This window comes from Liolophura sinensis, chromosome 7 (assembly GCF_032854445.1).
Source record: "Liolophura sinensis isolate JHLJ2023 chromosome 7, CUHK_Ljap_v2, whole genome shotgun sequence".
NCBI lineage: Eukaryota > Metazoa > Mollusca > Polyplacophora > Chitonida > Chitonidae > Liolophura > Liolophura sinensis.
The window spans coordinates 55,183,790-55,247,883 of record NC_088301.1 but is presented as its reverse complement, the minus strand read 5'-3'; the positions used below and the strand labels follow the sequence as shown (position 1 = coordinate 55,247,883).

General features: G+C 38.5%; 4 protein-coding genes across 10 annotated transcripts in view; 2 read left to right on the top strand and 2 right to left on the bottom strand.

Moving 5' to 3' along the window:
• The window catches only part of LOC135471039 (ubiquitin carboxyl-terminal hydrolase 19-like), a 14,964-nt gene extending 14,595 nt beyond the window's left edge, over positions 1-369 (top strand). Inside the window, exon 11 of the mRNA XM_064750088.1 lies at positions 359-369. Coding sequence (XP_064606158.1) covers positions 359-369 — 11 coding nt within the window. The remainder of the gene's footprint in view (positions 1-358) is intronic.
• A 15,338-nt stretch (positions 370-15,707) lies between these two features.
• LOC135471250 (5-aminolevulinate synthase, non-specific, mitochondrial-like) lies at positions 15,708-32,881 on the top strand. 7 transcript variants are annotated; one of them, XM_064750393.1, is made up of 12 exons: positions 15,736-15,815; positions 22,319-22,481; positions 26,920-27,070; positions 27,349-27,459; positions 28,156-28,308; positions 28,515-28,740; positions 29,055-29,239; positions 29,736-29,915; positions 30,294-30,458; positions 31,166-31,305; positions 31,643-31,771; positions 32,358-32,881. In XM_064750393.1, the coding sequence occupies exons 3-12, from the start codon at positions 26,929-26,931 to the stop codon at positions 32,697-32,699; spliced, it is 1,773 nt and encodes a 590-aa protein (XP_064606463.1). In that variant the 5' UTR covers positions 15,736-15,815; positions 22,319-22,481; positions 26,920-26,928; the 3' UTR covers positions 32,700-32,881. The 7 variants fall into 7 exon arrangements, with proteins under 7 accessions (XP_064606465.1, XP_064606463.1, XP_064606467.1 ...); XM_064750394.1 differs by lacking the exon at positions 15,736-15,815 and adding an exon at positions 20,550-21,887; XM_064750395.1 differs by lacking the exon at positions 22,319-22,481 and having other exon boundaries at positions 15,708-15,815.
• A 5,977-nt stretch (positions 32,882-38,858) lies between these two features.
• LOC135471253 (ubiquitin-conjugating enzyme E2 N-like) lies at positions 38,859-44,733 on the bottom strand. The gene is made up of 5 exons (XM_064750408.1): positions 44,618-44,733; positions 42,055-42,156; positions 40,859-41,003; positions 40,246-40,386; positions 38,859-40,032 (listed from the first exon to the last, which is right to left on the bottom strand). The coding sequence occupies exons 1-5, from the start codon at positions 44,645-44,647 to the stop codon at positions 39,986-39,988; spliced, it is 465 nt and encodes a 154-aa protein (XP_064606478.1). The 5' UTR covers positions 44,648-44,733; the 3' UTR covers positions 38,859-39,985.
• A 14,605-nt stretch (positions 44,734-59,338) lies between these two features.
• The window catches only part of LOC135471247 (conserved oligomeric Golgi complex subunit 5-like), a 13,054-nt gene continuing 8,298 nt past the window's right edge, over positions 59,339-64,094 (bottom strand). The window contains exons 15-21 of the mRNA XM_064750387.1: positions 63,989-64,051; positions 62,279-62,382; positions 61,870-61,998; positions 61,229-61,414; positions 60,722-60,848; positions 60,208-60,287; positions 59,339-59,746 (exon numbers count right to left, since the gene is read on the bottom strand). Of these exons, the coding sequence (XP_064606457.1) occupies positions 59,629-59,746; positions 60,208-60,287; positions 60,722-60,848; positions 61,229-61,414; positions 61,870-61,998; positions 62,279-62,382; positions 63,989-64,051 (807 nt within the window). The 3' untranslated portion in view covers positions 59,339-59,628. The remainder of the gene's footprint in view (positions 59,747-60,207; positions 60,288-60,721; positions 60,849-61,228; positions 61,415-61,869; positions 61,999-62,278; positions 62,383-63,988; positions 64,052-64,094) is intronic.

The following is a 64,094-nucleotide window of genomic DNA, read 5'->3' as shown; positions in this document are numbered from 1 at the left end:
TATAGTTATTTGTACACATTTGTGATGAAATTTGATCATTTTATTGTCATGTAATATCACCAGTGGAGGTATCTGTAAAACAGGTATTGACTAAGCACACAAATACACTGTAACGCATGTTGACTAACTTGAAATTTGCCGAATGAACCATCCACAGTGATAACAAGCCGTGTCAAGAGACTGTGGTTTTACCCTCTTAACTGTAAATCTTGTTTGGACAAGGCTTATCATATTTTACTCTTAAGGAAAAGATTAGGGCCCACTGAGATTTACTACTGGACAGATAATAAGTCAAATCTTAACCTTTGAAGTGTGAGACCTAGGATAGTATAATGAACAGGTCTGTCCCTCCATTCAGGTGGCTCATGAACAACCAACCAACAAAAAAATCATGAAAATTTTGAAAATCTTATGCATTCTGAAAGCCTATGTCTCTAGGCATAATTCACTAACCAACAAACATGTACAGTGTAGCTTCATCACAATAAAAATAATATAGGAAATGTGATTCTGCTTCTAAAGAGTACATGTACATAAACACTCCAAAGCAGTTCTCTAACTCATAATGTTATAGCCATAAAGAGTTCACTGTCAAGATACCTGTAACCAGTAAACATCATGAAAGTCATTAATCAAATGTATGTTCAATGTTACGCCAAAGCTCCCCAAATAATTCATGCCGCCATATGAAACAGTGATGATCTGTCATCACTTGCAGGTCAAAATATCAGCTCACTGTGGTAAATGTTTGAAAAAAGACCTAAATGGAAAATATGGCTGACATCATATGAAACTCAAATCACCAAAAGCTTTTGACAAGTTAAGACAATCTAAGTTCTGAAAAGCATCCACATTCCATGAAATCAGTGATTTCCAAAAACAGCAAAAAAACTCAGCATTTACATTAATACAGACTGATGAGCTGATAGAAAACAAGATTCAACATTTTAAAGTTACTACATTATATATTGCTCTCTGACATTGTAACAGTCATGCATTTTTGGAGTCATTTCCACTGATGTTACTTAATCTGGCTTAAATTGTTATTTTTTTTAGACACACTTGTACATTAAAAAATACCACAGGTAAAGTTTAGAAGATTTCAGACCAGAGACAGAATTTATGTTCTAGTATCAAAAGAATGTGTCCAAATCGTCAAAAAATACATGTTTATGTAGAGCATTACACACAGGTCATGCAAGAGCATTTGTGTATCAGCAGATCAAGAAGTATACTAGCAAAGATATCACACAGAACTACCCTCATCATATTACACAGCTAAACCTGTAACTCTAGCTAATGTGAAGATTATTTGGGACACATATCACCACAGGTCACATGTGGTCAACTAAAGCCTTACATTACTAAAGATTATTTGTGACCGTTTCATAATTATAAGCTTTAATGCAGGCTACATAATAAGGTATTGTATATTAGCATCTGGCTTGCAGGAAATGCATGGAGCCAATTTAAGATTTCACCGTGCACATGACTTGATTCAGTCCAGCTTAGAACTACTATTACATGAATGGGTTCATTTGCACTGTGCAAATGTCAGAAGGTCAGGAAAATGGAAGGCTTACGTAGATTTGTTCACAGTGTTAACTCTGTCCGGGATAATGTCTTTCTGAACATCTTTAAATAGATCTCTTACAGAATATTAACAATAAAAAGAACAACCAGACAGCTTTTGCTAGCGCATGGTTCTTTGATTTACATGAAACAGACTGTTAAATAGTTAATTTCAAACTAACCATAAATATCTGCTTTACTTCAATTCATATCAATCTAACAAGGGGTGCTTTTACTTCGTATTCATAGCAAAGTGTTTGAATTCATATTATTAGTACTGGTATTGATAATAACAAAATGCCTTACTGGAATTTGAACTACATGTAAGATTATTTACTTATCTAATTGTTGTACAATGGTGGCCTGCATTGTGGTGATAGAAACCGAGAAAAACCCACAAGATTTAGCAAGCTTTTGGCAGACCAACTAAAGAAAAAGGACACGCGACTGCTAATTCAAATTTCAACGTGTCAAAGTATAGTATGCATTGCAAAATCATGTAGTGCTACTCGCTGAACATACAAATTTTCAACTTACAAAATTTATCTTAACAAACAATCACTACCACAGCTAAGAAGCACAACTATAAGTGGTAATTAGAAATTATTAAAATAGAATATATAGCAAAGAATTATGTCTCACATTTTGATGAACTGCTGTTATAGTGTCTGCATGGTATTAAGGAATACATTTCAAAGATTGTTAGACAGATCTTTGGGCATGGCTCAACATCAGGGTCTGGGGTAACAAAGAAATGGACCAGGAGAGAGGAAACTGTCGCCTAAGATAAAGAGTGGCCTTGTGTGCCAGCCTACTCTGGGATGTAGCTAAAGTGTAAATTGATACAGGAGACAGCCCCCACATCTGTATATGTGACCCAGGCTATGCTGTTAAAACTGGATTCTCTGTCTACTTTGGTGACCCCCTCAACCTGCCCACATGGCAAGCTACGTAAACTGGATCCTACATAACTTATAAAGACACCTAAAACTATTTCTTAATTATTCTCCACAGACGAGAACAAAAACTGGTTTACTTATTCGTAGCCCGAGTCTCAGTACAAATTGAGAGTTTATTTATGAATGAGACACAAACTAATTTATACATCTCCAACTGTAAGCCAGCTTAAATTAGAATGTACCAGAACAGATGTATAACTGATGTCTCTTTATCAGATCGTTTAAAGACTAACTTGCATGCTAAATGATCACAAAACAATAAGCTTACTAGGTAAGGTAGTAAACAAAATTTTCTGTTTTTCAAAACTTTAGACACTATCACACACGTTAAGACTATTTAAACAAACTTCACATTTATACAGCTGTTCACACTAAACATCGCACATACTATACAGTAGTTTGTACATCCTACATAAATGCAAAATTTTAGTGGATACTTGCAGGGAAATCTATGACAATCTGCATAAGCTTTAAGCTAATCATCAAATATGTGATGCAATACTTTAGGCAGAAGAAACTTAAAAACTAAATAACTTTCATTGTTTGAAATGTTGAACAAGGTGGTTTCTTGGTGTTCCAAATTATTTGGTGGTACAGGACTTGTTTGTAAAACACTCAGAATCACAGAGGGGTCAGTACCAGTAATAAACTCCCCACTTAGTATAGCCTGGAAATGAAGGAAATGAAATGTATGGTAACTAAAAGGAAACAAATACTCACCACATATACAAATAAAAATAATTACTAATCTTCCTGTCATTTTTGATGATAATATCCTTCTTGCCAAGACAAATTCAAAGTTCCAGCTGAGCATAGGCCTGCTATAATCCACGCTTGGAGTCGGAGAGCCTTTCTGTTCGTGCACCCATCAGCAAATCGACCCTACACTCGCCGAGGCGGAGAGCCGGACTTGGCCGAGCTATTCACCGTGCACTTCCCCTGCCCTGCGAAAACCACAACAACGTGGTTCTGCGGCACCCGGTCACTGTTGTAACGCTCTCTGCAACAAAAATCAAATCTCCTCAATTCACCGAAGTTTCACCCGGACGATCACTAAAAATCAGTGACAGCATACAGAGGTTTTCAGTTTTTCTTCACCGAAACTTTTACTTGCTGCTCTCTCTAGAAGTGGTCTGGGTTTTGCTTCAGTTCAGTACAAGTAGTAGGTCTACTCTTCTTCACTGAACTTCCAAACTTCTCCCAAGAGTTCGTTTCACCGAAACTTTTGGATCAGTAATTATTCTAATTTGCATCCTAATTATACCCACTTGCCTTGACGTGATAAATACACGATGCACAATTTAAATAGCAATGTATAATCATGATACAGAGTCAAGATGGATAATGATCCACCGTTTACTTACCACACAAGCTGAGTACTGTAACTTACATGTTCAATGCAGACCGACTGGTCGGTCAGACGTCTCAACTTTAACCAGACTTGATACCGACCCCGCGGAAACAATATCTCATCAGTGCACACGGCTTTAGCCGTTCAGTTTGATAACAGATCACCAAATTCATGATTTTTATTTATATATCTAATATTGCTATCTGGCAGATAAGTTTGTCTAACTTCTTAATTTAGATTTTACCCTGTTTATTGAATGCAATCCCCATGGGAGGTGCAGTACTAACAGTAACAGCCAAAGTCTCGCTAATCTCCTCGGTGCCCAACAACACCGTCTATGCAAACGTCCTTCATTTTTAATCACATTTTAACAAAATATTGTTTTTGAAAATTTCATGAGCCTTCTATCGTCAGATAAATCCTTTGTAAGTGCTTATATAGCGTTTGAAGAAAACTGCATTTTGCCATAAAGAGTATACGTTTGACATTTGATATTCCAAGGGGACTTAACTCTGGAGTACAAAGGGTACAAAGTTTCCAGACTACAGTACTAAAGATGAAAATTAACTAGAATAAAAAAATATTTATTTTGATTTTATAAGACAAAAGTGTTTAACTTAAGTGACACAAATAATAAACTATTATAGCCAGTGGGTGCCAGACCCCAAAATAGGCAACTTTTATCATAAGCTAAAATGTAAACCGTTGTATAGTTCGTTAATTGCATATTATGCATGGTTGGTGCCGGTACTCGCTTAAATATACTCGCTTATATAAGCCTAATTAACGGATTATTATTTATTTATTTATTCCTTTAGTGAATATCTAGCGAAAAGTAAATTTTTACATGCAGTGGGTGGCCAGTTTTCAGTGGTCTCCATTGAGATTTATGCAAGACAACAAAAAAAAAAAAAACAATTGTATAAACTTCAGCTCCAAACAGTCAGTCCAAAATGTTGGACGTATAGGCTATACCGATACCTGATAAACAGGCTATGAAGCAGCGAACCGATGATGTTGACGATTATAAATACGCAAGTTGGCTTTCCCACGTACGGCAATAAATAAATAAATAAATAAAGGAAAAGACGCATGTATGCATTCGAAAAGAGTATATTGAACAAACTACAGCATGCTCGTCAGCTGAATAAAAACTATAATTAAGAGAGCACATGTTCGAACCTAGCTCTGGCTGAATTTGTGAGCGTCTTTTTTTTAATATATTTTTGAGGCGTATATGTAAGCCTATATATATTTTTGCGAATACTTCAGAAAATTTACCAGAGCCGTCGAATGAATAAAAGTAGCCTGCAGTTGGAATGTGGAGTGTGGTGGTGTCAAAGGAACAGGATGAGATCCTATATGACGGCACTGTAACTGAAGCTGTGGACAGACCTAGAGAAAGGGTATATAGGTTATGTACTTATGCGTATGTTATCGTATGCAACGGTTCGATGATTTTTAGAAACTGAGTATTCTACAAAGTAAATGCAAATATTAACGACATCCATGCGTACAGAGACTGCATAAAAGTTCATTCCATAATTTCATTTTAAATCACAAACTTTAAAACAAAACAGTTTTATATCTATAAAGGCTGTGGGTTCCTGCATGGGTGGGCAGGAAATGGAAGGCGATTTCGGACAAAGGGAGGTAATATCCCGCTTTTGTTCAGTATGTATATGCGTACCTTATCTTCTGTATAGGTGAAGAGAACTATGTATAGGCCTATGTAAAGGACTATATACATGCATGTCCAACAGTGAGGCAATATTATATGGAAAACCATGCATAAAATATGTAGGCAATTATTGAAAGAATGTGCACAGGTATCAGATTCATGGAGTCATAAGTAAAGAATGGAAGCGATCCGAAAACTAAATTTGTGCCAAAATGTCATAAGTCATTAAAAATTTGCAAAAGCAAATTAAGGCAGAAAGAAAAACATTTTAAACACACTTCGAAATCCAGCTAAAAACGTTTTCTTCGCGCGGTGTAAACCTTTCTATTCGGTATGGAAACCTCAGTTCTGCGAAAATACACGATTTTTCCGCGGACAAACGCTTGTCGCCGGTTTTCAGCTGAATTTCCCGAGGAGGAAGCTCCGCAGAAAACCGTTGCCCCGCGCGGCGGAAACATTTTTCATTGCTTTACGACGTTTTCTCTGAATTTACCAATTTTGTCTGTTATGTTCTGTGTCTGGGTTAATATACTTTTGCATATGCTTTAAATTATTTATTATTAATCATAAGTCTTCATTAGAAAACCTTATAAATCATATTGTAAATCAGTGCAAAATGTTAAAATTTTCGAACAGAACTAACAGGCCACCGTACTGTGATCGAAAGCCGAAGTGGTGTTAGCCAGTTAGGAACATAAGGAAAATTTGACATATACATTGCATGTGAGAAGAACAGGCATATATATATATACATATGGGATGGCGTTCCAGACAATACGTACACCTGCCACAAGGGTGCAATAGTTTAAATGAAATAATATAAACACTTGTATAAACTAAAACCATCTGAAACAACTAACCAAGGAAATAAGGATAATGGAGAATTGCATCAATATTATGTATATATGAATACAACTTGCTGTCATTTACATATTATAAATCAAAGTGCGACAAAACTGAAAATAATGCTTGTAAACATGTTCATGATCAAATTATATCGTATAAAATCACACCAGTTTTTATCTCACAGAATGTAACACTGATTCGTTTTGCAACTATTTATAAAACTCTAGCTGTCCTGAGACGTTTCAAATGTTCAGTCCTCTATATTTATTCCCTAACATTATTAGAATGACATTTACGTTGCATTTTAAGGAGATCATTATAGGCCTATATATATACTATCATGGGAAGCGTCAAAGTAAATCCATGAATAACGCTTTTGTACTATATATAGGTCTAGTTCCTACACACAGCTATATAAAGTTAAGTTCAAAAACATCACCTGAGTGTGTAATGGTTGTTTTATCTGAAACTTACATAACAGGAAGAATAATATCCGTAACAGTCGTGCAGGCGCACGTATACATCGGTACATCAGGTTCATTGTACGGAAACCCATTCGTGTCATGGTGAAAAAATTGAAAATAAAAAAGTCGAAATTTCGCCTTGGGGAGTGCCCCGCACTTTCAAAGGGAGTTTATCTGCATGCACTATTAGTCAATATTTCACACTCACGTAGCGCGTATAGGTATTTCAACGGTAAGTATACACATATAGAGTATGGAAGCGATCCGAAAACTAAATTTGTGCCTAAATGTGCAGTTTAAGCCTTCTATCACAATCTTGAGGACGGATGTTTTTTGCCTTTCAGACACCTTCAAGCGCGCTTACCGCTATATAGGGTCCAAAAGTTATCTGCGCCGTCGCGACCCTCGGAACTCATTGGTTGGGATAATTCCCCCACCGACTTTTCTTTTGCTTCTTACGCCGCTGAAGAGTGTCGATGTAATTGTTTGTATAGTAAGATGTCCTCAAGCAACATGGCTTAGGCAAGAAAAAATGCAGTGATTTGGATTTACAAAAGATTATAGTCGTCACTGCATGGTCTAGAATGACTCAGATTGCTGTGTTGGCATCCCATTTGACATACAAACACATTAAAAAATCATTTGACATTCATAAGTACGCTAAAGGGCGATATGACCTACAAATTTAGCCGTTGTCCTCTGGCTGAAAACAGATTGTACTTTCTCACAGAATGAACGCAACGTATACATAGGGGCCTATATACATTGTGTCCATTGTGTCGTGGACCATCATGATTTTCTTTTTTTCTGTGTTTCATATTTGATACTGATTTTAAATTTTTTTCTCTCTTTTAGAGTTAATTATGGCTAATAAACTAACAGTACAAGAAAGAGCTGAATTGGTTTTTATGTTTGGAAGAGATGGGGCAACACACTACTCTGTAGCTCAAGCATTCAACCTCAACCTGGATGGTGCGCAACTTCTGGGACACCCTGTATATTAAGAAATGTCTCGTGTCCTGTTCCCGTTAATTGTTTACAAATCCTAGGTTTTGCATGTTTACATGTTCGGGTATAAGTGTTTCACCAATTATGGCAACTACTTAACATTTTAGGGTGTTTTACATTTTCAGTCGATTTTACATGTTTCATGTATGTGCAGTGCTCTTTGGGGAACAGAAGAAGCGTGCATGCAGTTGTTCCCCTTGATTCATTTACCGTGGAAGCATGAAGCGGTAGTTAGCGACTGGTTACGTATTCCCGGTTCTTTATTGTAGCCGGGCCTCCAGAACGGGGTCGTCGCTTATCGCTTTATATTTGTTTATTTAGAACACATTCGTTAAACTTCTGTACATATGTAGTGGAGTGGCATAAGGGTTTCAGCTTGGCCCCCCGTTCAACCTTTGTCCATCCATCCATCTATCTATCTGTCTATCAGTTAGACCGCCCGTCTGTTTCTCTATTTGTCCCACATGTACAGCAAAAGATATAATTCTAATAGCATAATGTAAATGATTCTGGTGACAAAGCCGTCATTTGTGCAGCTCTATATATGACAATATGTCCTGAAAGGTTAAATTTATGAACGTTCCATCCAATTTTAGTGGGTAAATATGGGGTCTTCATGATTTCTATGAGGTTTAAGTAAGGCCACCCATCTTGATCGTCCTATCCATACCTGTGAAGAAATGGCTATGGAATCGCATTAGTTTCTTTTGTGCCGCTCTAAGTGGCTATGAAATCTGTTCTCTGTCCTCTGTCGTGCACACAAGGCCAATTTTAGGTCAATAACATGGGGGTCTCCCTGTTTGTAAAGACCCAAAACTGACCCAGACATACAGGAAAACGTTAACATCTAATATGGAGGCCTGGAAAGGATATGACGCTAGTGACAAAACCGCCATTTGGGCCGCTCTAGAAAGACATTGTGTACCAGAAAGATTCAACTGATCCATCCAGTTTTAAATGGGGAAATATGAGGTCTTCATGTTCTTTATGACCCTTAATTAGAGCCACCCTAATCTTGATGGTCTATCTTGATGGTCTTATCAATACCTGTGGAGAAATGGAATTGGAATCACAGTGTCTTTGTGCCGCTATAATGTGCTATTAGATCTCTTCGAATGTCCTTTGTGGTGCATTCCAGTTTACGTTTAGGTCAATAAATTGGCATCTTTTTTTCTGAAAAGACCCCAAAATGCAGATATACAGTAAAATATAGCGTTTGATATGTATAATTTGAATAGTCCCGGTGGCAAAACGCTATTTGTGCCGCTCTAGAAAGACATTGCGTACCAAAAAGATTCAGTATATGAACATTCCAACCGATTCTGGTCGTCCTATCTATACCCCTGAGGAAATAGGCAGAGAGTCACATTAGCTTCTTTTGTGCCGCTTTGTAGTGCTGTTAGACCTCTTTAAAGGTTCTCTTTCGTTCTCTTGACAACACCGCCATTCATGCCGCTCTAGAAAGACATTTTGTACCAAAAATAATCAACATATGAACGATACATCCAGTTTTTATTGGGTAAATATGGAGTTTTCATGATTACGGCCACCTAGCTTCATGGTCCTATAAATTACTTTGAAGAAACGGCATTGCAATCACATTAGTTTCTTTTGTACCGCTCTAGACTGCTATCATATCTCTTCAAAGGTCCCTTGTGGTGCATGCCGGTTCAAGTTTGTCAATAAAATGGGGCTTTCCTCTATGTATAGACCCAAAATGATCCAGATATACAGTAAAATTTCACGTCTATTAGAAAGAAAATAATGCGATTCCATACCCATTTCTTCACAGCGGCCGATAGGTCGATCAAGACGGGTGGCCCTAATTAAGGGTCATAGAGAACATGAAGATCCCATATTTACCCAATAAAAATTAGATGGAACGTTCATGTATTGAATCTTCTAAGTGCACAGTGTCTTTCTAGAGCGGCACAAATGTAGGTTTTGTCACCAGAAGTATTTACATTATACATATTAGACGCTATACTTTTGATGTATGTCTGGATATTTTGTTATCTTTACAGACAGAAAGATCCGATTTTATTGACCTCAGTTTGGTATTGTGTGCACGACAGAGGACCTTCAACAGATTTAGTTGCCATTTACAGCGCCACAAAAGAAACTAATGGGATTCCATAATCATTGCTTCACAGGTATGTAATTAAGGGTCAAAGAAAACATGAAGACCCCATATTTACCCCATGAAAAATGGATGGAACGTTCAAATATTGAATCTTCTAAGGGCACGATGTCTTTCTAGGGCGGCACAAAAGGCGGTTTGTCAGAAGAGCCATGTTTTGGGTCTTTACAGACAGGAAGACCTCTGTTTGGTCTTGTGTGCACGACAGTAGGCCTTTGTACGGGTTTAATCGCCATTTAGAGTGGCGCGAAAAAAACTATTGTGATTCCATATCCATTTCTTCACAGGTATGGATAGGTGGTCCTAATTAAAGACCATAGAAAACATAAAGACCCCATATTTACCCAATAGAAATTGGACGGAGCGTTCATATATTGAATCTTCTTAGTGCACATGCAATGTCTTTCTTGAGCGGAACAAATGGCGGCTTTGTCGTCTGAATCATTTAAATTGTATATATTATAGTTCAATCTTCATTTGTTACTATGGGTCATTTTGGGGTCTGTACCGACAGGAAGACTTTATCTTATTGACCTTAAGTTGGAGTGTCGTGAATGGCAGAGAGCTTTTCAACAAATTTATTAGCCATTTAGAGCTACAAAAAAGAAACTAATGTGATTCCATAGCCATTTCTTCACGGGTTTGTAAATTGCGATCAAGATGGTTGGCCATAATTAAGGGTCAGAGAGAACATGAAGACCTCATACTTACCCAATAAAAATTGGATGGAACGTTCTTATATTAAAGTGAACAATGTCTTTCTAGAGAGACACAAACAGCAGTTTTGTCACAAGGACCATTTAAATTGTATATATTAGAGTTCAGTCTTCTGTTTTTACTGTGGGTCAATTTGGGGTCTATACAGACAGGAAGATCCCATTTTATTGACCTCTATTTGGTCTTATGTGCACGACAGAGGACTTTTGAACAGATTTAACAGCCATTTTTTCCCATAGCCATTTACACTGTGTATTTCGGACTTCCGACATTCTCTGTATATGAGGGTCATGTCAGGGTCTATATGTACAGGATTGATTGATTTACTCAAGAATATTTCACATATATTACGGTTACCAGAAAAAACATTAACAAGCGCTGACATACTGAAGCCTCAAGTGTAAATTGTCTTATGAACGCTTCAGAAATTGTGATTTTGTCACCAGAACTATTTACACATATTTTATTACACTGCATATACTGTTAACAAACGAATTTCGAAATGCGAGTGCATCCCCTGGAGCCTCACCTATTTTAGAATAAGGAACTGGGAATAAGTAACTAGTCGCTAACTTCTGCTGGGCCTGTGTAAGTCTGTATTAGCCTCGTTATATAATCCTCAGGTGATGAAACTTTAATGTACACGTCATTTATTCTCATCTGTTTGTAAAAGTACGTCCTTATGTATATTGCCTGTTTTAACCGGAGGGACACTTACTTCTATAAAAATGTAAAAGCCATTGGCCACAAGTACTTTCCATGCAGACATGGTATACCGATATATATAGACGTTCCAGTATTTAAAAGGTATAGTACTATAACATGCTGACAGTCAGGTTTTGCATATATAAATGACTAAAATAATGTTGAAAAACCACCTCAGATGCAAAGCATTTTACAGAGGCATGTATCTGGTTTTTCAGTGTAAGGAATGCCTATCGCTGAGCATGAATGGTCATGTGTTATACATAATTTCAATATGAATACACTAGCCTATACATACACTTGACTGATCACGTCCACACACAAAAACACATTAATTTCTTCAAGTGCAAGTTCTCCGTAAATGTGGATTTATCTTGTTATACTGTCTATAGGCTACAGAAAATTTTTTTGGTTCGTATAAATCTGCGAATTTTTACGATTCAAAGGAAATGTATTCACATATAGGTTTAAGGACTTGCAAGTTACCATTAAAGAAACGTGTAAAAATCTGATCAAAATGACAACGCCAAAACAGCATAATGTATGTATGTATTATAATTGATTTATTGCACATATATAGAGCGACTGATAAATAACTGTGGCATTTTTGTCATTCTAAGCATAATCGCGAAGTGACAACTGCTGTACATCCACCAAGTAGCAAAGCGATGAAGCTGTACCGATTTGGTTAAGAGGATGGTGCAAAACAGCAATGAGATGAAGTGATAGTTGTGCATGGTCATGCATGTGTCGATAAACCAGGTGTAGGCTCAATTCCAGCGAATGACCATGTCATTTCGCTTTAATGGAATGAATTAATTACTGTCAACGGCGTCTTCAAAAATATAACTTCTATGACGACTGTCAGGTGGACAGAATTCTCGAGTTAATTTTAAATGCCCTGCGATACAGAAAAAAATGATTTTTGCCTGTATGATTTATTTAACATTTACTGAACAGCAAAATATTACTCAAGTCCGATTTTTTTACCTTGAACTGTCGCCCATCGTGGTCTAACGAAGAAAGAGTTGACTATATACGGCGACATTTTGAAAATAAAATATCCCATTATCACAGTTTTTTGAAAAGCACCAGGCATCACAACACCCTGTAAAGAAAACTGTCGCTTTATCGCTTTTGTTCACAACTGAAATCGCCTTCGCCATTCAAGTCATGTGCAGAGTTAATTGATAAAACGTAAAAATGATACACACTCCATGGCGGTCAGACGGCCCTTATACTTCATACCCAGATTTGCCCTATAACTTCTTTAAGGAGACTGACAATTTGGCAATATTCAGGCGACAAATGACAAATGTTCTCTCAGATGACAATCATCACACTGTTCTCATCGGTTGTATGTGACCAGATGACAATCATTACACTGCTCTCACCGGTTGTATGCGACCAGATAACAATCATCACACTGTTCTCGCCGGTTATATGTGACCAGATGACAATCATCACACTGTTCTCGTCGGTTGTATGTGACCAGATGACAATCATTACACTGCTCTCACCGGTTGTATGTGACCAGATGACAATCATCATACTGTTCTCACCGGTTATATGTGACCAGATGACAATCATCACACTGTTCTCATCGGTTGTGTGTGACCAGATGACAATCATCACACTGTTCTCGTCGGTTGTGTGTGACCAGATGACAATCATTACACTGCTCTCACCGGTTGTATGTGACCAGATGACAATCATCATACTGTTCTCGTCGGTTGTGTGTGACCAGATGACAATCATTACACTGCTCTCACCGGTTGTATGTGACCAGATGACAATCATCACACTGTTCTCGCCGGTTGTGTGTGACCAGTTGACAATCATTACACTGCTCTCACCGTTTGTATGTGACCAGATGACAATCATGATACTGTTCTCACCGGTTATATGTGACCAGATGACAATCATTACACTGTTCTCGCCGGTTATATGTGACCAGATGACAATCATTACACTGCTCTCACCGGTTGTATGTGACCAGATGACAATCATCACACTGTTCTCATCGGTTGTGTGTGACCAGATGACAATCATCACACTGTTCTCGTCGGTTGTGTGTGACCAGATGACAATCATTACACTGCTCTCATCGGTTGTGTGTGACCAGATGACAATCATTACACTGCTCTCACCGGTTGTATGTGACCAGATGACACTATTCGCACTGGTCTAGTGTGCCCACATACCGTGAACACATTGTCGATGCTGCATAATTCGTTTTCACCAACTTTATTCTGCTTTTGTGTAAGAATGTGAAAGTATCTGTCATCTGACATGGCTATATTTCTCTTCCAGAGGAAAATGTTGAGGTAAAGATTGTTGATGAAAATGTTAAGGTAAAGATAGTTGATGACCAACGAAAACAACAGATACTGGATATGAACATTTGAGATTGATTTGGTGGAAAAGCGACATGGAAGTAAATTCAAGTGTTCATTTCTGAGCTAACAACCTGAATTGTGATTTAGGATTTGTGTGTAAATAGTATTGTGAAATTCATACTTTTTGTCAAAATAAACACTACACATAGGCCCCTGTATACAAAGAGAAGGGATGGTGGAATGCTTTATGCTGAGATATCTCATAACATCCCAAATCTGTTAATGTTACATCTCAGCCACAAGAATCTACGATGAAAACCTATGTTGTGGAGCGGGTCCTATGAAAAAATACCCCTGATGTAGGCCTATATATAAGCACGCTTATCTGGAGCACATCCCACTTAAAGAAATTGACACGTGTTTTGATGGGGGTCTTCTTAATCCCTTAATTTATTGCACTCATCATTGCTTTGTTTCTATGAATGTTTAACGCCATACTCAAGGTGGTTGACGGCTGGAATACGAATGTCTGTTCCGAAGCATAGGTTCAACAATATTTCACTCATGATTTTGATTTAAAACACTAGAATTTAATGTGTACGACGGCAGCCAAGATTATGGTGAGGGGAAACCAGGCAGTACCTGGGGGAAACCCACGATCATTCGCAGGTTGCCATTGAAGTAGGGTGTTCCTGGGTTCAAAGTACTTAGAATAAAAACCAGTCTAGATAACACAGTTGGTAGAGCGTCCGTTTCGGGAGCGGTAGATCCAGGATCAGTCTTGGCTCGAGTCACACCTAAGATTTTAAAAGAGGAAGTTGTAACTTCCTCGCTTAGTGTTCAGCATGAAGGGGATAGTGCAACGACTGGTTGACCCATATCAGTATAATGGCACGGGCGGGGCGACTTACTTGCCTTCGGTCGTCTTATATATATATATATATATATATATATATATATATATATATATATATATATATATATATGCCATTTACCAAGAAGTTTGAAATTCCATCTCAAAGACGTTAAACGATGTATTTAGATTATATAGGTTATTTCCTTTATTATGTATTAAACTTCCAGAAAATGGTTCAACAAACCGAAGAATGGAATCTATTCTCTGTTAACAGCGTGTTATATTATTTCCAGCTTGTATATAAATCAGGTACACAATCTGTATATCTACACACATATATGAATATATATTTAGAGTTATCGTTTATATCAATAAATGGAAAGAAAAAAAAATAAAATAAAATAAAGTAAGCGTCAACAGAAAAACCTTCACCTATGTTTAGGTTTATCGGTTTTACTGAATGCGTTGGGTTTGTATGGACCAAGCATGTTGACATTATAGCCCTATAGGCTATATGTATGATCGCCCATAACACCATACCGACTTTTCTCTACCATAAACCCTGGGACACATATAACCTGTTATAGGTTACAGGTCTACATACATAATTTGACACTCAAACAAACACGTATACCGGTGCGGTAGCACTGAAAGATGAGGAGCGGCCTAGCTGGGTTTGTCGGCCGGAGGGGGGTGGGTGCTATTAGTCCTCCCGTGCTCTGGCCCTCCAATGATTAATCTGACCAGTTATAACATTATGAGTGAGAGTTACGAGTTGGATAATAAAGAATCTTCTATGAAGCATGATTTCTGTTTTCCGACCAAATTTAGTATTTTGCGTTGTTGTTTTTTGCTTTATTTACTTATTTATTTTTGGGCTTTTTTTCTTTTCCCATTTGCTGATTTGTTTTTCCTGTTCTTGTATTTATTTTGTTTTCTACCTTCAACTTAATTTTGATTAACCGGGTAGGCCAAAGTGCAGGATGGATAGCAAAGACATGCGCGTTGATCATGATTGGCCAATGTTTACATTCGCGATAGACCAGGGGGCGCTGCTGCGCCAGACCTACTAGAGTATATTTCAACAGACCTACATATAACACTCTTCACTCTTAGCCACAAACGTCAAATCCGGAACGTCCGTTTTGTCAACGTCTTCGCAAATCTTTTTGCTTAGGTGAGTAAGTTTCTTCAGTGTATCATTTTTGTGTTCTTTATGTGTCGTGGTAATCAGTCAGTTTGCTAGAACCACGTTTTAAAACTATTTCACGACATTTGTCGTACTCTTTCGCTCAAGTACCGGTGTCATCATTTTATCATTTCTATTTTCACCCCCACCCTTTACCCACCAACCAGTTTTCGAAAAGGGGAGGGGTACATAGGGATTAGTTTTTCCATGGATGTGTGAGTCAGGTGTGCTCAGCCATGATTTTGTCAAATCTTGGACACAGTACATGTACTAGTGTTGTATAATTTTGGTCTATCAGATTGATGTCCTGTCCATCCATCCATACGTCCGTTTGTTCATTGGTCAGTAGCCCAAGATTGCTCTGACGTTGGGTTTGTCAAAAATTTGTTCATTGCAGACAAGAATGACCTCAAACCAACGTCAGAGCATGCTCCATTTAAAAACTGGGAGCAGTTGGCATGGTAGTTTGCCACAGAATTTGATACAAAAAATTGCCCATCAACAGCATTAATTTTGCTGCTACACTGTATGCTTGTTCTTACCTTTCGTCTGTCACTTTGTCGTACGCATAACATAGATACATATACATTATTTCCTAGTCTGCATTGGCCAGAAATTCCTTGGAGCTTGATGCTCAAAGCCACCCGCTGTGCTGACAGCGTCGACATATTTGGCATAGGCAGGTATGGTAACTGCATCAGGTATTTAAACAGATTACGACATTAAGCCAAACAAAATTTTGCCAAACTAATGTGAGAGCATTATCAGATTACCGGTAGTTGGTCATGTTTCCATAATTAGCTCATGTCTTCAAGTTCAGAAATAATTCCAGTAAAATCATGAAACTTTATCATAGGTTACATTGAGTATCATATAAAATGATTTTGGTTGGTGCATTTTTTCTGCTAAATTTTGATCTAATTTATATGGATGTCTATCCGCCTCACTTGCATTCGTTCCTCATATTTTCCATATAACTTGATCAGGGTTTGGGAGTTATAACAATCAAAGAAGTCTTGATCGGGGCAATTCTTACATGGATAATATTTTAACAAGCCAATATTCAATATTCAATATTCAAAGTGTTATTAAGTACTAGCCAGTATATCCTAGAACCATTTTTCAGACTGCTTGGTATAGGTCAGCAAATAGTATATGCAGGTAGTCTGTTAGCATTAGCCTCAGGTGGATACTTCAACTCCTCTCGTTATACTGGGCTGGCGGAGTATCGTAACCACAGGGGCAACCAATGGTAAACCATACATCGATTCAGACCATGCCCTTGTTGCCTGAATCGGTGTATGGTTTACCATTGGTTGCCCTAGTGGCCAGGTAACATGAGTGTACATGGGTGGTATTAATTTTCAAATAGGTAGACTATTGGATACAGATCGATTTCCTTAATCTCCAGCATGAGAATATGTGCAACATGTTTGTCCAGAAAGTGTTAAACTTAATAAACAGTAATACTGAGGTTTACTTAACTTTGTAAATGACATCTACTAATCTGATATGGCTGAGAACATATTTTGAAAGGTGTCAGGTGCTGTTGCCTCACAGCTCCCCTCAGAATGTTTGTACCTGTGCTGGTATTTGGAAATGAACTGTAGGCCTACTCATAGTGTAGGTATATAGTAGATGCTCAGTGTGGCCTACAGACATGCATGTAGGTTTAACGAATATTAGCAAATGTGTGCTCTATGCACATGTCTTGATATTAAAAGCTGATATTATATTACATGTATATAGACATCTATTTTGTGCATTTTTAACAAATCGTGCTTCCTGCTAAGAGACCAGAGCATTTATACAAGCCCAGTGCCACAGATAGCTTAGGTAATGCATCCAGTTCGGTAGGTAAGGTCATACATGTGTTTGAGAAGTACCTGTAGGCTTTAATGTAGGCCAAGGTGCAATACATAACTTTCTTCACAGTTTTTCTGATATCAAGCTTATACAAACAGTGGGTCTCCCTGGCTGAGGAGGTTAGCATTTTCTTAGGAACACAATCAATTAAATAAATAAATATATATATATGTATAGGTATCTGTCTGAAGCAGTATATTTTGCTGGCATACTGTACGTCTATATAGAATGTAAATAACTGATGCATGTAAACATGTCAGGAACAATGGCAACAGAGTGATGGATATTTTTAAGTAGAAGATTTCAGTTTTGATGATATCAGCCAGAAATAAATGTATTATGGTTTATCAGCAGAAATGATTTACATGTAGCCTACAGATATATATATGTTCACCACATATACCCTTACATGTGTGAATGTAAGCAGCTTGAATACATACATAGAAACGGTAAACTAATTGATAAACTCTTGATTTTTTTTGTTGTTAGTCTGATAGATAATTTGGTATTGATATTTATGCCACAGGGTAAATCATGATCATGTACGTTCTCAATGCATGTTCTGGTTCAGTCACATGTATGTGTGTCATGTATGATATTTTAAAAAATTTATTTCCAATTTTAATTTTAGTGAGTACAACTAAGGTTCATATATATTCATATATAGTTACTCAGTACTTATGAATTGTATTTTTAGGGTAGAAATGCCCTGTGTGTTATGCATACGATGTGTTTCCCCGGGCTGTGCCTGGTTGTGTTTCACCATAATGCCCGCCGCTGTCATATATGTGGTGTATTCTAGAGTACGGCGTAAAACACCATTTGAATAAATGTATATTGTGTAATAATTCTTGTCTACCTGATAAAGATCATTTCTTAAAAACCGTGACGTGTACATTCATTTCTATGTGTATGTTTCACATAAAGCATGTTTCTTTCCTGTGTAATATTAGCACTGAGCCGATCTACAGGAGCCCTGCATAAACCAGTGTATGTTGATACATATACTTGATTTGAATTAAAGTAAGGATTACAGTTCAAAAGAAGGTGCAGGTGTGAACAGTGGTAGTCAAGACATATGACACGGACATTTATATGTAGTTCCATGAATGGATATTAATGTAATATGTTATACATCCGATTTGAAGAAGTGTTAATTTGTTGGGGTTTTTCAGTTCATAAGTTTAATTTGGTACAATGTACATGTAGGCATGCTTCATACAAAACATATTCAATTCAAGACCCAAACTTGACATGTGTACATGACACAAGTACACTGTCAGTTTGAAGTGACATAATAAAACCAGTCAAACTAAATCTGTGACCTGACTAGCCTTCACAATAACCATGCCTTCTCATCTACTTGATGACGTACATGACATGTTTAGCCAACCCTGATCTTCAGGATGTCCTGATTGGGTGAGTTTGGCATTATATGTGTAACAGGATGTGCACCATGTGACAGTATAGGTAAGCTCAAGCCTGTTACAGTCTTTGTCATTTCCTCTTGAATGCAGTTTTGCAAAAGTTTTTTGAATCTGTTCATCTGTATAAAACCTAAGCACAGCACCATCTTATAACTCCGGTGTACTCCCATTTCCAATAAAATGTATATTAACAATGCTGCACATATGAAAAGTGGAAGCATATGGTGGAACAGGTGTATGTGTCGTACATGTACATTTATAGTTTGTTTTTCCTGTATGCATAAACTACCATTAATAAGTGTCATTATTTGAAAAGAAGTGTTGAATGTGAAACAGAAAACAGGGATTGGCATATAGAATTTCTGAGAATTTGACTTTATCTGAAGTGCAGTAAGATACCAATATATATATGGGGTGAGTAGAGCCTTCTTCTAACTTCTGTGACTAACTGATTGTAAAAAGATATACTCTAAGCCACTGGGTTTCTGAGGGTGACATGGTAAGTATTCATATTTATATTTGCCAAATACAGTAGTTCATGGGTACTTTTGCTAATTAGAGGATGTGTAAGACGTGGGATTAAGATAGACTTAAGGCTGACCACGTTTTCAGGGCACTTCTGTTTTATTTCTTGTTTAATTAAATAAATGATATGAGAAACCTGACAAAGCTGGCGTGGTTGTGGTGAGAGACACAAGAAATTTTTTTTATTAAACTCTCATCACAATTTTTTTAAAAATCTCATTTTACAAAAAATTGTGTTTTCGCTTATTTAGGAATATAAAGAAAGATTTGTCAATTTACATGAAGTTGAAATGGTGTGTAACATTTACATTTGTATTGGAGATTAGCCCCATTCAGTAGCAAAGTCCGTACCATTTTTAATTACTAAAAATAATTTCAAATCTTGCACTTTATGTGATGCACAAACATGTTTTCACAGAAAAGAAACATGAAAAAAGAGCCAAATTTGTGTTTGTGTTGGTAACTTTGTACCCCTCAGTGAAATACAGTATTTGAGGGATAATTATTAACATAATGGGCTAGTCTAGTTCAATCTTGTCAATATTCTTTCACTGTGATGTTGTATGGCAAATTTGATGCACAGCTTATCCAAGTAATCAAGAGGGAGATTAATTCACCACATTATATGTATATTTATTTACCTTAAAGACTAGTATTTGTAAAAGTGAGGGATCAAATCCTCTCCTCAATCTTTGGTTTATATATGAAATGTAAAATGTCTGCATCACATTTAATCACAACACCAACAAACAAACGGCAAGGGGATTTTTGTTTTTAAGTTTTTAAATGAAGATGTGGTTGTGTGTACATTTCCTGAATGTCATATAGGTGAAAAATTCTTGAGCAGGGCCATAAACCAGTCAATTAAATAAATGAATAAATATTATTAAAAAGCTGTGAGATGTCCTGTTGCTGAAAACTATCCTGCCACCAGACAATAATATGTGTCACTGGTTTTAATGTGCATTTCCATTTAGCACTTTTTATGTACCAGACTGAAGTGCTTCTTCTTCTGTACATGTCTTGTCTTGATATATTTTCAATACATGAGCTGTAGCAAAGCCATTTTAAACTGTACATATGTTTGCACAGTGTGCATTTATTATTAATTCCATAAATGTAAGTACATGTATATGTACTTCTCATGGAGTTCTGTATGAATGCTGGTGATAAAATCATTCTTGATCAAGAACAGCCTTCACCACATTTGTTGAATCTGTTTTCAGCTACATATAGCACAAGGTCTAACTGTTTCAATCCTCACTTGGAAGGGCCACAAGAGTACTGTCCTTGTGATGTAGCACAAATAAATTCGGACAACAGAAGCAAAATTTGGGAAGCATATTACACATCATCAGGATGTATTTATATGCTCTTATTTTCTGAACATTACCCTGCTTGAACATTTTCATGTAACCTCAGTATTGATATTTGCGTTCAGTTTTCTTGGTAATAGGTAAATTTATTTGGAATGTAATTTGTGAAGCTTACTTTTCTTCATTAAAAAAAAAAATGCAGTAGATCTGTGGATTCCATTATCTAATCAGAACTACCTGAAGATATAAGTTTAAAACTGTACTGAATGTGGGAAAGCAAAGAAGCATATATTTTACAGATGAGCTAGTTATGCTTGTCGATTTGGTATATACCAAGGTGATGACTGTGATTGTCCATGCACCTGTATAGTCCACATGTTAATACATTGTTTTCACTCTTGCTTAACTACATGTGATTACATTAGTACTTAGTGATTAGTAATGTAACTACATTAGCTAGTAGGGTATAAATCACAGTACATATCGTATAAATCATTTTGTTTTTCTGGCTGGCACACAGAGGTACATGTACTACCACATAGTTGAACATTTCAGTATTCGGTCCAGGCCTTCTTGGTACTGTGATGGTGTAGTTGTCAGCTAGAGTGTGGAAACTGTGGAGAAAGGATTATCCAGTAGTAGCCGAAGTAAAAGATCTCAGTTTCAGGCCTATAATGTAAGCAGCAATGGGCACCAGCTGTAGTATCAATGCGTTGAAGTAATGGCAGTGCTAGGAAGGCCACCCTTTACGTGACAGAATTTCGCTGGCTCAGCTTACCTTCTGGTGTGCACGTACTCCCAGAGAATAACACAGGCGATGGACTGAAATACATGTTACTTCACTCTGTAAGCACCTACATTTGTAGGAGAAGTTACTTACATGTAAATATGCAATGCATGTGCTGCATGTAAGTAATGAAAACATGGTGAGTATTAAAGTCTTGAAATTAATACATAGCATTTGGCATTTTTAGATCTCTGTTCTCAGAGGTTGAATCTTAACTAGCTAGACTGGTAGCAATATTGTAAATGCTGACCTTGTTTACTATTAGCTCAATATAAGATTAAAACACCATTGTGACTGGCGTAAAATGGAAATTACATGTGCTTTTATAAAAACTTCTGTTTTAGGGATATTTTTTGTGTTATTGCCTACTAATTGCCCTATGCATTGTGGTTTGTTGTGATAACTTGCCACATATGAGCTAACCTACAGTGTAGTTATATAAAAAAAATCTTGCTCTGAAGGCTGATTTAGATGGATGCATCCACTGTACTTATTTTTAATGTGCCATGTCACAGGTGTGATAAAGGTAAAACTGAAATCTCTAAGTAGTATTTCCTGTTGGAATTTCAGCATGTAACAGCCAGATTTATTGGCCTCCTATCTCTACACCATCTGTAACAGTGTCTTAGGAGGATTTATACCTGCAGGGAAGCGGAGTAATTATTCTAGCAGATCAGCCCTGAAATATGCGTGTTTGCTTGCTCTATCTAACAGATGAGGTAAAATTACCCATGTAAGTATGAAGGCACATGAGAGTGCTGTCATCCATCTTTTGGGCTCTGATGAGAACCTGTTAAAGGTTGTAAGGGGCTTATGCTGTATGTGCTGTTCTTAAATGTTACAAGAAAAGTTTCCATTTTTCTTGCTATAGCCATTTTCTTTCTATTGGGCTTAAAGCTTATTGGATGACAGGAGGTCGATTATTGAAAGGATGTCTTGTTTTTTATGGGATGGCCTGTTTTGTAAGGGTTTTGTAAGACCTACATGTCAATACAGGTCAGAAAATATGTCTATAGAACATGGTCTTCTGTAGGTCAGAAAGCATACATAAAACATGGTCATCAGTAGGCCTGCAAGCATGTCTACAGAACGTGATCTTCAATAGGTCAGAAAGCATGTGTATAGGACATGATGTTCAATAGCTCAGAAAACATGTCCGTAGAACATTATTTCTAATAGTTCAGAAAGCATGTTTAAAGAACATGGTCTTCAATGGGCCATAAAGCATGTTTATAGAACATGGATTTCAGCAGGCCTGAAAGCATGTCAGTAGAACATAATCTTCAATAGATGTGAGAGTATGTTTATAGAACATGGTCTTCAGTAGACCAGGAAGCGTGTCTATAGGTCAGAAAGCATGTGTATAGAACGTGATCTTCAATAGGCCATAAAGCATGTTTATGGAAGATGGACTTCAGCAGGCCTGAAAGCATGTCAATAGGCCTGAGAGTATGTCTATAGAACATGGTCTTCAGTAGACCAGGAAGCGTGTCTATAGAACGTGATCTTCAATAGGTCAGAAAGCAGGTCTACAGAACATGATCTTCAGTAAGCCTGAAAGCATGTCTGTAGCATATGGTCTTTTCAGTAGACCTGAAAGCATGTTTATGGAACATGATCTTCAACAGTTCATAAAGTATGTATATAGAACATGGTCCTCAACAGGTCATAAAGCATGTTTATAGATCATGGTCTTCTGTAGGCCTGAAAGCATGTTTATAGAACATAATCTTCTTTAGGTCACAAAGCATATTTATGGAACATTGTCTTCAATAGGATTGAAAGCATGTCTATAGAACATTGTCTTCGACAGGCCTGAAACATATTTGTTGGAGATAACCTTCAGTAGTATTATGTATGTCAGTAGAAATGTAAAGAGATGTATTGAGCATAATTCGGATTGATATATAGTTGCTCTGAGTGTACATGTATTTGAACAATCGTTTTCTATCTTGTATGTATTGATGTATGATATAGAAGGGTGTTTTTTGCCACATATCAAGTGGAATATCTGGGTAAAGCAAATCTGTCTAAAGTGATAAAAAGTTCGTTTCCAATTTTTTTTCAACACAAAATGACAATTTATGCATGTTGAAAAATGATTTTATGCATGCATGTATATGGAGCTAAAACTATATATATTTTCTGGGTGCACTGTGTCATTACAAATTGTGCAGCCAAGTAAATCCAAAGTTCATGCGATAAGGTTCAACCTGTGTAGTAACATTAGGTGGAAGTATGAAGGCCAGAGGATGTCAGGTTAGATTTATGGGTACATACGTACACACAGGTCTTGGATTTATTAGAACCATTATTTTTTTCTAGTCCCTGTTTTCTCTTTACATGTTGACCTCTGTAGTGACGTCAAACAGAAAACCAGGGGTCTGTGTTCATGACCTCCCTTGTTAAAGTCTTGCCTTAATTAATTCCTTTTCTGGTAAGACGACAGTTTTTATGGATCTATAGATTCCCTAGATTTTTTGGAGAAAAAGGTCAGATGCCATGTGAAAGGGACATGGCAGAGGAGGCTCAATCAGGCCCAGAAAGTGTCCATCAAGTTACTTTGACCTAAAAATGATCAGGGCATTCAGTTGAAGTGCCTCAGGGTGATGTGTCTTGAGGTTTAGTTTGTCAGAAAAGTGATTGTTGTGTTCCAGGCTGATTGTCAGATGAGAGTGTAAAAGGGGAAGGGGGTGGGGAATTAGGCAGGACACTTTATGCATTTATGTCCATCATTCAGTGGCTTAGATGGTCTCTTGGCAGGACATTCTCCAAAAACAGCTTGTTTTCTGCTCACTGGTTGTTGAGAGGGCTTGGTGAGTAGGAGCTCCTGAACATATACATGTAGCAGAATAAGTCTGCCGTAATAGCTAATTGGCGATCATTTTTCATGATTGTTATTATAATGTGTTTAGACAAGTGGTCTTTCACAATGCAGAATTGGTTATTTATTTATTTGATTGGTGCTTAATGCTGTACACAAGAATTTTTCACTTGTTCAATAGCAGTCAGATTTATGGGTGGAGGAACAAAGCAAAATTAGTGCCATCTGCCTAAATACATCTATGTGGGCGTACGTGTGCATGTATGTCTATGTTAAATTTTACTGTGTATGTCTTATCTTCAGTCTTGTTTGGTGGAATGGTTTTTATGTTACATCTGCACACAAGTAAATTTGTGATCTGACACGGCCTACAAGAAGTCAGACATGTTTACAAGCCATCTCATATCTCCTATTGTCTTGGCTGAAGAATTTTGACACAGTCAAATTGAACATCTCAATGTGGTGTGAAGATGTATGCGGACTTTCATCTATGGCTTTCATAGTTTGCTCACATATTCTGTTGTTTAAATGTAATACTTTCGTGTTCAATAAATCGACCTGTGGACTAATTTTTTTCAGCTTAAGTACAAGTAGAATAACATGTCTTGTTATTTTTTACCAGTATTGTTATCGTTGCTCATATGTGTATGTTTATATTTGCCTAAGTGCAGTATATAGGCTACATTTAGTTTTGTCTAGGGTAAAGTAGAGCTATTGAGGAAGATCTGGTGGAAGATGCTCATTAATCTCCCCATTAGACTTAAAGTTATGAATGGATATGAAGTACATGAAGCCTGTTTACATGATCCCTGTGTGTATATGTAATCGAGAAAATCCTGAAATGAATACAAAGCAATCACTGGGCTATTTTGGCTTCGATGTACTCCTCAAAATTTTCTCCATTATTGGGTACTGTACATGTATCTTCTAGAGATACTATGTACATGTGTTGTGAAGAATTATTCAGTTGTAACCAACACAAAAAAACTTTACTTGTAAGTTTACTTTTGGGCATTTCACATTTTGGCTCAAAACCATCTGTGTGCAGTAGCTCGTGACCTCTCAAACTCTTCAAACGTTAATGTAAAAGTACCGTCTTCACGAACTTGTTTTGAACATTCTAAAAAAAGATGGTTCAAGGACAGTTTAATTGTTTAGGTTTAGAAAGGATACAGAAGAGTGATTCCTGTACAAACGTTGTCTTGTATTAAACACTGTACAGTGTATGTGTGGGCCTATAGTTAACCTTTTTAACTTGCTGAGATACAATTTTGGCAGTTGTGAAGGGAACTGACTGTCCATGGATTAGCAATTTGGAAAAAAAAAATTGATTTGCATTATAAGGTGTAGGCCTACATGTACCCTGCGTGTACAGATTACAGTAGGATATACCTTGATATAGGATGAAGTCAATACATGTATGTAGTGACAATCCTTTATTACAAGGGTGGGCCAGATGTTTTGTACTGGATATTGTTTTAACAAAAAATAAAACAAAGAACATTTTGTAATGAGGTCAAGAATTATTCTTGATTGATTATTATCATCATGATGATGATTATGTCACTTTCTGATTGTAAAAGTCATCAGGTTTACATCAAACAATTTTTCCTGTACATGTACAAATGTTTTTTGTTTATTCATGCATGCACTCAAATTAAAACCAACTGAACAATGAAGAGTTGATTATTTTTTTTTTTTTTTTTTTTCATTTTTTGGAACCCTTCCTATCGTTGGTGCAAAAATGTCAGTGTAAACAGGAATATAACAGCCATGGGAAAATGCAGATGTTTCCGAATATTCTGTATAAAATTCAGATATCCAGGTTAAATTTAGCACATGTAATCCACTGAGGGAGACTAAAAAAGTGGGAAGAACATTCTTGCTGGAACCTGATATACACATCACCGAGCTGAATTCCATTGTATATGTAGGTAAACTTTGTTGTACATGTGCATCATCTTGTGCATTGTAAACACTATGTAGTTACTGTAGTATTGACTAAGTATTCAAATTTATTTATGTTCACTGAACTACATATATGTCTGTACATGGTGTGTAGGCATTATTGTACTGCCTATGATGAGAGGAAAGTATGTGAAATTGGTGGTCAGAATTTTATATACTGCTCATTTTATGCACGTATCCTGGGGTCTATGCATCGTATATTAGTGTATTAGTATAGTAAAGCTATAGTTTTGATCATCTGTCTTCATGCACTAATATACCTGTACACAGGTTGAATCATGTATATCATCAGTCATGCATACTTGTACATGTACTCTCTGGATGTTAAATAGATACCAGCACCTGATGCTCAGTAAAGTAAAAATTTTTTGCATTGTAGGTTATCACAATGATAGTGCTGAAGTGCCCATTTCTTACTCGTATCCCCCTGACAAGGATCCACCAGAATGCTCGCAAGGTGCTTGGATATGCAGAGAACTGCCCAGTCATGGCTCATGTGGTAAAGTACACCACAGCAGCTACAACTGCAGGTACATGTAGGCATATTCTATAAATGTCTAAAGATGTATGTTATGTATTTTGATATTTTTCACTTAATACATTGCTTGAATCGTATATCTGGGCAGAGCATATTGTACAATTATAGGTACCCTCTTTAAATAAAGGTTTCATTCATTCGTGAATTTCATACATACATGTATGTTTATGTATATATAAGTATGGTTAATTATTGAAACGAACTACATGTTATGATGCAGGTTTGTATGTTGAAATACTCCGAAATTGTAATGTTTAAATTGATTGACAGGTTTGGACAACTCGGAGATCAAGAAGTGTCCGTTCCTTCATGATGAGATCAAGGTGGATACTGAGGAGACCAAACCTGCCATGGATGTTGTGTCGGTGGCCAGTGATACTGGTAATTTGGATATTTGGAGAGTTTCCAGAAATAAACGTGTTGCTGTGAAAAAGTGCAGATGTTTTGATATGTACATGTAGAGCTACAAGTAGTGAACACTCCCAAAATTTTCATATAACTAAATGTATCTGGTGATTCACATTCCCACACTTATTTGCAGAGAGAAAGCTTCATAGTTTTTGTACGGCCCTGTGGTTAAGCAGAGCATATTACTTTAAAGCGATTTTGTCTGTCCGTCCGTATTCATGCCCGGGCTTTATCTCCATCTACATCTTGTTTTCCATGGAAAGTTTTAATTTTTTGGTGGATGTTCTCGTACATAAAGGTAGGGATTCATGTTTGTTTATTTCTGCAGTTGTCATGGTTACCATTTTGACAGTTTCCTATATATGCTATATAAATAGATATGATTTTGTGTCCGGGCTGATTTTGTGTCCTTTTTTGGTGGACACATTTGTCCATTTGTGCAGTTGTTATGGTAACCACATACCTATCATCAACACCTATGAAGATTCCCCTCAGGGGTTATACTCAGCACAATACTACTGGTATCATCATTCTTTTATACATTTCAAACATTTGTTTGGGCATATGCTGTGTTCACCTAAACGCTTGTTTTACTTGTGGAGAAACACATATGTATAAAAGTTATAGTTCCACCTGTTTGTCTGAACATTGTTTTTCTGTACTTATCAGACCTTGGGTTAGCCCCTGGTAAAGTGGAGACCTCCAAACTGAGGACTGCTGCAGCTGCTTCAATCCTTGGCTCCAGGACCAACCCCCTTCACCAGAAGTTTAACCTGGATGAAGTTGAGAAAGGGCATAACTTGACCCTGGAAGTGGACCATGGTAGGGCAATTTAGTCTGCTGATCCGTGCACTTGTTCAAGGTTATCTAACTTCAATTAGAGACACTCATTAGGGAGAATTCTTCTAATAAGATAACCCATTGTACAGCTCAAGATTAACTGAAATTTCTTAAAAAACAACAGTATGGAGAAAATGAAGGTTCCTTAACAAAGTATTTAAAAATTATGCTGGAATAATTTTTTTCAGGCCCTGATCAAGTTAAGCCAGTGTTCGATTATGAGCAGTTTTTCCAGGACCAGATTGATAAGAAGAAAAAAGATCACTCTTATCGCATTTTCAAAAAGGTTTTGCGCAAGGCGTCTCAGTTTCCATTTGCTGAGGAGTACACAGGGAACAAGCGGGACATCTCGGTGTGGTGTAGCAATGACTACCTGGGAATGAGCTGGCATCCTCAGGTCATTAGAGCTGTGGAGTAAGTTACAAGTTTCACACCAATCTCCTAATTGTTAAAGAGATAGAACTCAAAAAGTAAAAATTAAGGAAATGAATTAACTGTTAACTGGTAAAACTTTACAGTTTAGTTCATGGCCTCATATTCAATTTTCATTTCACCAGAAGCTGTCAAAAATTCCTTGAAGAAGCTGTAAATCCATATGAGGTGGGCAAAAAGACTACCACTCTGACAGAAGAGTGTCCAGGAGGCTTAAATTATATCCACTTCATTGAGAGTATAAGCTATTAAGTACTTGAGTTTTAGATATATCAATGTCTTGTTTTCCCTAACAGAAAAGGTCTTCATCGCCATGGTGCTGGGGCAGGTGGGACTCGAAACATTTCCGGGAATTCTCCACTCCACGAGGCCCTGGAGAGTGAGCTGGCTCAGCTACATGAAAAGGAGGCTGCCCTACTGTTCACCTCATGTTATGTAGCCAACGACTCAACTCTGTTTACCCTGGCACAAGCTTTACCCGGTGAGTACAGCATATCTTACACCCTCAAGGCCTGACTTGTAAATGCAGTTTCTGTACTTAGCATTGCCAAACATTCAGCACCACAGTATAGTATAACAAGAGTTATGTCCCTTGGTTGTGGATCACAGCGTAAAGCGTGTACGTGTACTAACATCACTGAGTTGTGAGGCCATGGACCATTATCCCTCTTAATCACCTACCACACAGTGGCTTCTGAATTTCCAGTTCCTGAACTGAAAAGACATGGAGAAAAAATACAACAGTGAAGAAAAATGTTAGACATCAAGGTTGTGATGAGAAAGAAAATCATGATTTAAAATGTTTAAATTGCTTTATTCTGATGATTACTTTTGACTTTTTGAGACATTAACATTAATTCATTTGTGCTTTGCAGATAATAAATTCTCTTCTAATACTACAAGATTTTGTGTTTTAAAATTCAAGTTATTGTGTATTGTATGTATCAGTTGGACTTAGGTAGGCTATTTCTCTTCAGGTTGTCATATCTTCTCTGATGCCGGAAACCATGCCTCTATGATACAGGGTATACGGAATAGCAGAGTTCCTAAGCACATCTTTAAACATAACGACCCGGACCATCTGGACTATCTGCTCAAACAAGTAGACAAATCAGTCCCAAAAATTGTTGCATTTGAGACAGTTCATTCCATGGATGGTAAGATGACTTTGTTGTGTTTTTTAAATTGCAACCAAGATGATTTCTGCTAAATGACTTGGAAATGTTTAAGTTACAGATTTCAGATTCATTCTGATTCCTGTTTTGTTTTGTGCAAGAGATACTCTGTTCAAGGAAATTTTTAGTGTATTGAACTAGTTAACATAAGTATAATCTGATAAAATTGACATTTTGGTGCAAAATCAGATCAAATTTATGAAACTCATTTAGTTTTTGAGGGAATTTAAAATGAATTAAAATGTCTCAGCATGAATAGCTGAGAACATTGTTATACATGCATGTATCTTTAAAATTAAACACAAGACTAAAGAACTGGTTCTTTTGTAATAAGTGTGAATTTCTTGGTTTTTCTATCAGGATCAATTTGCCCTCTGGAGGAGTTTTGTGATATTTCCCATAAATATGGTGCCCTTACCTTTGTGGATGAGGTGCATGCCGTTGGTCTGTATGGTCGCCATGGAGCTGGAGTGGGCGAGAGAGATGGGGTCATGGACAAGATGGATATTATATCAGGAACTCTTGGTAAGAATAGGGTCAGACCTAACAAAGCAAGGGGAAAAATAATTTTGGGGGAAAATGTGAAAACAATTTTTTTTTTCTTTTAATGTCTTCGCAATGTATCTAGTAAAGTAGTACCAGTAATTTGTAGATTTACTGTGCATTGGAGGAGTATGTCTTAACCCAAGCAAAAGGAATGTTTAAGTAAATATTAGGAGTGGTAACTTAAAAAGTACAGCATGTATTGAGCTGATGTTTTGCGTTCATGTAGAGCGCAGTAACACACGGTAGATATTCCATTGTTGATGAGCTGTGTGCATATTAATTACCACAAATTAATGTAAATCTTCATAAGAATCAGTGTCAAGGAAAATTGTAGAGGTAGTATCTCAAAAAGTACTACATGTATTGAGCTGAAGTTTTGAATAAGTGTAAATCACAATAACAGGAAAAAGCACAATAACATAAAGAGGATCTTCCATTATTGATACCTTGCATGTTTGTTAATTATTGTAAATTACAAAATCCTTGACCTTCATGTTTTTTTTTTGTGTTGCAAATGTGTCGGTGCTTTATGTATTGAATTAAAATAAGAAAATGCTGTCTTGAAAAAGGATGAAAGATTAAAAAATCAAGTAAGTGACTGTATGCTGACTGGGTTATTTTGAGGAACTAATTATTAAATATTATCATTTTGGGTGTTTCATGACACAAATGATATTTCGATGCAGGAAAGGCTTTTGGAAATGTTGGAGGATACATTGCGAGCACGGAAAGAACAGTTGATGCTGTTCGGAGCTATGCCTCTGGATTCATTTTTACAACGTCTCTTCCTCCAACTGTTCTGTGTGGTGCCTTGGCGTCTATAAAGGTGAGCTGTTGAAAAGACACAGTTGTTATTGTACCTGTCTTTCAAAGCATGCAGAAATTTTGGAATATGGAATTTTTTTTTCATAACACCCACTAGCTCCTCATTTTGCTCCTCAAATCTAAAACGGTTAATGAATTAAAAAATTTTAAAAAATTAACATTCTGGGCTCTAAAACAGTTACATTAAAATGTCAGGGCATTATGAAAACTGTTATGTAGCGAAAAAAAAGTTTTACAAAATATTAGACAGAGGATATACATACATTTCCCACATGTTGTATTAAAAGGTAATTAAATATTTACATTTCTTTGGCTGTCATTGTTTTGTGTACATGTAGGTTGTTAAAAGCGAAGAAGGCCAGGAGCTGAGAGAGAGGCTACATAACAATGTGAAGTACCTGAGGCGCCGCTTGATGGAAGTTGGGCTTCCTGCCCGCCATTCACCCAGCCACATCATTCCTATTCATGTATGTCTCTCGTTTTTCTCCTCTTGAAACTGAATGCAGTGAAAAAAATGTGAAGACATACTTAAGAGTGTAATATAACTGGTTGAATGGAATCATGCAGCATTTCTGTCTGCATCAGTTATTTTTCAGTGTGAATTCAGTACTGTCCTTTGCCCTATCTGTCCTGTCCTAGTGTCATATCTCACTTCCTAAACCAAATCAGTTGATGTCTTCACAACATTTCAGCAAAGTATCGACATAAGGGTGAAGACATGATTTCAGTGTACATGTATATTGAATTCTCATGCAAAGAAATACAACAGGTTTTATAGCTTGGGAATATCCATTGTTTCAGTAGTATAAATTTTCCTTCTGTTTGGCCCTGTAGTTTCATCTGTAAATTGTCCTTGTTGTAATTGTAAATCATGTGTTGTATTTTTTATCTTAATACATTAATATATTATCATCAGAACAACTTATAAAAGATACTGTGAGTGGCCAACATACATGGTTAACTACAGCAGAAGCGTTGCCAGTTTAGTTCTGTGGATGAGCTTCTCGTCAGTAGTGAATTGAGCAATCAAAATTTTACAATTTCCTTTGCTAGGTTGGAGATCCAGCAATGTCCACCAAGATCAGCAATGAGCTGATGACGAGACACAACATGTATGTCCAGGCAATCAACTATCCGACAGTTGCCCGAGGGGAAGAGCGCCTTCGGGTGGCGCCAACTCCACACCACACTGAAGATATGATGGACTACTTTGTCAACTGCCTGCTGGACGTCTGGGAGGCCAACAGCCTCGCTCTCTCCCCAAAAGCGTGCCCCAAAACGTGTGAGGTTTGCCACAAGTCTCTGGAGCAGGATGCCCTCCATGCCCACGAGCCCATCTGTGAACGGTCTAACTGCACCTATGCCTCTCTACAGTCCTTCTTAAGCATGGCTTGAACAACCCCACACCTTGTCAACTCCACTCCACATATATACAAGCTTATTATAACTTCATGTCTTATGAAAGAGACACAAGGCAACTTGTTGAATCTCAAACTTGGCATGATTAGGCACCCTTAAGGTACTTTGACCATGCCTTCATACTAACATCTGTCAGCAGAGCTAAGCAAACAAACTTCTGCTCACAGACATTGGGCAGAGCACTCAGAATGTTACACAAGGACATGATTACCTGTGTTTTCTCAACCTTAAATCATTGTAATGACATTATTACTGCAAAGTTATTTTGTCATGGCAAAGCAGCTTCGATCAAGTGAATCAGAAGTAATTTTCAAAGTATGCAGAACTGGTTGAGTAAAGATTCTGTTGGCAAAAGTTTGTTTGCATTGCTATACTCATGTCCTATGGTCATTTTATTTTCTCTCACATGATCTTGCCTTGTGTCCATCTTCCTAAAAAATCACAAGTAGGAGACAGTCGCTGTTCTAGTCCAACATTTTACAGTTGTTTCTACCTTGACAAATCAGTTGTGAATCCCCATCAAAATAAACGTGAGAGTCTTGACGAGATTTGAGAACTAAAAGGTGGGACAGGCTTTACCAGAATCTCAAGGAAGAGAAGCATTGTGGTTTTATTCTTTAAAACCTTGCATTTTGAAGACACATGATCATGGTTAACTTATGTAAAATTACATGTCTTTTCTTGACACTATACACTACATGCATGTTTTTAACTGTGGATCTTTATGTCACATTTTCTGTTCACAGATGCATTTGTAGTGTACATGTATTGAAGGTTCGATGACAAGATATATTAAGTGTCGAAGATTTAGAGATTAAAATCTGCATGTTCTATACTTATCAAAGATAAACATATTTCATACAATGTTCAAACAAGCATATGGCAGGGTAGTTCATGAATTTTATATTAAGTTACATCACTAAAACTTATCACAACCTTGTCAGAAGCTGTAAAATTTGAATTGGCATCCAGTATTTCTTAAGTGAATATAATTGGAGTGATGTCTTAGACGACTTGTAGAGCATCCCAGAAGAGTGGAGTGTAAACGTCAAGATCTGTGGGAGATTCCTTATCAATTAGAACATACATGTATGTAGCCATATAGTAATGAATAAAGCCTAAGTGGTGATGGATACTAATGCTTTAAACAAGTGGAGAAAGGAGAGGCACTTACATGACATAAAACCAGTGTTACAATTTTTATATTTTATACAATTCTATAAAGCTATACATTTGTTATCAAAATTGTCATATCTTATAGCTGTACTAGTTATATGGGTATAATAAAATGACCAAGTGACATGTATGTTTAAATGGCTTGTTTTGTATTGACCACAAATTTAGTAAGACTATCAGCCAAATGCATAGTTTCTAAAAACTTTATTTTATTGCCTAAGAATTTATCACTTGTATGAGGATGGTGAGGATTATGGGATATCCACGAGTGCTGAACGGGAACCATTATTTTAAATTAAAAAAGATTAAATTATTCATGTAGTGGCTCATCAGTGCCTTATCTTCAATTCAGCGGCAGGAGCGGTAGATCCAGGGTCAATCCTGGGTCGAGTCACACCCAAGACCTTAAAAGAGGAAGACGTAACTTCCTCGCTTGACGTTCAGAATGAAGGCGATAGTGTAACGACTGATTGACCCGTATCAGCATAATGGCTCGGGAGGGGCGGCTTACTTGCCTTCAGTAAGGTGTTTCAGTGAAGCAGCACTAGATAAAAGAGCGATGGAAATCCGTCCTACAACATGGAGGCACATTATATGCACTCTAACGATACTTTTGTCATCATATGACTGAAAAATTGTGAAGTATGACATTAAACCCCAAGCACTCACTCACTTACTCAACTCAGGGGTCATGTCAGTGGATCCCTGTCTTGTCCTAAACTCGACAGTGGATCACTTTTTCCCCCCGCCCGACAAGGCAAGTGGATCCCTGTCTTACCCCAAACTGATTGTCAGATCACTGTCTTCTCCAAATGTGGGCAGTCGATAGTCTTATCCCAAATTGGTCAGTAGATCCCTTCCATATCCCAAGCTGATGAGTGGATCCCTTATTTCCCCAAATGTGGACAATGGCTCTGTGTTGTATTCCAAATTGGTCAGTGGATCCCTCTCTTACCCTAAACTGATGAATGGATCTCGCTTTTCTAAAACTGGTTTGTGGATCCCTGCATTATCCGAAATGGTCAGTGGATCCATGTCTTACCCAAACTGATTAATAGATCCATACCTGCCTTATCCCAATCTGATCAGTGGATCCCTGTGTTATCCCAAGCTGATCAATGGATCTCTGCATCATCCAGAACTCATGAGTGGATCCCAAACTGGCCTGTAGTTCCCTGCATTATCCCAAACTGATCATATTTTATCAAGTCTTATTTTAAACTGGTCAGTGGATCAAGACCTTGTTCCAAACACAGCCTAATGGTCACTGGATCCTGTCTTATCCACAGCAGTCAATGACCAGTCTTATCCCAAATTGGGCATTGCATCTTTGTGATCTTGAATGTCAGCAGTGAATACTTAGATTATCACTAACTAGGCAGTAAATCACTGCAATATTCTGAAATGGACGGTGGATCCCTGCATTATCCTGATCTGGACAGTGGATCCCTACATTATCCCGATCTGGACAGTGGATTCCTGCATTATCCCGATCTGGACAGTGGATCCCTGCATTATCCCGATCTGGACAGTGGATTCCTGCATTATCCCGATCTGGACAGTGGATTCCTGCATTATCCCAATCTAGACAGTGGATCCCTGCATTATCCCAATCTGGACAGTGGATTCCTGCATTATCCCGATCTGGACAGTGGATCCCTGCATTATCCCGATCTGGACAGTGGATCCCTGAATTATCCCGATCTGGACAGTGGATTCCTGCATTATCCCGATCTGGGCAGTGGATCCCTGCATTATCCCGATCTGGGCAGTGGATCCCTGCATTATCCCGATCTGGACAGTGGATTCCTGCATTATCCCTGCATTATCCCGACCTGGACAGTGGATCCCTGCATTACCCCGATCTGGACAGTGGATCCCTGCATTATCCCGATCTGGACAGTGGATCCCTGCATTATCCCGATCTTGACAGTGGGTCCCTGCATTATCCCCATCTGGACAGTGGGTCCCTGCATTATCCCGATCTGGACAGTGGATCCCTGCATTATCCCGATCTGGACAGTGGATCCCTGCATTATCCCGATCTGGACAGTGGATTCCTGCATTATTCCGATCTGAACAGTGGGTCCCTGAATTATCCTGATCTGGACAGTGGATTCCTGCATTATCCCAATCTGGACAGTGGATTCCTGCATTATCCCGATCTGGACAGTGGATCCCTGCATTATCCCGATCTGGACAGTGGATTCCTGCATTATTCCGATCTGAACAGTGGGTCCCTGAATTATCCTGATCTGGACAGTGGATTCCTGCATTATCCCAATCTGGACAGTGGATTCCTGCATTATCCCGATCTGGACAGTGGATCCCTGAATTATCCTGATCTGGACAGTGGATTCCTGCATTATCCCGATCTGGACAGTGGATTCCTGCATTATCCCGATCTGGACAGTGGATCCCTGCATTATCCCGATCTGGACAGTGGATCCCTGCATTATCCCGATCTTGACAGTGGGTCCCTGCATTATCCCGATCTGGACAGTGGGTCCCTGCATTATCCCGATCTGGACAGTGGATCCCTGCATTATCCCGATCTGGACAGTGGATCCCTGCATTATCTCGATCTGGACAGTGGATTCCTGCATTATTCCGATCTGAACAGTGGGTCCCTGAATTATCCTGATCTGGACAGTGGATTCCTGCATTATCCCAATCTGGACAGTGGATTCCTGCATTATCCCGATCTGGACAGTGGATCCCTGCATTATCCCGATCTGGACAGTGGATTCCTGCATTATTCCGATCTGAACAGTGGGTCCCTGAATTATCCTGATCTGGACAGTGGATTCCTGCATTATCCCGATCTGGACAGTGGATTCCTGCATTATCCCGATCTGGACAGTGGATCCCTGCATTATCCCGATCTGGACAGTTGATCCCTGCATGATCCCGATCTGGACAGTGGATTCCTGCATTATCCCGATCTGGACAGTGGATTCCTGAATTATCCCTGCATTATCCCGACCTGGACAGTGGATCCCTACATTACCCCGATCTGGACAGTGGATCCCTGCATTACCCCAATCTGGACAGTGGATCCCTGCATTATCCCGATCTTGACAGTGGGTCCCTGCATTATCCCGATCTGGACAGTGGGTCCCTGCATTATCCCGATCTGGACAGTGGATCCCTGCATTATCCCGATCTGGACAGTGGATCCCTGCATTATCCCGATCTGGACAGTGGATCCCTGCATTATCCCGATCTGGACAGTGGATCCCTGCATTATCCCGATCTGGACAGTGGATTCCTGCATTATTCCGATCTGAACAGTGGGTCCCTGAATTATCCTGATCTGGACAGTGGATTCCTGCATTATCCCGATCTGGACAGTGGATTCCTGCATTATCCCGATCTGGACAGTGGATCCCTGCATTATCCCAATCTGGACAGTGGATCCCTGCATTATCCCGATCTGGACAGTTGATCCCTGCATTATCCCGATCTGGACAGTGGATTCCTGCATTATCCCGATCTGGACAGTGGATTCCTGAATTATCCCTGCATTATCCCTACCTGGACAGTGGATCCCTGCATTACCCCGATCTGGACAGTGGATCCCTGCATTACCCCGATCTGGACAGTGGATCCCTGCATTATCCCGATCTTGACAGTGGGTCCCTGCATTATCCCCATCTGGACAGTGGGTCCCTGCATTATCCCAATCTGGACAGTGGATCCCTGCATTATCCCGATCTGGACAGTGGATCCCTGCATTATCCCGATCTGGACAGTGGATCCCTGCATTATCCCGATCTGGACAGTGGATTCCTGCATTATCCCGATCTGGACAGTGGATCCCTGCATTATCCTGATCTGGACAGTGGATTCCTGCATTATTCCGATCTGGACAGTGGATCCCTGCATTATCCTGATCTGGACAGTGGATTCCTGCATTATCCTGAACCAGACGATGGATTTTTCCATTATCCTGAAGTGGTCAGTGGTTCCCCTGCATTACACCAAAACTGGATTCATGCCATACTGTAAACTCGTCATTTGATCTGTTTATTATTTCAAAATAGATGTTCAATCTCTGGCCTTGCCAAATCAGAGAATGTGTCATGTAATTTTGTGTTTTCATGCTTCATACTTAGACACAGATTCTACCCTCATTACCTTAGAACTTTTTACAAATCTTGCAGCCCCAGTCTTATGTGTTTCTTTAAACCTTGAGGTTTGGTGATGTACGGAATTGAAGTGGCAATTTGCATGTGTTCATTACAAATACTAACTAATGCAACTGTTGTACAATGATTGGATACAACCGAGATCCTGTGCAACAGCTGTATAGTAATAGGATAAAAAGAAGATCAACGTGCATGTGCAATCTGAGACCACTTACAAAACAGATAAGAGCCTCAAAAAGAGGCACATCTGTAAGTTCTACGCTGAGCAGGACATATGTAAATGTTCTTCATGTATACTAAATGATCAAAGACTTCATCACTTCATGACACATAACAGCTTAAAATTAGCACATATACCCAACCATTACCATAGTGTAAGCTGTCCTAGTACTCACTCCAATTTTAAGCTCTGTGCCTCAAAAGTTCTAAAATCTAAATATTCCACAGTGACAAATGAACGGGAATTTTCAATGAGGTTTTCTATTTAAGTTAAACCAGAAACAAATGTGCAATCATTTCATACAAACGATCTTGAATAAATAAGTAGTTTGAGCTGAAAAAAATCATCAAGATGTTAGCTTTTTCTTTTCCATGTGGCCAAACATAAACAATATACTGAAGAGCTCCCCATTGTGTGGAATATAAAATCACCTCAGGAAGCCCCAGGTAAGTGGTTTATGACAATACCGTGAACAAGAATTACTAAAAATCTTTGCCAAAAAACCAAATTCGGCATTAAGTTTGAAAATCTGTAACATTTCTTAACCAAGAAACTTGGTGTCCGTAACAAATCTTCTCAACACGTAGATACATAAAAGTTGTTTAACATTTATTTTCTTTGGCTGCCCAAGCCATCAATGAACATTTGAAATAATCTGTATTTTACCCCTACATATACCATAAATCAAGAAACTTAGACTTTTAAATATTTTAGGAAAGAGAGATACTGCTAAATACTGGTATTAAAGTGCATATTAAAATATGTCTGTCACTATATCACGTTCATGCACAAGCAGATTTTTGAATGAAGGACATCTTACTTATTCATCCAACCATATCCAAAATGTTACACAAAATGATATAAGCATTGCTCAGATTTGCTTTAAAAAAAAATCTATATGCATCAAATTACATCTAATGAAAATAGCAATATTGCAATAGTAAAGCAATATACGTTTCACCAATGAAAACTCACTTGATTAGAAATGGGTAATCAGAGCAAAACTCTGCTTAAAAGGCAGAAACAAAAGACATTTTTGGATACATTAATGATGGGGGTATATGTAATTCTAAATTACATATATCAACTAAAAACTTTCACAAACTTAATATCCTATAAATGAAACAAATCTTTTATTACCTTTTTTATATTTTACAAGGAAATGTGGACACATCATGACAAACGACATACATACACTTTGTATAATCTCTCGTCAAAAACATTCAGCGGTCATTTTACAATCTATAAATAGTGTGTCACGAATACAACCCACAGTTTGTGTGTCAAAACTATCAACACAGAATCAGTGCCCCATCAGTGTATTATTATTTCCTTTTTTTTCCTGCCCATCCCCTGAAGAATCCCTTGCCCTTTTCCTACACTTTAAAGAATATCCACAACAGCTCTTAAGGTTAGTTATTCTTCTATCCTGTTGGTGTTTCTCTTTATGCATAAAAAAAGCCTAACAGTTTCTGATGACCTGAAGAAATTTACATACATTGGACAAAATGTACAGTTGGTGTTCTGACAGAAGAATGACAGAGCACAGTGTATGGAGTCCTCCTGATCACTGAGGGGAGCTCACCTCCCCGCCCCCACACTGCTTCACTTCCCCAACAAAGACTGTCCTGTTTTTGCTTAGAGGGTACATCATGGAATTCTGAATAGTTCACTGACCAGGCGGAGAGAAAACACTATTGTCCCTTAGATCAGCATCATTTCAAGTTGTTTACCGGAGCATACATCAGTGTCCACTCTTTCGCTGTAATAGAGAAAAGGATACATATAATAAAATTTCAAGAAAGAAACAATTCACCACATTTCACTTTGCCATGCTAATAGAACAATTTCAGAATTTTTAGCTTTAGTAATAAAATTTTTCTGCTTTGAAAAAAAAAAAAAGTTCAAATAATCCACATAACCTTGATTCTGATAAACTAATGGTCCTCACAAGAGATTATTAAGCCAAACTGACCTTGTTCAATTGCTGAAACTTCATTCTCTTTCCAATGTTCGGCTACATCATTAGCTAAGGGATCATCAGGGTTGGGAGCACTAAGTAAAGCCTGAACAGACAATAAGACAGTTCGGATCTGTAAAGCCGGGCTCCATTTGTCTGAAATACAGCAAAAGAAGATTACCAGGAGTTACATCATTTATGCTGAGGACAAAACGTCATACTTGACATATCATATTATGCAGACACCACAAAACAGATTACGGTGCACTTAGTATTGGTGAACCCAAGTTTTGGAAGATGCGGTTAAATACAGCTTTAACCTAGCAATAATGTGTTTATATTTCTATCTCACAAAATCTAATCCAATAAAAAAAATGAAACAATCTGCCTTCTATTTCTTTTCATTTATACCACTTAGAATATTCCCATTTCCAAATAAGTTTGTTATTCACATATTAAAAATTATTTCATCAATGAAGTGCTGCAAAACACCATGATTGTACACAACTCTTCAAAACCATGCATGTACATTTCAGGGATGCTGTTTTGTGCTCTTTTATTGTTTTTGATTCTACCAATACCGGCATCTTCATACAACTTTAGGACAAGGGGACATAACTACACTTACCTTTAAGTATATCTAAACATATTCTGCCTAATTTATCGATGTTAGGATGGTATATCTTAGTCATAAACCTCACTCTTGGAGCTGACATTGGGTATTCTTCTGGTAGAAATAATTCAAGTTTGAAGACACCTCCTTCATATGGACTCTGAAAAGGCAAAACATTCATCTATAACTGGAAAACATTTTAAGGTTAACAGCAAAGGTTCGATCTTCCCAAACATTTTCAATTACCTTAATGTCTTCACAAAGAATCAAATTTTTGGTGATTGTCAATACCACAAACATCAATAAAAAATCAGTTACAAACAGTACCTTGAATATGCAATGCACTTTACTTTTTCTCAGAATCCACAAGAAGCCTGTCCTTCCTACCTCACTGCCACAACTCCAGACTATTTGTAGCAGTTTTCTGTTCACCATAAACTAAACATCTCATCAACATTAGAGAAATGGATTAGTAGAGTATCACCAAGTATGGCCAATGCACCCATTTCACAATAATACTAGTTATAACATTTTTCAACCTCTAAGAAGTTTGTCCAGAAATTCAACAACCACAGGCCAAGTACCAAGGGAGATATCTTTGTGTGGCTGTGTACATATAAACAGCTGTACAGTATTAGCAAATCAAGAAGCCTTAGCATTCAATGCTCTAGGTTGTAAATGGTGTGAAGTTTATTTAAAGCAAAGTCATGCTTACCAGCAATAACATATTTAATGTTATCAAACTGATTCATGTATTTGTTCTATGCTAATGAAGAAAATTCAACATCTGATTTCGCTTTACACAAAGTGTATCAATAGCTCTTTCTCTCCGATACTGTGAATACATGTGGCAGTGTCAAGGCTGTATTATTATTCTAAATTTATCTCTGAAAACAAGACAGGAGATAAGTTCTGTAGGTCTGTCAGGTGCAAAGTTTAACCCTGGAATAAAGCTTGACAATGCAATGGTGCTGTAATACACCACCTCACAAAAGCTATTCAGACACCTGTCAAATTTTCAGCTACCTGCAATTCACAAGTTCTCAGTAAAACAGGACATTGAACACAGAAGAGGACATTGATTCAAACTTTTGAATGTAATATTTTGAGGGTCCTTATTATTTAATTCTGAAGCAATGAAAAAATAACTCTCTAAGGAACATTAGGTTTTATTTTCGTAGCCCAAGATTCAGTTGAAAAGAACAACTTACGTCTGCAGGTCCAGAAACATTCACATGAAAATATCGGGCATTTTTCTCATCTGGCAAGGCTTGGATTCCAGGTACAGGCTCTTGCATCAGACGTTGTGTCTCCTCAAAGAATAAAATAAAGAACCCACCATTCATTAATTATGTACACGGCACAAAAATTTACACACCATGATGCATGGTAATAACTTTTACTTTTTTACGTGAATGAAAGGTCTGTCCAGCATCATGCAAAATACATACCTTGCCAACGTGAACCATTGGACATTACAAGCAATTCCAAAAATAAACTGATCGAAATCATCACATCATATATTTCCTTCGGAATATGGCCCATTTTATATTGCAACAGTCAAAATGGCTGTACACATGGTCATAACCAGCTTAGTTCACCATGTCAAATGATCCACTGCTATTCATCGGCTATAGGCCGGCAGCGTAACATTTGATCGCGTAACCCCATGAACGATGTGGCAGTTTCAAAACATGAATAAAAAGAATACAAAGTTGGTTTTGGCTTCTGTGGCTAAAAACATTGCCTAACTTTAATTTGATTTATTTATTTGATTGGTGTTTTACGCCGTACTCAAGAATATTTCACTTATACGACGGTGGCCAGCATTATGGTGGGTGGAAACCGGGCAGAGCCCGGGGGAAACCCACGACCATCCGCAGGTTGCTGGAAGAGCTTCCCACTTCTTCTAAAGTTGGCTGGTTGAGTTTTCAATTGTAAACAAATTATTTCTTCACTTAGGGTTCTGTATTTTTGGGCCAGATTCCACAAAGCCCTTTCAGATTTAAGTCAAAATTTAAAGACTCAATGCTTCGTTTTTGGTACTGAATTTTGAGATCTGGACACATTAGTCTTAAGATAACATTGGTGAGGGGAAAAAATTTTAATCTCTAAAACTCAAAAATAAGCTTTGAGATTTTATTTCAAATCTGGACTGAAGTCAGAAATGGCTTTGTGGAATGGGCCATAAATACATTAGCTTCTTTACTTTACACAAGTAGTGTACTTGCACATAATAAAGCACGACAGCCATGTTTATGAGAGCAGCAGTGAAGGACACCATGCTTAAGGACAATACTCTCCCTAAAAGGGTGAGTGACAGTCTAGCTTCTAAAAACTGGATTCAAACACAAAATATTACTCTCTGAAATTATACTTCTAAAATAAGACTTAAATGAGAGGAAATATTGACTGAGAAAAGCAATACACTAATGTGTGTTTTACTTGTGTTTACAGGCTTACTTGTGCAAACACAAAGCTGAAAATACTGTCCAAATAACACAAAAGATAGTACAAAGTTGCTCCATAGCAATGCAAGTCCAAAACTGCCCTTTCTTGACATTCAAAACTGACATGTAGTGCAGAATGCTCTAATGTCTAACATACAAACTTTAAATATCTGACTATATTATTATCTGGCGCAGTTCTGAAAATATCATGCAGTGTTACTCATTTTTCATTCTCATTGTTCTTCTCACTTAAAATTTCAGCTCACTGTCAGTTAGCCACTCCCACTTGTGAGTGAGTGACATGTCCTGATGATCAGTCTCAGAAAGTCATCAACTGTGACTTTGGAGACTGCAAGAAAACATTTCAGTCAATTAACAATCTCTGACTGCCAATATTAAATCTGATTTCAATGAGTGATCTTTAATGCTGTAGTCAGAAATATTTCATTAATATGACCAGTGTCATGGCGCATGAAACTCCAGATGTTAACCTTCACCACCTACTTATGTCAACTGACTAATGAATTTTCACACCTGATTTTCAACCTCAGATCAAGACTAGGACTGAACTGACACCTTGTGTGTTGGATAATCAAGACAAGAGCCTTCCCAGTGAGGTTATTCGGCAGGTGAAGAGCCCCACTCCCACCTTCAACTCAAATTATCAAATCAGCTGAACTGGAATCGATGCGGTTTGTAAGAATGCTGTCTGACCATTTTAACCATTGTATTAAGTTATAACAAATTATACTTAAGTGTTACTCCATGGGATTTGTTTCAAAAATCACAAATCACAGAAAAGGTAATGTTTCAATGAATTCACTATTCACTAAAATGAAATATTTAATTTATTCCACTTTTTACATGAATGTGGTTGGAGTGTATTTGTGTCTGCCAAATAACTGGCTTCCAAAATTCTTCCATAAAACAGAACTAATAGCTGCATGTCGAACATTACTCTCAAATCATCACAACTACATGCAAATAATGAAGTACACGCGCCTGGAAGTCCAACATTCAACCCATGCTTGCTTATGAAAATTGGTCATAAAACACCACTTATGTACTTACACAGGCATGTTTTCCCATTAAGTTCAATTTGCTTCCCACAAGTATACAGAAATACTTCACTAAAGATTATATGAAACCTTACAAAGAAATACAACGACAGGTTTCTTTGCGAACTTCCGTTTTTTGTATTTACAACATCAACAATGACTCGTGCCGATTTGATGCGGATATGAAAATATGATAACGCCTGGAATATATATATAACAACCTAAGACATGAACTCTGTCAAGGAGTTAAAATTTCATTTTCTTACTTTGATGATTCGTCTTGGTAAACCCGCCATTCGTAAGCAGATAGGTGATAAATTCTGTCTGAACCGCTTTCAATGACCCCTCCGCAGTTTCCAAGAGAGGAAATTTCAAGATGGCGGGACGCACATGTGGAGCTATCCAATCTGACATGCAGCCGCATTTTCGAACACGTCAAGTTTCATGTAGTATTATGCTCGCTTCTTAAATGGTGCAAACAACAGGCCTATGCATTTTATTTTTAGCTGAAGCACACCAAAATTGCTTGTTTTTTTTTTATTACCTGAATGCTTACCACTACCAGTCAACCCGAAGACCACGAGCCATCCATGCCCTGGCACAAATGGGATGTATAGCACATGTATAGGCATATGGTAAAGGCTTGCAGGCCGTGCATGTACTCGTACACTCATGATTGCGACCGCCTCAAGCTGCTCTTCCATCAGTATTTACTACAATAGGAAATATGGGCTAGCACACACGTCATTTCCTACGGAGAAACGAACAGAGGTAAGATACACAAGAAACATGATTTAATTCAGGAGTAAAATTCGATGTTTTTCCGCCTTTGTCAGAACTGAATTAAGCACACATGCATGCAGACCCGTATTAATCAATCTTCGAAATAATTGATGGGATTATTCAGGTTGCTTGAGCAACGGACCCATATTCTGGGAGCTGATGTTTTCAATCAGTAATATTCTTATTTATTAAAGTTTTTATTAATATCTGTAGATGTACACCTGCATAACCTTTATATTTAGGAGGGCTGTGGTCAAGTTTAATGACGCCAATTACAAGTACTGGTACGTTTCTGAGCCCTTAAAGTGACTGCTAGGTTCCGGTTCAAACCCGAACTTTGGCAAGGAAATTGTCCACCACTGTCACTGCTTGTGGAGCCTAGGTGACATTAGGTCTGTGGTCGATTGGATAGTCCAATGTTCGTTGAAGCTAGACCACTTTCGACTTCCAATTAATATATATATATATAAAATATAGATGCCACACACATATATATATATATATATGGGGCGGTCTTTTTTTTTTTCTTTTTTTGTTTTGTTGTTGTTTTGGTTTGTTTTTTGGTTTGTTTTAGGGTACACAGGCGTGAACCACCGATCGACGTTTGGCAAGTTACTATAACTTTCCCAAATGAAACGTACATAGCTAGGCCTATATGCCTGTATACACTATATATACTGGTATGCCTACATATATGATGGTTGATAAGCGCCACAGCATGTCCCCCTCCGGCCGCATGTGGGAAGGTCCGTCAGCTACCTGCGGATGGTCGTGGGTTTCCCCCGGGCTCTGCCCGGTTTCCACCCACCATAATGCTGGCCGCCGTCGTATAAGTGAAATATTCTTGAGTACGGCGTAAAACACCAATCAAAAAAAACAAAAAGCAAAAAAAAATCAGTATGTCCCCAGTAATGCCAAGGGCGATAAGGCGATTATATACATACATACATACATACATACATACATACATACATACATACATACATAAAGACTGTAGAAAGAGGTTTTATGATTTAAAGCAGAAGGAGTGTCAGTCTAATAAAGGAGCTTTAGGTAATATGTCAGTTAATTCCAGTGGTTGTAGCTTACATATCTCTTGACGCCAACTGTTTGGGCACTGCCCTGAAATCACAGCTGATATTGGCGGTGTCACTGTTAAGTGTCTTGCTGATACTGGAGGTTTGCATTTGGTTGGAGCAAACGGTTTGGATTGCCATACGTTGAGTTCATTTTAGCAGATGTTGAAGTTTTTTTTGTATCAGTGTTAAAACTCAATTGATTGTCATATGAGTAAGATTGTGCGTGTAGCAGGGAAAGACCCTCGATCCTGCGGCTTCTATGACTCGATTTAGATGCTTGGCTATTCCTGTAGACAGTACTGTACTTGCGAAACGTGTTAAACAAATACCAGGTCAGGTAATGGTTACACCCTCATTGCTACAAGGCGATGTTGAAGTGTTAAATATAACCGAGAAAGATGTTTGTTTGAAGGCAAATACTGGTCTAGGTGCTATTCAGGACTATGTGATAGCGGAAAAGTAACATGTGGATGTAAATGTTAATGACATACATGTAAGTACCGCATGTGTTGAGAACTGTGTTCATGTAAGCAAGTCCGTGTTTCCTGATTTATTTGATCTAGGTGGTTCTTCAGAAGATTGTCTGAAAGCTAAGGAACTTTTTGAAAAATGTAAAGATGTTTTCTCCCTGAATTAGGTAAAACTCAATCTATTCAGCACAGAATACCATTACCAGATTACATACCTGTTTCTATGCCCTACAGACGAATACCCCCACAACAAATAAAGGAGAATATAAGGACAATTTATAGGACTTGTTGAACCAAGGTATAGTTCGTCATAGTTCATCCAGCTATGGTGCTCCACCAGTTTTAGTGAGCAAGAAAAACGTGTATTGACTATAGGCGATTAAACAGTAAGACCACAAGGGGTCTCTCGACCTGATGAAGGGGGTGAGTACTTCTCCACAACAGATCTTAAATCTGCTTATCATAAGATCGAAGTGGCAGAAGAGGGCTTTCACTACACTCTTTGGACTATATGAACAGAGTGCCCTATTTTCCTAGCAAATGCATCTGGGACGTTTCAACGTCTTACGAGTCCTGTCTTTAGGGAGAATCTCATGGAAAGGCTCTTTGTCTACCTGAATGGCATCATTGTGGTTAGAAAACATTCCACAACATCTTGAAATGTTGGAAAGGGCTCTTCAAAAACTGTTAAAACATGGATTAAAGGTAGAAAAGGATAAATGCAGCTTTTCCTGTAGAGAGGTGAAATTCCTTGGACATATCATTTCAGATGTTGGAATGAAGACAGATCCTGAAAAGGTAATAGTTGTAGCGGACTGGAAAGCTCCTGTGGCTTTACATCAGCTCAGATCTTTCTTAGGATTTGCCTTCTATTATCGCTGATTTGTACAAGGGTGTGCTTCATTAGCCACCCCTCTGCATGATATGGTTTCCAAAAGTAATGAATTGAAAAGTGGGAGATGTTCAGTAGAAAAGGACAGAAACATCACTGGATTGTGGTATGAATCCTGCGAGCATGCCTTCCAGATTCTTAAAGATCGTTTGACCAGTTCGCCAACTCTCACGTACCCAGATTTCACCTGACTATTCACTTTAGAAGTAGATACCTGTAACAGTGGACGTGGAGCAGCGTTAAGCCAAGTACAGAGTGGACGGTTGAAAGTTGTGGCGTATGCATTTAGGGAACTCGGGCACCCTGAGCGCAAGGCTGGGTACTCCAGTGAAAAGATACTTGCTACTCGCCTTGAAATGGGCGATTTGTGACAAGTTTCGGCCGTATCTCATTGGTACACCTTTTGTTGTCTTTCCCAACACCCTGTTAACGTACGTCATGTCCATAGCAAAGATACCTGTCCTTGCACAGCGATGGGTAAATGAACTCGCTGCTTTCAATTTCACGATTCAGTATCGGTCTGGGAAGTCTAATGTTGGTGCAGACGTGCTCTCGCGGTTGACTCTCGAGGACATCGACGGTAAACAGGGCTAGGACCAAATCGACCAGTTAGATCCGCTCTAGGAAGATTAGCTGCTAGTCGTCCCCTGAAAGTTGTATCAGCAGACTTTACTCTCATGGACAATCTAATGCTGGTCTCGAGAATGTGTTGGTGATCACCGACTGCTTTACAAAATTCACTGTGGCGGTGGTTACGCGGGATCAGATAGCACCTACAGTTGCGAAAGCCCTGTCTCGAGAATGGTTCTCCAAATATGGGGTGCCTCAGCGACTTCACACTGACCAAGGTCGTAATTTCGAACCCTCTGTAATTGCGCAGCTCTGTAAGTTGTACAACATAAAGAAAAGCTGGACTTCCCCGTATCAACAGTACTTGGATCCACCGGACAGATACAGTGAATGGCTTTCTCCACACCAGAGTCGCCTGTGGCTAGACCGGCAAATGATACAGAAACAGTTGGATCTTAAATACACAGCACAGAAATTATGCCATAACTCGAAAGGAGTCCAGGAACCGGTTCACGTTCGTAGTCACCCTCAAGGTCGTTGCAGGATAGCGGACAAGTTTGGGTCAGTTCTATATCAGTTTTTGGACTATATAGGGATGGGGTTTATACTGCAGAGTTTGCAGATGGATCGAGTGGACTGAAGCGTTTGTCTCGATCAGAGATCACCCCAGTAGCCCTTCTCCGGGTTTCATCCGTGCCATTAAGAAAAGATATACGTCAACCAGATCCAGCAGTTTCTGAAGAGTCATCACTACAGGTTACAGGTGTAAGCTTACTAGGGAATCCAAACAGTTTGCCTATGGAAATAGAAGTACAGCGAGGTTATCAAAGTGTTGATCGTCTAAGGAGATCATCCCGTTCTAATGCTGAGTCAATAGTAACCCGTTTAAGTTACCCAGATCTGCTGTACACTGATCTTTAACATTACTGTATGCGATATGTTGTATACATTATTTATTAAGACGTAGTTATCTATCATGAGGACATGACAGGTGTATGTGACAGGTGGTGACAATGATGATGTAGAGTTACCATTCCTTCTCAGCTCTCTGCGCTTGGAAGATAGAGATGCTGATGCAGCACTGTTCATCTATGCAGATTGCTGTTTGAAGCTGTAACCAGCATTATTCTGCCTGCCTTTGATGTTTTCATCAATCTGCATGATGAGCAGGAAGGCTCCATGAGGTACCCACCCCTTGCATGTTTCACTGTCACTGAATAGACTTGACCATGTACATCAGCCTTGATGATGTCTTTATTATTTGGTGACATTTCCTCCAAGAACGGACATAACCGGTCACACAAATGCTATTTCGCGATGACTTTCTCATTTATATCATGAACATTTAATGGTTTTATTTCGTTCTCATCCCTAAGGATTCCTTCGTCGTCATATGACTGAAAAAATGTTTAGTACGACGTTAAACCCCAAGCACTCACCCAAGCACTCGTTCTCATCCAACCATTAAGACAATCGAACTTTGATAATTCATATTTTCGTTTCAGTATCATGTTGTGTAGTGCGTAATGTTTCTTTCATATCTGTTTTATTTCAGTTTTGTTTGTGAAGGTTTTACCATTACGAGTCCTGTGCACTCTTGAGTATCAAGAATAAAAGTAGTAGTATCTGGAAGAAGTCTTACGTTATTAAAAGGGAAATCATTCCCCATAAGAATGCACAACAGTCTCACTACCACACCTCATATTCACAGTTACAATAAAACCTTCTCTTGAAGAGGGTATGGACATTGTTTTGGTGTGTTATTATTGTTGTAAACCAATCACTGGAAGAAGTCAGGTCTGCCTGACTTAAAGCAGCAAGTGAAAGACATCCCGGAAACATGGACATGATGGAAGAAGTCGAACAACTTACACAGGCCGAAGTAGAGCTAACCAAGTTGTGAAGATAGCATCAAGACTTTTATATTCGTCTGTATTTCGTGGAGTAGACTTGGACATCCTCCAAGGTTCAGTGTTGAACCTTGAAAAGGCCTATGAGTACTTTCTCATGACTACGAATTGTTTGTTTCCAGTGATGACTTGCAACAACACAGCGTTGTCAATGGTGAACCCTTTGAGCAGTATGGAGACACTCACGCTGGATTGTACTAAGGTGCTGCAACTGCATTTAGTAAGGCCAAACACGCAAGCCAACAAATTATACAGGAAATGTAGGCCACCCCTTTACTTACAGCTTTGAAAAGAAATGTAAGGAGGATTCAGTCTTAAAGCGCGATTGAGATACTTATTTAATTGTTATTTGACATAGAACTCATTCATGGACTACGAATTTGAACTTTGATATGGAATTCATGTCTGGAATATTCATTGTCTGCTCGGCATCATTGAAAACTGACGACCGTTTCTCTCTTGTGTGTTACCGGCTTTATTTCTTATTTGTATAATTTCTTACATACCTTTGCCTTTGGAAGCTAGTGTTAAACGTTGTTTTGGAAATGGATCTTGCAATTATCGACTTGGAACGCCTTTTACGGGCTACGAATGGTATATGAATGTCGGACTTGACGCTTATATTTGTTCAAGAGACTTGATGACTGTCTGGCATCTGTTCTGCGAGGCGCTCATTCTCTAGTGACAGATAGAGATAAACTAGAGCCTTTATTTTCTACTATTCTTCAGAATACAGCAGGGTTACAAGCTATTGTAAATTTTGATCAGTTGAAAAATGAAGAGAATGACGTAGAATCAATAGTTCAGGAAGTGGATAAATACAAAAGGAAGATCAAGCTTATCTCAAGACAAAGATCAGTTGTAACACCTCAACCAGTAAGCACTTCAGCATCACTTTCTGGACAGTCTAGTGAAAGATCAACATTAGCAAATTCCTACAGTATTGCATCTCCAGTCTTTGATGCTCAACGAACTGGGATTTGTCTGAAAACTCAATGATGTCTACTAGATATCAAAGAGGATACACAACCCAGCCAATGTGTTCAGGATACACAGGGCAGCCATTAATGTCAATCGTCAAGTAATCCAAGGGGATCACCAATACAGACAACTCCTACACAATGGTCCCAAATAGACACTGATCAGTATCAAAACAGAATCACTTTTATTTGGAAATGATGTCAAGTTGAAAAAGATAAGCTTACCTACATTTTCTGGTGAAGGAAAATACTGGCCAGAGTTCAAATCAGTATGGAGGAGTTAGCAGACACATGTTTCGACAACAAGACTTTACTTACTCAAGAACTAAAGCAGTCAGTAAAGGGTGAGACTGAACAAAGAATTAAGTAAGTATACATCATAAAGCCAGAGGCTTATAACATCAGGTGGCATAAACTATGCGCTTACTTTGATGATACAAGAGCTAAGTGTGCAGGCAGCTGTGGAAGGCATCGAGAAACTAAATATAAGCTTCATGTCCGACATTGATAAACCATTCGTAGTCCGTAAAGGGCTTTCGATAAGTCGATAATCGCAAGATCCATTTCCAAAACAACATTTAACACTAGCTTCCAAAGACAAAGGTATGTAAGAAATTATACAAATAAGAAATAAAGCCGGTAACACACAAGAGAGAAACGGTCGTCAGTTTTCAATGATGCCGGGCAGACAATGAATATTCCAGGCATGAATTCCATATCAAAGTTCAAATTCGTAGTCCATGAATGAATTCCATGTCAAATAACAATTAAACAAGTATCTCAGTCGCGCTTTGATTACAACTGTTCATAAAGGCATCATGCAGATGTAATGAGCATGGCTACCTTTACGGCCCCTAGCCCCAAGTTAAGCGGTATTAGATACACTTCGAAAATAACGAGCGTTACAGACCTTAACCGATCAGATTGTTATTCAAAAGTAACGGACGATTACGTCTTTCTCGTTAATATGTAAAGATCTATGATGTTACACATGACATGCTGGTCTGTATAAAAGCTGTCTACAAGATAAACGATTACACTGGGCAATAGCGCCGTCTATGTTGTTAATACCATATACGTGATAGATAAGTACATAGGGATAACAGCGCCGTCTACGTGGATGATCACAATGCAGATCGCTAGAGATTCTGAACGCTCGTGAAGGTCGTGAAAGATGAAGACTAGCATGGTCTCATACAACTTGTAGATGAGGTTGAGGCCACATATAGCCAACTAGAGGAGTTGGGGGAACTGAACATTGAACATCGCTAAAATTTTCCCCAAAACATATTACATTTGAATGAATTAGAAAGTATCAAGGTTTGTTACCTGCTGACAAAATAGAGCCTTTCTCTACCTTTACGGAATTCTTTGAGAGATTCCTCAAGACTGGCTGTAATACAACATAGAAAGCCTCTTGAGTAATGTGGTAATTTCGGTTTACACCATAAACAAGAAATTATCAAAGCTGGGATAATCTAAGCGTCATACAAAGGGAATTAAATCTGTCTTGTTTTTATGAGATTGCAGGTTAAATGTGATGACAACACAGCATTTTGAATAATTCCAGACCATTGACGTCTCATAAGTTCCAATCAACATCACTGCATATGTTTTTTTTTACTGAATTCTGCTGAAGCCATAGTGCCAGGGCCGTGTAAGTTGCTACTATTAATACATTTACAAGAACATTTAGAATAAAATCCTGACTGAGGTAAATTGACAAGAAGTCGTATTTTACCGGTTATGTGTGACCATTTGCCAGCTGTCACAGTGTCGTCTTTGCTCTGGTCTTACTCTCCATGCTGTACGTCTTTAATTATATTGTCTTCAAGGTACACATCTAGGCTGAAGAAACATAATTAAAGACATACAGCATAGAGAGTAAGACCAGATCAGATAGGTGGCAAATGGTCACATATAACCAGTGAAATACAGCCTCTTCTGAATTTACCTCAGTCAGGGTTTTTATTCTAACTGTTCATGTAATGCAGACACTCAAATTTATGTCAGCTTTGTGAAGCTGGTCAACGACACCCGTATTCGGACTGAATCATTTCACTCACCAGCTTCTTTCTTTCACATCAAGAGTCGATCTCACCCAGTCATTGTCATCCTGTTGTCAAAGAGTCTTCCCCAGATGTTCCATAGCCCACCTGTCCAGCACAGGCAAATTCTGATCTCACTCACTCATTGTCAGCCTGTTGTCAAAGAGTCTTCCCCAGATGTCCCAGAGCCCACCTGCCCAGCACAGGCAAATTCTGATCTCACTCACCCATTGTCAGCCTGTTGTCAAAGAGTCTTCCCCAGATGTTCCATAGCCCACCTGTCCAGCACAGGCAAATTCTGATCTCACTCAGTCATTGTCATCCTGTTGTCAGAGAGTCTTCCCCAGATGTTCCATAGCCCACCTGTCCAGCACAGGCAAATTCTGATCTCACTCAGTCATTGTCAGCCTGTTGTCAAAGAGTCTTCCCTAGATATTCCATAGCCCACCTGTCCAGCACAGGCAAATTCTGATCTCACTCACTCATTGTCATCCTGTTGTCAAAGAGTCTTCCCCAGATGTTCCATAACCCACCTGTCCAGCACAGGCAAATTCTGATCTCACCCAGTCATTGTCAGCCTGTTGTCAAAGAGTCTTCCCCAGATGTTCAATAGCCCACCTGTCCAGCACAGGCAAATTCTGATCTCACTCAGTCATTGTCATCCTGTTGTCAGAGAGTCTTCCCCAAATGTTCCATAGCCCACCTGTCCAGCACAGGCAAATTCTGATCTCACTCAGTCATTGTCAGCCTGTTGTCAAAGAGTCTTCCCCAGATATTCCATAGCCCACCTGTCCAGCACAGGCAAATTCTGATCTCACCCAGTCATTGTCAGCCTGTTGTCAAAGAGTCTTCCCCAGATGTTCCATAGCCCACCTGTCCAGCACAGGCAAATTCTGATCTCACCCAGTCATTGTCATCCTGTTGTCAAAGAGTCTTCCCCAGATGTTCCATAGCCCACCTGTCCAGCACAGGCAAATTCTGATCTCACCCAGTCATTGTCATCCTGTTGTCAAAGAGTCTTCCCCAGATGTTCCATAGCCCACCTGTCCAGCACAGGCAAATTCTGATCTCACCCAGTCATTGTCATCCTGTTGTCAAAGAGTCTTCCCCAGATGTTCCATAGCCCACCTGTCCAGCACAGGCAAATTCTGATCTCACCCAGTCATTGTCATCCTGTTGTCAAAGAGTCTTCCCCAGATGTTCCATAGCCCACCTGTCCAGCACAGGCAAATTCTGATCTCACTCACCCATTGTCAGCCTGTTGTCAAAGAGTCTTCCCCAGATGTTCCATCGCCCACCTGTCCAGCACAGGCAAATTCTGATCTCACTCAGTCATTGTCAACCTGTTGTTAAAGAGTCTTCCCCAGATGTTCCATCGCCCACCTGTCCAGCAAAGGCAAATTCTGATCTCACTCACCCATTGTCAGCCTGTTGTCAAAGAGTCTTCCCCAGATGTTCCATAGCCCACCTGTCCAGCACAGGCAAGTGTCTCACTCTACTCCTGTGAGAACTGTTTCAATTCCAGTCAAATTTCCTAAGGATATTACTGAACAGGTGTTTAGCCAAAGGACCAGATGTTACCTCAACAATCTCTTAGGTCATTTACTTCACTGGAGAGAACAACCTGCTGTAGACATCATGAAGATGTCTACACTTACCTGAACAACACTGTCATCGTTTCCTATGGCGAGACCTAGAGGTAAAGCATCAACCAGATCAATATGGGAGAGACGCCTGACCCAGCCATCAGTACTGAAGCTATATACAAGACTGTCGGACGCTTCACAGATGACAGTCCCAGACCAGCAGTGCTATTCAAGAAATCCAGTTATGTAGATGATCTGACTGATTCCTTTGAAGATCTACATACAGCAGAAAGGCTAACGTCAACATTAAAGGTTATAACCAGTCGCACGAGTTTGGATGGAAAAGATGCTATATAATATACTTTCCCTTCATCAGCGTGGTCATCGAGGGGATATAATAATCTAAAAATCACATTTTATTCAGATACTCCAGTTTACATTTTAACAAATCGAAAAAATTACTTCATCTATACAACATGATCACGCAGTAGTTCTATTTTGTGTGGTAGGCCGTATATGTTTAAACGGTGCACGGTATATGCATGCCCGGAAATGAAATATGTTGTCGGGATGTAACTTAGGTAAAAAGATTAGCCTAATCATGAACCGATGTGTATATATACACATGGTAAACTTACGTAATCGGAAATCATTTCAGTAAACTCATCGATACGACGACCGTCTCTATACATAGAATATGTAAGATTACAGCAGAGAGTAAAATTAACAAGGGCTGCTATATACGATTGACTGTGATAGTTGATAAGCAACAGTATACAAGTGTATATATATATTACTAGTGAAAAATACGGCCTCTGGTCAATTTCACCATAGTAAGCAATTCGTAAGATTTTGTTTTTCTAGCATGGTGCATCGACTGCATCCATACAGCTTTATATGTTCCACAGGATCACAGGCCAATCTCATAAAAACCATTTGTTAAGTTTAACTGTAAAAATTCTTCACAGTGTTTATTTTTGGCGCTGGAAATTGAAATGTTTAACGCATCTGGCTTGAGAAAACATCCGTGAGGTGGTTAACACTACCCCAAAATATAACTTTTAGAATCATAATTTAAATGCTGAAAAGGGCTCTGCTGAATCGGCGCCAGCTCCTCCAGAATTAAAGTTAACCATAGCTGCATATGTGGTATAACATAAAAACCCTTCTGGTATCTTAATCAAGTCTTAATAAACTTCTCGGGTCGCTTTACAGGGCTTTTTTTTTTTTTTTTTAAATTTGTGTAAAGAATGGAGTCTCATATTAATTTTCTAAAAGGCAATTTTCTATTCTTGGTAAGAAACAGAAAACTTGATTTGATTAAGCGAATATGAATTTTTCCCCAATTTCCGTTATACCCTCTTTGAACTAAAAAAATAAATCGTATAAATGGCCAACTTAATCACGGTATGTATACAGAATAACAAAAAATCTGTGTTATTCGAGATCTTCAGTCGATGGATTTAAATGTGAATTCTATACGCTTAGCATTAAAAGAGTGTGTTATACATAGTATAGTGTCACTGAGACAATCCACACTAGTGAAATTCACGGACTAATTAAGCCACAGAACCTACATGTACCAAATTCTAAAAATAGAGACCTTTCTTTCGTGCAGTCCACCAGAGGCATTCAACATCGTCGGTCAAGTCGGTGTTCAGCAATTGTATTTAACCTGGCTGAGAAAGTCTCAACAATCTGATTGTGGGACAAAACACACGATTATTAAAGCCAGGTGAGTCATGGCAGAAATTGGGAAGGTAGGTGAAACGTACAGCGGAACTGTTAAAAGAAATCTGGAAGTTCTGGTTTCTCAGAAAGCAAAAAAAAGCGTTAACTTTTAAACAACTTAAATCATGATAAAGGATGGCGGTATAAACTGCCGTCATGTAAGTATTTTGTGTCCTTTTTTATGATAAAGATTCATAATTTTTGATGAATGAGGGAGCTGACGAGGGTCCATGAGCCGACTATTGGCTTGGCGATCGGTTTTGTGACTTCCGGGAACCAAAACTACATCTACCCTTTGTTGACGGTGGAGCTTCTATTCCGGTTCAATAGTGGCCGCCCATGCAGGCCCGGTTCCAGTCTAGGCGCATTTTATAGGCGATTTCTGGTGATTAAAATTAAGAGTGTCAAGTTATCCCGCATTAAGTATGCCTATAGCAAGGAATTATTTGTTAAGTCATGATTCCAATATATTAATCAAGCTGTTTGCATGTGGTTTCGCCATTGCTTGGATAGCCGCACAGTTCCCACTGTCCTGCCACCTGTGAACATTGTTTCTTGGCTGCCACATGAAAGAATCCTTTTTTTAATGAAAATGTCATTTTGTGCTTCATTTCACTAAGCAATTCTGTTGCCACCGTTTTCATTTAAGTCTGTTTCTGTTAATGCCAACAAGATTCTCGGGGGAAATATTGTAAAACTTGTGGATGAAATGTATCATGTCTTGCTAGTAGTATGGCAAAGATTTGAATCACAAGATCGGATTTAATGCTGATCAATTTTAACAATCACGTTCTCATGTTAGAAGTGGTGTACAAAAAAGCAAAAAAAAAAAAAAAATATTCTGATTTGATGTCAAAAGTGTACCATCATCTTTTCTCTTGCTGCTAACTGGCTATGTTAAGGTATATGCTTAAAAGACACATGAAACACTTTGGTTTTATTTCTTAATGTGCAGATTATTATGTGTAATAACATACAGCAGTACAAACATGTAACAATTTTTCAGCTTTCACTTTGAGGGTTAACAATGGCTTCAAAGTAGAGTTTTCTTAATGCCCCATCGGTCAGTCCGAAAATTTTGTAGCTTACAGCGGTGACGTCAACGATGATCCCTGTTTTATGAAGAACTCTGCAGAGGACAGACCAGTCTGGGTCGGGGGTGTGGTGAACAGGCCAAATGGGGGTGGGTGTAGGGGCGAGGAGGGGGCGCTAAGCTGGCCTGAAGAATCCATGTGTACATGTCAGGCTGCCCACACTGTAGCGACAAGGTTCACCGGGTTCGGGGCAGTTCGAGGGTGTTCACCTCGTTCCGAGCGAGATCAACGATGACGTACTTTCTGAAAAAATCCGATCCTTGACGGAAAATATGCATAATATGGGGGGGGGGGGGGGGGGTAATTAACAGGTATAAATGAAAATTTTTTAACAAATATTCCAGGGCATAATTTTCTTTTCATTTATTTTCTCATCACTGATAATCAAAACCCTCCAGAACTATTATCACAGATTCCAGAAATACAGGCATACATTCTACAAAGACATCTGACCCTCAATTTGTTATATTGATTGATGCATAACTTTTTATACAAGACATAAAATTATTTTTCATATGCAATACCTATTCATGTAGCCAGAGACAAACCGAAAATATCCCATATTTACAGATCCACGTAGTTTTCAGACTTGTACATATATAAGCACTAAAAAGATATAGAAGTATCCCAGCTACACCTTTAGGCTTTTACACTGTGACCCCATTCTGGTACTCTACATATAGATTAGTGTACATGTTTGGTTCAGTTTTTGATGCATGCTTTGACCAATATATTCACATAGCATTTTTTTACTATGGATGTCTATTCCGAATTTTCCGTCATAAAGTAAGAAAAAACCATGTGATATAGAACATGTCCTGTGTATTCAGGCTGGGATTAGGAGACATCTCTTAATCCCACATTAAGGTAAGTTCTTTTTGGGCTAAAGGTGATTTTTTATAATAACTCCTTAAAGCTTGACATTATCTAATAATCAAGACACCACAAAATAATGAGTTCCTTTTCACTTATGGCAGCTGGACAACAAAAATGCATTTCAATTTTTCTGGAATATTTGATTTCCTTATACCCTCAGTTCAAATTTGAAGTTTTACACTTGTGTTCTCTACAAAATTACTCATAGTCACTACTTCATACTTCCTCCTCATTGAGGCGTGGCTGTGAACAAAGGCTGCTACAAAACCTCTTTGTACTCTAGGTAAAGTAGTAACTTTGGACTTTAATGTAGCCTGCTACTGCATTCTGTGGTTAGTTAACGTTGTGCACTGTAATGAAGCCTGATGCACCCTTCCTTTTACTTCAGGGGCCACTTTCACAAATATGTTGTACTTGTACTTGACATCACACATTCATTACGTTAATGGTACGTTAATAGTGACGTACAAAATATCGTATGACAAATGTACGTCAAAAAATTTTCTCTTTGTGAAAGTGGCCTCTGGACTATGGACTATGGTACACTATCACTGTGGAGTATGATGAAGCCTTCTGCACTGTTCCTTGCATCCTCCATGTTGTGGTAAACCATGACTGTGATGAAGCTTGCAGCACCATTCCTTGCATCCTCCATGCTGTGGTAAACCATGAATGTGATGAAGCTTGCAGCACCATTCCTTGCATCCTCCATGCTGTGGTAAACCATGACTGTGATGAAGCTTGCAGCACCATTCTTTGCATCCTCCATGCTGTGGTAAACCATAACTGTGATGAAGCTTGCAGCACCCTACCTTGCATCCTCCATGTTGTGGTAAACCATGACTCTGATAAAGCTTGCAGCACCACTCCTTGCATCCTCCATGCTGTGGTAAACCATGACTGTGATGAAGCTTGCAGCACCATTCCTTGCATCCTCCATGCTGTGGTAAACCATGACTGTGATGAAGCTTGCAGCACCATTCTTTGCATCCTCCATGCTGTGGTAAACCATAACTGTGATGAAGCTTGCAGCACCCTACCTTGCATCCTCCATGTTGTGGTAAACCATGACTCTGATAAAGCTTGCAGCACCACTCCTTGCATCCTCCATGCTGTGGTAAACCATGACTGTGGACTGTGATCAAGCTTGCAGTACCTTTCCTTGCATCCTCCATGCTGTGGTAAACCATGACTGTGGATTGTGAAGAAGCTTGCAGCACCATTCCTTGCATTTGCCTCCCTGTGGTCCATGACTGGACTATGATGAAGCCTGCTGCAGACCCTCTTGTAACAACTTTAGCATGATAGGATACAATGGTGTAAATTCCTTCCCTTGCCTCGACCTCACATATTGGACATATGCCTCTAGGGTCCCTCTGCAAATACAAACAAATATTAATATACTGCACTATAATGAAAAGTATCTGTCATCTGTTAAAAAGGGCACAATTACTTCCACATGTATTTAGTATATGATCATGCCTTTGACCTGATACATCCCATGCAAATTCAACATATCCATTTCTTGTTGTCCGAAATTTGTGTGATTGCCTAGGTAACTGGTGGGGAAGTAAAAATAAACTTCGCATTCATTTTTAAAGTATGATAGCAGCGCTTAAGGCAAAAACTGCAACGAAGGCATATTATCAATAAATGGCCCCTTATTAATATTATGTAAAGACAAGTGTTAGAACACCACTCTGGCTATTCCCACTGGTCACCCAAACTGTTCCATTTCTATTGGACAAAACCATCTGATATTCATATATGTGAATTACACATACCAGTATAATAATAATATACACAGACATGTGGGACTGAAGGGTGAAGTACTCACTTGATCAGCATAAGGCGGTCCTTTTCTGATGGATGCTCATCCAGCCATTGTGAATAGCGACTGATGGACCAGTCTGACAGCTGTAACAGATACACACTCTATCTATTAACAACTACTGAAGACTTAATGCTAACTAAGCACTTACTCAGAATTATGGAACATGACTATGACTAAATAACTACAACAGTGTTACATATACGTACCCCCATTTCCTTAACTTTTTTGCTTATGAAAGAGCAATTTTCAGTGCAATTTATGCACGTTTTCAATTTGATTTTGGCAACAAAACAAAATTGGTTGGATTGGCCAATTTCTGAGATACACAAAAAGAGTAATTTCATCAGTCTATACAGAACAATGCCTTCAGGATATGCTTCAATAAAAATCTTGCAAACATGTGAAAAGGTTGAAGAATTTTTACAGTAATACATTTACCATGCCATAAGATCAGGTGTAGCCATGTTACTGTTTTTAACAAGACTAAAGTAAAGGTGAAGACAAAAGGCTGCCTTACCTGATAAACGGAACGGAGCTCAGATGGAGCCCGTGCAAACAGGAAGTGAATGGCAGTACTGTGAGGAATGATCTCTTGTAGAGCTGGGCTCTGGGCAATGTGCTCACTTGTTTGGAACAACAGAGGTCTGGTGCAACAGAGAAGAATGCGTCTATCAGCTCTCAATGGAGGATAACCAAATACATCAATACCTAAAGCCCACATACATAAGAGCGTAAGACATGGTCAACTCATCTGGTTATATGGAGGTGGTCCCAGTCTTTGATGGCACACACACACAATTACACAGCACTACTGGAGTACCCCTATTGCGCAGGATTATTTCACATATGAAAGAGCAACAATCTGGTTGAGTCGAGTTGGGTCTTATGTTCCCATATATGCTGAGCTTCTGTCTACGTATCTTACATGTCTTGTGGTGAGAAAAGGTTATAATATACATATATGTGTGTTTTAAAGTGCACTAGACAGTATATGTCCTTATATTGGCATGGCAATCAAACTCACCTGAATGCTCGTAGAAGTCTGTAAGGCTTTCCAAGATCAGAGACCCGTCTGCAAAAGGGGGCAATAGCCAGTTCCATTTGTGCAAAGTCTGCTGCCAGCCGTAACTTTCCTCCTTCACCTAAAGGGCGGACCAAACTGGCATGGCGAACAAACAGTTCCAAACATCGACAGGCTATTGGATGTATGCTGTAAGATGTACAATTCAATAATTAACTGACAGGCATGTACATTCGTGCACTGGCTACATACAAATTGGCAGCTGTTTCATGAGCAATAGTTATACAGTGTGTACAATGAACATTCTTTCAAATCCATTCAATCTCATTAAAACTAAATCATGCTGCTTTATGAATGCTGAAATGGGATTTTTGTGCACAAGAAGCAATGCTCTTTATTTTTAATTAATATTTTTCCAAAAATATACCGTACACCTTGGATATGTCACAATACAGAACAGTTCTCTCCATAGATATAAATGTTTTATACAGGGTATGTATGTATGTACCAACTCTTACAATATTACGCTATGGTTCCTGATATTATACATGTATACACACAGCATTCCATAGGCCTTACAAAAACAGATCCCATAATTTAGGAATAAGTACGTGTAGTATAACCATAACAACTTAGTATTTCACCTGTCCATGATAAAATCTGTACAGGTGAATTGTGTCAGGTAGTCAGACCGGGCACGGGAGATAAAGCCTTGTAGTTCCCTCATGTACAGAGAGCATGGAGACTCTGTCTGTCCAGCAGATGGTGCTGGCCTGGGAATAAAAGCAGCAGATCTCACTAATGAGGTCACTACAGAAAAGTGCTCACCTTAGATACACTACAGGGGAAGGCTAAAAAGAGTTTATTTTCAGCAAAACTAGAAAACTATTAGATTGAAGGATGTTTGTAATCTTCTGCAATTCCTTTCTTAAAAGCTGAACTTGAAGCAAAGAAACATGTAAATTAGATAAAATTTATTGAAAAAAAAAAAGACTGTACCTTAATTCTGAATGCCTCACTATGCCCACAAAATGCTTTAAGAAATAATCTTACCCTGAGAAATCTTCTTGATGCATTGTTAACAAGATAGCTTCTAGAGCATCAGCAATTGAAGAGAATAGAGGGTTGACTGTATTGCTCATGAGTGCCACAACATCCTGAAAAAATATGAATGTAATGAATAAATCCAACTTAACGGTGGTTTGTAATAATGTGTAGATATTCTTCACGTGGCATTTAGAAAATTGTGAAACATGCAGCAGGAGAATACCTTTTTTATGATGACAACTTTTGCTATATTTCATACTGCCGTTGCAGCCTCATATAAACTTTAACTTAAATGACCCCTATGACCTAGAAGAAAAATGTCAAGGTCACTGAAAATTAACATGGTTCTTCCACATGACAAGATGTAAGTGTAATGTGTTAAGACAAATAGGGTACCGTCACTGAATTCATTTTCTCTGATATTTATTCATTCATGGATTAGGGGAAGGACATACCGGTTTAACATACATATATAGCAGTTTAAATCTCATTTTTACTCTCAACTGTATCATATGGGAGCAATCTGTATGTCGGCCTGTTCATAGATCTAGTGAACGCATCTCCTCCTACAGTTTTGATAGGGATGATACATAGATATATGTGCTACAAAGATTAGATTGCATCAATTCACAAATTTATCAACATTTCAAGATCTAGTCTGGATTAGTTGTGGGCAGTGTGCAAATATCTATTAATAGAAATGACATTTCAAACACCATCAAGTGTGTCACATAACACACTAATCAGTATATTTACCTAATATCAGTTCGTACTGTTTATTTCTACAAATAAAATATTTGAGTTTCTTCACTTGTTAGATATGATTTTATGATTTATATAGAGGCAAACTATAGGAATTTCTTTCAGTGATAAAAGTGTTACTTCACATCATTACAGATACTGCTTTTGTTTTTACATTTCTCATATTTTACACCCAGATGCCATGACGTGGAAAAAGAAACATTTGCTTCATGACGTTCCCGTCTGAGCTTGGCGGTATGACCTCATAATACATGTACAGTAAACTTTAACATTGCTATGTCAAACAAAAATAGGAAGCTACTTCATACATACGCAGCTGTGAATTATCTAGGTCAACTGCAATGACCTAAGCTTGCTGTTGACTGGTCTAAAATGCATGACCTCTACCGAGGGAGTGAAAGAGAACAGCAGCAAAAAGCTGCATGAAATTTGCTGTTTTTGCCCCATTTTCTTCAATTTTTGGGGTAGAATAGACTTTCAACACCTTCTTGTCTGTGGTGCAACTGGATACCGCTGAACCTTGTTTCGTATCTCGTCAAATCCCTCGAACTACACAACAAATACCGCTACAGCAGTATTAAACCCTTAATCAAGGAGAGGAAGTGAAAGGGGAACCTCTTGTACATTTTGTAACAGGTTTTATATGAAACTTAACAAGGTGTTGGGACCACATATAGATCTGCATAGGGTGTTTGGTTCCATTCATTCAATAATTATCCAAATTATGGTTGTTATGGACTTCAGAAATGAGAGTGCAACTCCTCTGAAAGCTTATCTTTCACAGTGGTGAATGGAAGCCCTCACACAGAAAAGTGACTGAATTCACTGGTGCTTGGCCAGGGGATTTCATCATCTTCTGAGGGTTCTTGTTTTGTTGCTGATAAGGCTAAATTAGGTATGCTAGGGGCTACTTCCTCAAAGAAAAATATAAAAACGAATGACTTTCTGACTTACCTTTAAGGCATTGTCAATGTGACTTTTAGCAGCCTCTGGAAGATGATTTGAATTTGATATTGTCTACAACAGAAAAGATGAGTATTATTTAGAACATGATAGAGCA

What these genes read in the sequence shown, in the direction of transcription:
- LOC135471250 (XM_064750389.1), top strand. An exon ending in CCTGGCACAAGCTTTACCCG is followed by an intron (nt 29,240 to 29,735) that starts GTGAGTACAGCA and finishes ATTTCTCTTCAG; the next exon opens with GTTGTCATATCTTCTCTGAT. An exon ending in GTGCCTTGGCGTCTATAAAG is followed by an intron (nt 31,306 to 31,642) that starts GTGAGCTGTTGA and finishes GTGTACATGTAG; the next exon opens with GTTGTTAAAAGCGAAGAAGG.
- LOC135471253 (XM_064750408.1), bottom strand. Translation starts at nt 44,647, where the DNA reads ATGGCGGGTTTACCAAGACGAATCATCAAA. An exon ending in ATGTTTCTGGACCTGCAGAC is followed by an intron (nt 41,004 to 42,054) that starts GTAAGTTGTTCT and finishes TTGCCTTTTCAG; the next exon opens with AGTCCATATGAAGGAGGTGT. An exon ending in ATGTTTAGATATACTTAAAG is followed by an intron (nt 40,387 to 40,858) that starts GTAAGTGTAGTT and finishes GCTGTATTTCAG; the next exon opens with ACAAATGGAGCCCGGCTTTA.